The following is a 72,089-nucleotide window of genomic DNA, read 5'->3' as shown; positions in this document are numbered from 1 at the left end:
TACAGTGAATGCTGGGCCAGTCCCACCCAATACCTACTTACAGGGAAGCAGCTGCTGCAGTTACAGGGATCTGTTCCCGTTCCATTCATTCAACAGCTCACTGACATTCCCACTCATTCCTGTCAGCAATCCCTATTATGACATTCAGAAGCAGGGTCCCTCTCACAATTTCCTCTCACACCAGACGTTGCTCATGTGGGGGATGTCAGTCAACTGCTTTCTGATCAACAGGGGAACAGACCTCTGTCACTCACAGAGACTACTGCCTGGTAAGTGGGGACTGGGGGACTTTCACAGTCCCTACATATCCCTTAAACTAGTGAATACATTGGGATCATGAACGCCAAACAGTTATGATGTGTAACTCTGGGTTATGCATTCATAACTTCTCAACATCAGATTCTGGTCCATGTATTTTACAGTTAGTCAGAGTTAACATTGGCATCTGCTATCACAGGCCAACTACTAATGCACTACTGGAAATAAACTTTCTGATGGTGCCTATAAGCTATCCTTTGAAATGTCCCACAGTACTCCATTGGTCATGACAAATGTTACTCCCTGGCATTGTGGGAAATTAAAAATTGTAACTGCTAGACACTGATCAGAGGAATATTACTACCATTACTCATTGGAGGAATACTACCACCAGCACCCCCTCAGCCAATTTGTAAATAAGAAGGGAAGGGCAAAATCCTCCACTCTTTCTTCTGAAAATGCCAATCAAATAAATGTCTAACTATTGTCAGATGTGTGGAGAAGGAATTGTGGGCAGAGTTGGTGAAGAAGAAGCTGTCTGAGTGGCAATGTGACAGGAGCTAAGCTGTAGTATCACTAGGGTTGGTGTCACCTGGTGCAGTAACTGATGGTGTCACCCCTCCCATTGGCCTCCTCTCAGACCACACCACACAGAATCCTTAGTAATATTTTTTGTACTAATGTTAAACATAAATCATAATTCCCATATAGCACCGAGTGTAATGGTAATAGTTGTGACATAAACAATGAGTAAAATCAAAATGATGCCTTTACATTACAGTATCATATGCACAGTATAAATGTATTTATATATACATAGTTTTGTGTGGTTAAAGTGGAAATTTGATAAAATGTTTTTAAAGCAAATATTTTAAAAATATTTTTGTAATTTTTGTAAAAAAAATAAGAATTTTGAAATGTGAAATTTAAATTTTTAAAGAGGGTCCCTCTCCTTTCTCCTCTCATTGATTTTCACTCCACTCACAACATTTTTCAGCACTTTTCAAGAGACATAGTCTGTTTCTGCCAAAATGCAGATGTTTGAGGAGTAGTGGTGTCACCCCCTTTTAGGGTGTCACCTGGTATGTTTCGCACCCCCTGCATCACCTGAGCCAAGGTAAAGGCTTGCTGGCTGGGTATAATGATTGGTATAGTTGTTAATGGTTCAGTGTCGGGTATTGTTGTTTAAATCTTGAGTTAAGTCTTTGTGTGGTGGGGTGTGTGTGGAATCCAGGGCAACAAAATACAGTATATTTAAAGGGAGTCCCTGATAAACAATTGTTATGAACCACTGCGCCACTCTGTGTGAAACAGCCCATAACAGTGGCCAGCAGGTAACATCACAAGGGCATGGTCCATTACTCTGCCACCCCTTTGCATCAGCCAGGGGCGAGGGATTCACTGTGATGAGCTGGCCCTGCTATGAAATAGTTACAAAATACAGAAATGCTTTACATTTCCTGTTTCCTTATTAACTCCAGATGATCTTTTTTTTAAAGGAAGAATTTAATGCTTACAGGAACTAGAAACTTCCTGCCTCAGAAAAGATGCAAGTATGCTGTGAATCCACCAAAGGCTTGTCAAAGTGTTTCAGATGTTGAAAGGGATAGCATGACATTCAGGAATTTAAATTTTTCCTTTGAATCCACAGGAATCCCCCCCCCCCTTTCTGTTTAGACACATCAATTGGCTCTGTAGTTATTTGTGTCTACTCACAAATTAGTCAGACTTGCCATGGAGTCCAGGGGATGAGGTAAGAAATAGTGTGTGCGGGGGGGGGGGGGGAGATATGTATCAGCACTGATAGTTGAGATTTAGCCCAAATCCCTATCTGTTGTTGCAACTAGAGTGGACCCATTGAATCAATTGTTGAATGGTTAGTCAACATATAGGTAAATTACATTGATTTGGTTAATTTTTTATTAATTTTTCGAATAATGAGATTCAGAGTTTAGACTGCAGAACTATTGAATAATGAGTAAATAAAGAGTACATGTGAGGTTGTGGTGGAGTTGCTTTGTTTAATATACTGGCAGTACAATGCTAGTTATGCCTGCTAAAAAGTAAGTCCCATTGAGTTCAACAGGGCTTGCAAGAAGCTGCATGCAATTGGCCCTTTGTATCCATGGATTCAACCACACATGGCTTGAAAATCTTTTTAAAAATTCAAAAAGCAAACCTTGATTTTGTCATTTTTTTAAAACAAGGGACACAATTTTACTACTCTGTTATATATAATGGGACTTGAGCATTTGTGGATTTTGGTATCCACAGAGGGTTCTGCAATGTTGATATAACAAAATGGACAACAATGGTCCCAAACAGACAAACCAAAATAGTGCAAGTCTTCTTTCCAGTTCATTCCAGTTCTATAAAAAAATTCACGTTGGACACTTCAGGTATATTCACAGAAGCAATTCTAGCCCATTGGAATGGACTGTTCCAAAATTTCATCTGCTGAGATTGGGGACAGTTTGGAGATGATGTATACATATTAAAAAGCTATCAGACATCTTCAAATTTGTCTCCTTCATTTTCTCTCTTACAGGCTATTGCAATGGACCATACCTTATTTAGCCGAGATCTTAAAGACATTAGTATAGTACATTTCAATTACTTTGCAATTTCCATTCTTGCTGCCATAAGCAGGATGTCAACCAAGTCTTTATAGTGAAGGTGTTGATGCACAAACAAAAGTAGCTGTGCTTCTCAGCAGTACGTCTTTTGATATGATGGGTTCAATAAGAAACTTAATGCATCTGGCTAAAAGGTTTAACTCTTTCACAATGCAAGCACATGTGGAATGCAGTCTCCCTTTTGGTTACAACTAGTCCAACATGAGGGGAAATTGTACCTGTAATTCTGGACAGCTTAAAAAATGTCAACTATATTTTGTGCAGTATCTCAGATAATGGCTGCGGATCTTGGTCTAAATGTGGATGAGAGCCATATTTTCTTCCACTGGGTAACTTAAATTTCCAGTCCCAAATTGCTTTCTCCCACTACTTCAAATTCATTAGAAGAATCAAATATATGCTTTGAAACTCCTCCATAAATTTTGGAAACCAAGTCTCTGGACTACAGAAGGTCATCCTGGAGACACAGCTCCTCAAAATGAAAAGTGGATTGTCTTCTTTAAAGACAAACTTCAAAAACCAGATATAGCTGTAGCCAACAGTATGGCCCACCTTGAAAGACCTGAATGAAATAAAGCTCTTACTGTATATAACTGTAAATTCTCCAGATGATGAACTGATTTTTCTTATTAATAAATTGGCAAATCAGGGTTATCAACTGAAGTATGAACTGGAGAAGATTCTGGGGCCAAAATCTTCCTCCATTCCTGCCATGTTCTAAAGGTATATTTTAGAAAGGGATTTTGAATGTTGCACAATTTATTTTTTATTTGTGTAATAAAGGCATTACATTATTTTTCATTTTTCTATTTCCATTTTACCTCCTGAAATCATATTGTCATTTTTTAAATTGTATGTATTAATTGTCTCATCTTGAAAGGCTAAGAAATATAGTTTGAGATTAGGAAGCACTAACCCACCAAAATCCTATGCAGGAAACCTTTGTATATCTGGAAATAAGGAGAGGGTATTGGAAAAAGAAAACGGATTTTGGTAGAATCTTAATTTTAAATATTACTATTTTCTCCAGTTAAGACAGCTTTAACACTTAATTTTTTTTAATCTCTTTCATTATAGTTGCAGGTTGTAGAAGCTATTGCCAGTTACAGGTTGAGATAATGCCCAGATATTTAAAACACGAAAATCTAATGTTTGTTTCAGTTTGTGCCTTCGGTGCTTGCTTACTGCAAATGAAGAGGCTAATACACAATACTTTGGAGCCTTTAAGATTATGTTGGACTGTAGCTCCCACCATTCCTCATCCTTGGCTCTCACAACTAGGGTTGCTGGAACTTGTAAACTAGCAAGATCTGGAGAGTTGCGTGATTGCCAAACTGCTCCAAAGTAGACATAGCAATGTACATGTTAATGCCACATCTGCTTTGCATACATATTGTTTACAGGGTCATACTTGCTTAGTCTAGTAATGCTGTCATGTTCTTTTAGACCATTTTCTGGGTCAGATGACTTGAAGGGCTTAGAGTGAAGGCAAGTTGAAGCTTGGTAGTGCCAGTGGATTTATGCAGAGGTCCAGACAGGGAGAAGGAAGGCAGCCAGTCTGGTGGTTGCATGAGGAAGCTTTCCTAGTGTGCCCCTGCAGTGAAGGCTGAGACATTCAGTTGTGCCTGAGTGACATTCAATAGCAGTTGTTCTGCTAAGCAAAACTATTACAGTGCACCCTTGTTTTATGCGGTGGATCCGTTCTGGACCCCCCTGTGTAAAACAAAAACCGTGTATGCTTGAGCCCCATTGCAAGTAATGGGGTTGTGCTCGCGGCGGTGCATGGCGCTGGTGGTGTCCATGCACCATAGGTGGCTGTGTCATTGTTTTTTCTGGTGCAGGGCACCGGAGGAAGCAGCGTATAATGTGCCCATGTATAACCCGGGCACACTGTACATAAAGAAGTGCTGTACTAGCAGTTGGTAATTTTAGTATCAAAGGTACATTGAATTTGTTCTAGGTTTTATTTCAGACACTAAAGGATCAATCATATGTTGAACTTATTTCAGGAACATGATGCAGCACCTTGGACAGCTTCTTTAAAACAAAATCCATTATCACAGAATTATAGATACAACTCTCTATGTGGTTGTAAAATACTTACACTTTACTGCTATCAGTACTTTCCAACTCTAGGATTCTATTTATTCCTGCATGGCAGAAGGGCGTTGGACTGGATGATCTTTCAGGGTACCTTCCAGCTCGGAGATTCTATGATCCTATGACATTAAAGCAATACTATGGGAACAAAGCTCAATAATGTCACATAGAAGGCATATTGATTGAAAGCTTGAGAGGGAACAGAAGTAATCACCATCATGGAAATGTCATGCTTAGAGTTTTTGTACAAAATGTAAAAAATAAATAAAAATAAATTGCCAACCCAGTTGATCCCCCAAATTTTCACAGGGACTGGTAGCATAAATGGTTTTGAAGTTCCTGAGGTGCTTTGGATTCAAGATGCTTTCAGAGCACACAATGGGCGTAAAAATTGTGAGTTAGTTTTCTTTTCCTGGGCTGGATATTGTTGTTAATTAACATCCCATTATGTGAATTTTGCACTACCTTCCTTTTCCCAAAAGGCCAGCCCCAGTGACTTTAGACCACCGAGCATAAAAAAAGGCAGCAAGTTCAGTAGCAGCAGAGAGATGGATTAAACCAGTACTGAATTAGTAGTAGGGAGTTAGTAGTGGAGGAATTGCAATAATGGAGATATTTGTAAATGCCCATGCCTGTTACTGTCACCCTACACTATAAATTTACTACCAATTTACTACCAGCTCACTATCAACTTACTAACAGTCTACTATTGGTTTACTAGCAGTTTACTACAGGTTTACTAACAGTTTACTACATTAAACCAATACTATGGGAGCAAAGCCTAATATTGTCATATAAAAGGCATATTGATTGAAAGTTTGAGAGAGAACAGAAGTAATCACTGTCATGGAAATTTGATGCTTAGAGATTTTGTACAAAATTTAAAAAATAAAAATAAATTGCCATCCCAGTTGATCCCCAAGATTTTCACAGGGACTAGTAGCTTGAATGGGTTTGAAGTTCCTGGGGTGCTTTGGATTCAAGATGCTTTCAGGCACAAATCCCTGGTTATGCTAGCAAAAGGCCCCAGTGAGATGCTGGGCTAAAAGTACAATACATCCTCAGAGAAGCTTGCTTAAGAAGGAAGAGGATAGAAAAAGATACATAACTGGCAAGCCAAGCTGAAGAAAATTCAAAGGCAAGAGTATTTGAAGCAAACAAATTAATGCACAAAACTGTAGACTAATGTAGTAGGATTGGGAGCAAGAAAAAGTGTTTTAATATTCCAAGGATTTTCACACATACTGTGTGTGGTTGTAGCAAAGAGGTTTATTGAAATGTTATCATCTAAGAGGAAATATGCAGCAGAGGGAGCTATTAGACTAGCACAGTCTCCATAGACTTTATTGCACATTTATCTCTATTAATTTCTAAGTTATTGATCTTCCTAATCAAAAGTTATGGTTAATGTCAGAAATGTGGTGAGCATTGGGATATACTGGTTCATCTCAGCAAGTGTAGCTGGCTGATGGCCAAATTTTTATCCTCGTGATCATCTTTTGCTGTTCAGTCTTGCTATATTTCCCAAGCCAGTCTAAGATATTTAGAGTTATGAAGAAGTTTTCTAATTAGACTTCTAATCTGGTGCATCAGGAAACCAAATGCAGGCTGGAAAACATAATTGCAATTATAAATGCATAACCTAGAGTTATGTATTCATTTCTGATTTGTATTTATGAAGCCTATGTATTCATTAGTGTAGGAAATATGTAGGGATTGTAACAGTCGCCCAACCCAAATTTACCAGGCATCAGCTACTGTAAGAGATGGGGGTTTGTACTTTTGTCAGTCAGGACACAATATTTCCACATCCTCCCATGAGTGATATCTGGTGCAAGATGGAATTGCTAAAGGGATTCTGCTTCTGAATTTCACACAGGAGTTTGCTTGTGACAAGGGTGGAATCATCAGTCTGCTGCATCTGGATCAACAGGCAAACAGACCCCTCCATCGCTTGCAGAGTCTCCTGCTCAGTAAGGCAAGCTGGGCAGAAGGGGGTTTGAGCCAGAAGATACTGTGACTCCTGGAACACTTGGGACCCTTGATCTGTATGTGTTTGCTTATCAAACATTTGGATATTGCTGTGGATCCCTGAGGAAAAGAAAAGGAAAACAGAGTGTCTTCTGCAAAAGCTGTGCTTTACAGTACATGTGCTTATCTTTAAAGTTGTCCAGGAGGCGCCTATACTGTCATGAGCCAGGGCAAAGTAGCCAGCCACAGGAAGAAGATTTTGACATTCCATCAAAAGACAACAAATTGTGAGTTACTAAATTCATGGTTTCAAGCTGTGTAGATGATGTAACTAGTACTCTAAACTGCAGGATTAATCATATCTCTCCCATAAATTCAAACTGAGGTCTGATGGCCCCAGGTATTGAAAGAGCTTTCACATAATGGCTCTTCTCTGTGTTTGTTGTCATGTTTAGTAGGAATGGACTGAAGGTAGATGGGGAATATTTCTGATGGCCCCAGGTATTGAAAGAGCTTTCACATGATGGCTGTCCCTGTGTTTGTTGTCATGTTTAGTAGGAGTGGACTGAAGGTAGACGGGGAATATTTCTGGATGTTTGCAAATAGGTGTGAAGACCTCCTAACTGTTTAATGATGGCAACAGAACACCTCCCACCTGAAAAAACTAGAAAGCTTAGAAAGCCTGATTTGTAGTAACAGAAATGTAAATGTGTACAAGTGTGTGTGTGTGTGTGTGTGTGTGTGTGTATACACATACATACACATACAGTGTGTGTATATATATATATATATATATATATGTATGTATGTATATAATCCCAGTGACACATAGATTGCAATGGGTAATTGGTTGTGAGCCTCTAGCCCAAGGCACCAATGTTTACCTAATGCCATCCCCTCAACCATCGTTTTGTATCTGGCCTTGCTTGCTGACTCACCATTGCTTACCTGGCTCCAGACAGGACCACCATTTCTCTTCTAGTTTTCTCTACTGGGCTGCTGTTTTGCATCTAATTTTGGTGCCCTGAACGCACCAGCTAGGTAAATACCACAATCTTGAAGTCTTCCATGCTATCCGTATAGCAGTACATCAATGAATGAGTCATTTCCTGACTGTACTGTAGGCTTCTTTGGACACAAGATAGATACTGCTTAATAGGATATTTTGAAAATGGCAGTGTGAACTACACATAATTGTATTCTAGTGGAATCTTCTGAGAATGGCTTGAAAACAGCAATATTTCTTACATTAACAGATCTTCTGGGATTTCCTATCTAATCCCAGAAACACACACACAACCACACACACAGTGATCAGTTTGCCTATATATTTTGGTGGTAGAACCTTAAACTTGCCACATCTAAAAAGCATAATTCCAAACTATCTAGGTTACTCTAAATGTCGACGCGTAACTACAAAGTACCATAGACTCTGTGTCTCTTGTGGAAACTGCAGCTAACTCTGCTTGCCAAAGCTTTAGCTTTGAACATTGCCTTTAAAACATTGTCACCCTGTAGACTCCAAAATGATGGCTGTTTATGTATTAATTTTCCCTCTCATTTGAACATTTTTGGTTACTAGGCAATACTTACATTCCGTGCTTCAGACAGAGTGTACAGACTAGCTAACAGACTGAGATTCCTGTTATTTAAAGAAAGAAGGGAAAGCCCACATATTTTTAAAGCTATCTTGCAGATCGTCACTCACTTTGAATAAAGGGACATTTGTGTGCACAGTGGCTGCTTTCCACTGGCTGGTAGAGCTTTGAAAATTTCTTTTAAGAAGAAAGAATGTAATGACATGCTGGAGCCATCTATAACAGAGCAGTGGCAAGATGATGCACAGTTTGGAACCCACATAGCTCTTTCTTGAAAGAGGAGCCATATATTATCTGTCAGATGTGGAAACCACAAAATATATGCCCAAAAGCAGGACAGTATTTTGTAGTAATCACTATGTTGCAGTCGCACACACTGTTATATAGGACTAAGCTTATTGGGCATCTGCATAGATGTGTACAAGATTGCATCACACATATCCACTGTGTTTAAACTTCAGGCGCATATACTTGTAAACACAATATATTTTCTTTATTTGATAATCAAACTGTCCCCTGAGTTGAAGACCATCCTGTTCAGAGAAGCGTTCCTAGGCACTGCGTGACTATTATTTGCTATTTGTCGTTTTTAATTTGTTGCCTGTTTTATTGAACCATTTCCTGAATTGTTATGTATTATTTATATGTATTATGCTATTATTTCTTATATTGTACACCATGGGCAGGTTTACTCTTATCTATTTTATTGTTTGTATGTACAGCGCTGTGCAAATCTACAGCGCTATATAAATAAAGCATAATAATAATAATAATAAATCTTTCAAACTTGATGTAAACTCTCAGCTTCTGCTCAGAAGCTGCCTCTGCTAATATTTGATAATTATTTATTATTTAAAATACTTATTATTTCTTCCTTCTGACTGACAGCAACCCTTCATGGTGGCTTACAATGAAAGAAAATAAATAAATAAATAAATATCAATGTAATATTTTAAAAATAAAATGAGAAGACAAGTGTGATGGAAGAATACAAGTTTCCTGTCAGTGCTCAATGAAGATTTGAGTGCTCTATACTACTAACTAACTAGTTTGTGATTTATATATATGTATAGTTAATAGGGGCTCCATTAAAGAAAGCCAGAAGCAGTCTTCAAGAGGGGAAAATATGTTAGAAGAAGGACTATCTCATTGGCAGATGTGAATTTTGCGAAATACTGGGAAGTCCACATTTTTGGACTTAAGAAATCCTTCCCAGGGAACAGCATGCTTCCTATGACATACAGGTGCATTCAAGTGAACAGGTCAGCATAATCACAGGTGGGCAAATCTTTGGCAGTGCAACTTGATGGCCATAGCCATGTTAATAGCAAGTCTTGCTCTTCTACTACATCCATGCATACTTCAGCTTCCATACCATGACTTTGTGCATTATAGATCCCTACATGTTAAAGACAGATGCTGGAATTTTATAAAGCTAATGTCATGCTCCAGCTGGTAGCAGGAGACCACGGGGCATAACAGGGGTTATCAGGGTAGTAAGGTAGGCTAGATGAAGTGGCCCCTGGAAGAACTCCACATGAGCATCTTGCACTAACAAGGTCTGAAGTTCAACCGATACCAAGATTATCCCTCCCCCAAAGCTTCCCAAAATGGGAAGACTTAAAAGGATTGGAATTGGAGTTGAAACCTAAAATTTCTTATAACTTTCTAGTGCTTATGCTGGACACATGGTTGATGCTGGTGTACTGCTTCAGAGATCTGGAACTCTTGGAAGAGGGTGTGCTAGTCATAAGCTCAAAGACCATCATGGTGTGGGCTTATAGGTTTTGGTTGTAACATCTGAGGCTTCTATGCCAATGAAACAGTGAATCCACTGTGTGTTTTAGTCTAATCTTAAAAGTAAGTTTTATTTCTAAAATAGCTTTTTCATATTCAGTAGGTCCTTTAAAGTCTGGACTAAAACAAAGTGCATTCACCAGCCCTCTGATAAGGAAGCCACCAGCTGCTACTGGGTTTTTCTCATGGTACTTTCAAACACAAGGATTCAATGCTCTGAGGTCCCCAATATCTCAGCTATATGTTTGTGGGTTTTGTGAGGCTATTGCCCAAAAAGTAACTATCCCACGCTCTGTACTTGGGCCTAGTGTCTTTTCCACAGGTATCACTGATCCCCCAGACTTGAATCCATGTTCAAGAGCTGGACTATCTTGGCTCACTACAACCACATTTCTCTGAAGTGTCCATTAGGTTCCTTGGCCATCGCAAAAAGCAGTTGTGATTGTACTCGTGTTTCTGTCTTTGTTCTTCCTATTGAACTCTAAAAGTTGTGCCTGGCTTCCAATATACACTTGTTGACATTTGTTGCACTGTGTTATGTGTATGAGGGAACATGATTATGGGCACTCTTTTCTGCTTCAAAATTCCAGATGGAAGCCTTTTAATTCTGAGGGCTTGGCTAAACCGGAACCTCCAAGTGCCAGATGCAGTCTTGCAACCAGAAAAACTGAAGGCAAAGAGAAAGAGAACTGGGAGAACACAAATGTATCCAGATCTACCTTAGAACATCAAAAGATCCTCTAAGACTAAACAGTGAGTAACTTCCTGAGCTAGATATTAATTTTTTTGGCAAGAAGGACCTGTCCTTTTCCTGGCAAAGGCAAGTGTGATGTCTAGAGGAATAAGTGTTCAGAAATCAAAGATATAGCCGTGTTAGCCTGTAGAATCAGTATGCAGAGAGAACTTGTAGCACATTTGAGACTAACTGAAAGAAAGAAGTTGGCAGCATGAACTTTTATAGACTTCAGTCTACTTCCTCAGATGCTTTTGTGTTCAGAAAGACATCTGGCTCACATTTGTGCATGTCTTAATTTAAGTGAAGGCCAGCTAGAGATACGGTCTGTGTTCCATAAAGAATCCAGCTGTACAATTATTTCATATGCTTCAGTTCATAGATTGTTCTTCAACAACTCTCTATTGAAGAGATGAGAAACTATTGGCCCTGCAGATGCTTTAGATTGTAAATTCCATAAGCCCTTTCCAGCATGGGTGATAGTATAGCAAGGGATTGTAGAGTTGTAGTAATATCTTAATTAAGTTAACAATAATGTATACTTTAACATCTGGCAGGTTAATGCAATTTCATCCCTGCTTTTTTCTTCTTCTGTGAGCCTTCTCAGATCTATATATCCTACCATCTCCTTCCTTCCAAGTTTCTTTTCAATGATATCTTAAACTAGCCCCTCATTTTAAAATTCATCCAACCACGCTTGAACTATCAGTCTTTATGCTTTATATTATTTTTTTTGTCTCTCTGTTGTTCTGGTAGATGGAATTCCATCAAGTTTCACTTTTGTCCTATTCATATTACATATCTCCATCCTAAAACATCTTTGTAACAACCATTGGACCACTGAACATGTGTAGAGTAGAGGTGAGCAATCTTGAATGGTCCAGGCGTTACTTTTTAACCTGCAGACCCATGTGGCTCAGAAATCAATTTTTGGGTTTAACCTCCCAGTGCCCCAAAACATGATATGTAGAGTGTGTGTGTTTAAATGTGAACTGTGCCTTTTGGAGTCAATTCTCCATATTTAACGCTGGTGTGCAGGGGTGGGCTCTGATGGCCAAAGCAATAGTTAGAGACTGCATGTGGCATGCATGCTACCCGCTCCAGATATAGATGTTGGCTAGTTCTAATTAGCTACTTATTTAAGTAGTGATCGTAAATACAGAACCATTATCTCAATTTTCTCATTGATAATTGTTCTGTTTTGTGAGAGCCAGTGTAATGTAGTGGTTTGAGCATTGGCCTATGACTTTGTGGAGACCAGGGTTTGAATCTGTGTACAGCCATGGAAACCCACACTCTCTCAGCCTCAGAAACAGGCACAGGCAAATTCCCTCTGAACAAATCTTGGCTAGAAAACCCTGGCCTAGGGTCACCTTAGCATTGCCATAGGTCAGAAATGACTTGAAGGCATACAACAACAACTGTCCTGCATGCATGATATCTACTTAGTCATGATTTTAACAGTATTGGCACCATTGTAACTGTCAGGCTGGGGGTGATTGGGCCAGGAAACATAATGCATTGGTGCATTGTTTACTTTATTATATTTTTATTATTAAGTGTATTTTTTTACCTTTAAAAATCAATCTGAAAACTCACTTCTCTGTATCTACATTTCTAAACATGCTCTTTCAAAACTGCACCTTTAAAAATGTTAGTAGTTGCCTGTATTTTACAACAGAATAAAGGGTTAAATAAAGGGAAGTTGTGTTAAGCAAGACAGGTGATGGCAGTCAAGTAACAAGAAATGCTGAATCACTTTGCAGCTGCTATAAAAAGAGTGTGCCCAAAACCAAACAGTTGTTATTGTTGAAGGTGAGAGGGCTATCAGGGGGCAGTGTGGAAGCTATGTTGCTGTGAAGACTGTAGAATTTATGCTGGAAAAAAATGCTGAATGTCTGTTTCTCCAGGGCTATGTTTCATTTGAACTGCAACTAAGAATCCATGGACTAAATACAAAGGACTAATATTCCCTTGGATTTACAAGTAAGAGACAAAGGATCTATGGATTTAATACATGTTGCTTATCATTGAAACCTGCTGAGTAAACTCTTTGTCAGATCTAGTTCAGGATTTTGTTTTCCACATACAGGTTTGAGAGTGAATCTGCTGACCAAACCTTAACAAAAACCAACTTGGTATGTTGTTCTTTTAAAACAGTCATTGAATGACTGGTTGCATTTATATGTTGCCTTTCTCCCAGTTTAGAACACCTCACTGTATAAGAACATCTGAAAATCTGGCAATTAAGTTCTAGTCTCAACATTAATCCAGATGATGATCAGGTCACTATGTATTAGATCTTGCAAATACTAATTTCCTTAAGCATCCCTAGATATCTGTACTAATCACAATTAGTAATGCAGTTGGCTCTCCATATCCATGGCTTCTTTATCCATGGATGCAACCATCCATGGCTTGAAAATATTAAAAGAAAAAAATATAAATTCCAAAAAGCAAACCTTGATTTTGCTATTTTATATAAGGAACACAATTTTCCTATGCTACTGTACATAAAAGGACTTGAGCATCTATGGATTTTGGTACCCACTGATGGTACTGGAACTAAAACCCAGGGGATACCAAGGGCCCATTGTAATAGATTTGCAATTACTGTACCTTGTTTGAGAAATGAATTTGTCCAGAGCAGAATACTCAATTGTATCATGTATATGTCCACCCAATGTTCTTCTCCATTCATATTGTAATGTCAGTGCCCAGCAGATCCAATACTCAAGAGTGGGATGTTTTGGAGATACATGTGCGAAAAGCCTTCAAACTGAACTCTTTGGTCTAATTCCAATTGCAGCCCCATTTAGAAAGGGATCTACTCTATTCAGGACTAGCAATTTGATTACTCTTATTCTTAACAAAACATAATACTGCTTTCTGGGAATTATGTGACTGCCGGAAGAAACAACTTGTTTGGTGAACAATTCCTCTGTATAGCTCAGTTCTTTAAATTGTGTCTTGCAAATACTGTTTTTTATCATTGCCCCTTCTAAAACCCTCTCTTGTTCCTGTGTGTGTTTGTTTTGGACAGAAACAGGTGGCAGCAGCTGAATTTTCTAGTGGCTCTGTCACGGCTGTGCTGGAAGCTTTAAGTCCCAAAGCACATGTACCCAAGACTATCAATAGATCTAGGCCAATGTTATGGGCTGGGAGGGAATTCTGGCAAAAGATTACATATCAAACACTGTGACAGAGAAACTTAGAGACAAATGCACTGCATCTGCAATATAACTTACATGTTTATTTTCAGAAGAATTATTTTCAGCACATAAGAACAAAATGTTACTTTTCAATCTTGAAGCCAGCAAGATTGATAAAACAAAATAACCCTTCACAACAAGCTATCAGAGAGCATCCTGCTGACAACGTTCGTGTTGAGAAGGCTCATTCTAGTTTCTTACTAAGCCTTTAGCAGCCGGATGTAGCCTAGCCTTTCCTTTGCACACTTCCTTGACAGCAAGCTTAACTGAATTTGAAGGGGCTTACTCCCCAAAAAGTATGATGTGCATCACAGCTTATAGGTACAGAAGTCTCTTCCTTAACAGAAACAGGTAACAGACCACCATAAGTGCAGATCATAGTTCGTTAAGTACAAGGCCAATCTGACAAATCAGTTTGAGGAAAGAACATCCTTTCTCAGATGCCAATTTTTAACCTACCTTGCAGGGATATGTTGGATATCTATGGCACTTTTATACCTATGTGTTTCTTCTACATTACGTACAGTAGTCATTCACTACCGTGGTAGGCCAGTCTGCAAAGCTTTCTGTTACATGGCTTCACAAGATGATGTGCAGCCCTTTCTTAACATGCGCCTGCAAACATGTCCTCCTCTCCTAAGAGAAGACTGAAAGTGATTTAAAAGCTTGCCTCTTGCTAAGTTTTGAGGAAATACATGGAAAGAGTTGCCACTCTATTTTATTTCAATTTCAGATAACTGGCCACTTGAAATGTGATTATTTTTATATAGGTTGACATATGTGCAAGTCAGCCAGATTTGTTCCTACACTTGGGCAGAGCTTGGCAAAATTACTTTTTTGGACTACAATTCCCAGCTGTGTTGGTTGGGAGATTCTGGGAGTTGTTATCTAAAAAGTAACCTTTTTGAGCTCTATTCCTGGAATATTTCACAACCTGGTAAACAACCTCCAATCAATTAATTACTTAACTAAACAAGGTTTATTCCTGGGATATTTCACAGCTTGTTAAGTAAACTCTAATTAACAAATAAATTAATTAAACAAGGCCTATTCCTGGGACATGTAATCATTACTTTAAACAAGCCCTTTCTGATTGTTTTAGGTCATAGCACCAGTTGACTTTAGGTATGGCTGCAAATATTTCATAGCATGTTTTCTGGAATTGAGAAAACACCAGTTTTTGCAGAGCCCCATACTAAGTGGGATCTAGTTTGTCACTGACTGAAGTTCTCTGGTTAGCAAACAACAAATGCATATCAAGCTTTTGAATGTGTCCTAACTGGATATAAGACAACTTTAAAGAAATGTAAGAGTACCTAGGGCTGCTGCGTAGATTCCTATGTTTTTATTTGGAAGAGAAGTCCCAATGAATTCAATAGGTCTTTTCCCCCTAGGAAGTGTGCTTAAGGTCACAGGCTTAGCTGTTTGGAAAGGGTAAAAGAGAACATTCTCAGGAAAAGTAGAAACTCAAAATAGAAAAGAAAAAAAGAAGAGCATGAGTTAATTGCTAAGCAGTACAAAATTAAAGCCAGAAGGACAAAGCAGAGTTTGCTCCAAACTCTGTACCTTGGTATGAGTCTATGTCCATTATGACTGCAAGCCTTTAGGAGCTGCAACAGTTCTGATTTATCCAGTGTCAATTTCATCCTAGTGTTACATATCAAAATAAATATCCTCTTGTTTATTTCTACACAGTTTCAGTAGTTACTAAATAGGCTATGTCAGCCAGCCATATCGCTGGATGATTCAATCTAAAAATCCTTAAAAAACCTCTCTACTATGAAATGATATCACCTGGGACTACTCAGTCTTCTAGAAGCAAATGCTATTATCAGTTTGTATAATCAATACATTTTTGTATAATCTACATTTTTCTTGGATAGTAACTTTACAGGCTATGGGTGACAGACCAAAGGTTTTAAAGCTGTCGTTTTTGCTGCTTGAGTCAGTTGATTATATACACTTGCTTTGATTGGAAGGAAACACTGGTTTAGTTCCCAATTGGCTAATCCATTCATATAAAAGGGCAGAGGGCAGTCAATTTCTGCAGCTCTCCCCTCCATCTGCTGGTCATACAGTCAGCCCCCCCCCCCTAAAATATCCATGTTGGTTAGGTTTATTTTTTTTTATCCATGGATTCAGCCATCCACAATTTGAAAATATTGAAAAAGATATATTCCAAAAAGCAAACCTTGATTTTGCCATTTTATATAAGGAATACCATTTACTATGCAACTGTATTTAATGGGACTGGAACATCCATGGACACTGCTAGCCACAGGGAGTTGGGGGGGGGGGGGCACATGGAACGAAACCCCAGTAGATACCAAGGACCCACTGTATCTCACACCTTTTCCAAAGGTCACCCAGAGATTCAGAAGCAATTTTGGAATGGGAAACAGCAGCAGGAAGAGGTGGGCAGAAGACATTCTATCATGGGTGCATCTGCACTACAGAAATAAAGCAGTTTGACACCACTTTAACTGTCATGACTCCATCATTTGCTGAGGTATCCCTCATCAAACTATAAATCCCAGGATTTTGTAGGACAGAGTTATGGCAGTTAAAGTAGTGCCAAACTGCCTTGTTTCTCCAGTATGAATACAATCTACATAAACTTGATCTCATTATGGATGGCAAGTTAGGGTTCAGTGTATTTTTAAAAAATCTGCTGCTTCCTTGTAATGTATATCATCTATATACATTATAGGTGGGTTTATGAGACATTGTATTTTAAAGTTGTTTAATATTGTTGTAAGCTGCCATGATCTCATTAGAGAGGTGGGGTATAAATAAAATAATAATAATAATAATAATAATAATAATAATAATAATAATTAATAATATCAATATTCATCCTATGTTCTCTTGTTTCTCTTGGGTAATATATAATCTGAGCAGAGCTGTGAAAGCTACTTTTTGGACTACGGATCCCAGAACCTCCCCAGACAACATAGCCATATAATTAATTGGCTGAGGGAGTTGTAGTCCAGAAAGAAATTCTACAGGATTTGCCTCTGAGCTGCTACAGCATTTTTTAGTGATTGCTCTGGCCATACACATTCAGAACATCTTCCAAGCCTAGGCCCTTCAAGAAAGGAACTCAGAGCCTACAACATACTTTTGTACTAATATATGCTCCAGAAAGTATAGCTATATGATGGTCATTACTAGTGCCAGGAATGCTTGTTTGGATTGCATTGATATGTTGCAGAATGAAGTCATGCTCAAGTGACAAGGGTTTGTTTTTTTTTTGGTCATTTCAGGAGAAGATGAAATGAATTATGTCATGAGAACTTTGCAACTATGGAATCTTTAAACCACACAACTGCAAAGCGACCATAATTCTGTAGCTCTTCTAACGATCAGATTGATCAATGAGGCTAACAGCTGTTTGTATGATAATACCAATTATGCAAAACCAGATCCCATTGAAGTCAGTGGCAAAATTCCATTCATTTTATGACAGTCTGACACTTAACAATATGCCACTCGCTTGGTGGCTATAGGCAACAAAGAAGTTTATGCAGGTGAGCGCATTACATTCTGCACAGGCAAAGCTGGTGTAAGAGAGAAAGGCTTCCCCATCTCTCCTGTGTCAGTTCACCTGATTTCCACATTGTCTGCAAAGCCATCTTCTCAATTTCTGTCACTCTGCTGCCAACTTGCTTGGTAGAAGGATTGAAAAAACAGTCTGATATCATGCTGGTTGTACAGAAAAGGACTTCTTCTTCTCAAGGGCCATGCTCTTCAAGGCCAGAATGGAAATAAAGTAGTCTCTTAGCAGTAATCTCTTAATTTTTTTTTAAAAAAAAAGTATAGGCTTATCCTTTTGCAGTGGTGGGGGTCATTTACAAGGCTAATTTAATGCCTTTGGATTGCAAGTCCAGTTGTCACTGCAGACCAGCTATAGAATTAGCTAGAAGCCAATTCATTTGTATCACATGTTAAATTTATGTAAAAATAACGATCTGGTTTGCATAAAATCTAAATTATTTTGAGACATTCACACAAAAGTAATGTTACCAAGATTCCATTTGAAAACATTTATTAGCATGCCTGAAATGCTATTTGACTAGGCAGTTGCTATCTGTTGCTTAGTTTTCAGGGAGAGTTGACTTCACTTAATCACTTCAGTTGCTTGTAAGTTGATTGATGTTTGGACTTTTCTATTCCTCTTGCAAAGAGTTTCATTAATTGACAGTGAACCCTGCAAGATAAATAAATCCCAGATGTTTTGAACAATACAGAACCACATGAATTGTGAACCACCTGTCACCAACAGGAGCAAGCCCTCTGATTTTCCCTAAACAGCAGTCACCCTGGGAAAGGCTGGTTAGGATTAGGACAGTGGTGTTTCTGTATGTGTGTTGTGCAGTGCTAGGGAATCCTGAGAATTGTAGTTTATTGTGGCACCAGAGCTCTCTGAGAAAGCTAAATGTCTCATGAAACTATAGTTTCCAGAATTCCTTAGCATTGAGCCAGGGTAGCTAAAACAGTTTCAAACTGGATTATTTTTGCAGTGTGTTTTGGACCTTAGTCACTGTACTACAACTCTGGAGATTAGGATTTGAATACCTATATGGCCATGGAAACCTGTTGGGTCACTCTGGGCAAGTCACACTCTCTCACCCTCAGAGGAAGGCAAAAAGAATCTCACTCTGAACAAATCTTGCCAAGAAAACCCTGTGGTAGATTTTCTTAGGGTTAATATAAATCAGCAATAACTTGAGGCACACAACAACAACAAAATAAAATATTGGCCACTGGTGAAGCTGGCAATGTTGAAATACATCTTTCTTTGCTTTATTGAATTTCTTTAGATCTGTGGTCATTGATCTTCTTTCAGTTAAAGATTCATGCCCAAGGTATCTTCACATCTATTGTGTCTTCAGTGCTATAAAATTATATGGATTATGTATTTATTGTACATGGATTATTGTTTGGTAGAGCAATTGGAAATTGCTTTTCAAAATTTATTCATTACATGTATGTGTCTATACAGTGTCAGGTTTATATCTGCTGTAGATGTCTTCACAATTTTAGAACCCTTGCCTATCAATCAGGGTCATGCTCAAATATATTTGCATACCTAACGTTCATCTCTGGAAGCAGAAATACTCACTCGACTTCAATTGTTGAGCTATCTAGAGTTTCTCCATCACAGTTCCAAGTGCTGTTGGGAAGGATGCAGCAGCAAGCAGGATGGTCTCTGCAGAACTGTCCAAAGTGTTTTTTCTGCAAATCATTGGCATCATTGTCCCCATCTTCAAAATGCTTTGATGTGAACTGAAACTTCTTAATCCGATAAACTTCCACAAATGCAAAGTCAAACTGTAGCGGAATGACAGAAGGACATTTTCTCATATATATTTTCCTTTATATATTTTCTTCCCTGAAAAATCAACCAAGACATGCCATTCCTTCTGCTAGTTCTTGTTATGTAGACACTTCACACTGCAAATTACTGTGAAAGGGATCTAGGACTTCAAGTAGACCATAAGTTGAGCATGAGTCAACAGTGCAATGTGGCAGCTAACAAGGCCAATGTGATTTTAGGCTGCATCAATAGAAGTACAGTGTCTAGATCAAGAAAAGTAATCGTGCCACTCTATTCTGCTTTGGTCAGGCCCCACCTGGAATACTGTGTCCAGTTCTGGGCACCACAATTCAAAAAGGACATTGAGAAACTGGAGCGTATCCAAAGGAGAGCGACTAAACTGGTGAAGGGTCTGGAAACCATGCCCTATGAGGTATGACTTAGGGAGCTGGGGATGTTTAGCCTGGAGAAGAGAAGGTTAAGAGGTGCTATGATAGCCCTGTTTAAATATTTGAAGGGATGTTATGTTGAGGAGGGAGCTAGCTTGTTTTCTGCTGTTCCAGAGACTAGAACGTGGAACAATGGATGCAAAATGCAGGAGAAGAGATTCCACCTTAACATTAGGAGGAACTTCCTGACAGTAAGGGCTGTTCGACAGTGGAACAAACTCTCTCGGAGTGTAGTGGAGTCTCCTTCCTTGGAGGTCTTCAAACAGAGGCTGGATGACCATCTGTCGGGGATGCTTTGATTGTGATTTCCTGCATGGCAGGGGGTTGGACTGGATGGCCCTTGTGTCTCTTCCAACTCTGATTCTATGGCGCGTTACATACTGCCATTTAGTACGCGCTCTGCGCATACTAGGGTTAGGAAGGGGCATGCTAGGGTTAGGAAGGGTCTCACCTTCCTAACTGGCCCCGTTCCTAGGACGCGGAGTGCATAGTAAATGGCGGCGCCCGTCCACACGGGCGCCGCCATATTTACGTCTTGGACGCACAGCGTCCAGACGTGGCACGGTGGAAGTGACGCTGCAAGTGCGCGCCTCGTGGTGCCACTTCCGGGGGCCAAAAAGGAGCCCCCTTTCGGTGCCCCTTTTTAGCTGCGCCGGGAAGCCTTGCGGTCTGGCCGCTGGGGCTTCTCTGCGTAGCTAATCACGGCGGCGGCAGACTGCTCGCTTTAGGGTGGTCTGTAACGCGCCTATGACTATCCTACACAAAATGAGGCGTGCTTACGCCACTGACCTCAAAGCCCAAATCTGCACTGGATTTTGACAATTACCTTTAAAGCAGAAATGGCTTCACAAGAAAGAATCCAGGAATGAAAGCCTTGCTACAGTGGCTGGATGCCATTAGATGTAACGTATATACTTGGATCTGGGCCTTCTTCAAAGATTCACAAAACAGGTCAATATTATTCCCATTTTACAGAGTATTTTTCCATCTGTAAAGCTACTCAACACTACCCAATGAAATTCATGGGGGCTGGGAACAACTCTCTACCAGGATAAGTCAGCTAGTAGGTCAAGTCATTATAATACTTGCTTTTGTTTCTTGGGGCTTTTTAGAATGTTTCACAAACATTCATTTCCTTCTGAAGCTTTTACGATGCATTGTAATCATTAACCAGTTTCTTACTATTAAACTTAAATTTCCTAGTTTGTGCCTCATCTGCAGCCTAAATATTCTCAAACCACCATTTGATCTTGGAACTTAAGCAGAGTTAGGCCTTGGATCAGGGAATGCCAAGGAATACCCACAGCAGCAGGAAAAAGCCCATCAACTTAGATGGATAATGAAATATTTATCAGTATAATTACTGATTAACAAAATTCAACAGACAATTACATTAAAATACAAAGTAAATCTACTGTACAAAACAAAGATCTCACAAAGTTAAGGATTAAAATCAGCAAATGCTTGGTGAAACAGTTTTTAGACAGTGCTGAAACACTAATAAGGTTAATGTCCACAGTACTGCAATGAAGAGGGAATTCCAGAAATCAGGGTGCCAGTTGAGAAAGTCCTCCCTGTTTGCTGACACGTGTATTTGTGCAGGTAATGGGAAAGCCAGGAAACAGAGGAGGGGGATAGAGAGGCAACTGCCTTGCTAATCCAATGGTTATTGGATTTCTGTTGGATTTAATGTTAGAAAAGTGGAATGGAAGGTGTCCTTGAGGGTTGTTAGCCCCTGTCCTGTGTGCTTCAGAATTGTTTGACAGGGAAAGGACTGGAAAGTGCAGCTACCTTCCCCTGCAATGCAGCGGAGTGAGAAGAGAACTGTTAGGACTAGTAGTCTGAGACATATGTATGTGTGTATGTATGTATAGTGGCCAGGTAGGGAGAGCAGTAAAAAACAGAGATAGGTAGGCAGATGGGCAGTAAAGCTGGTCAGCAAGGACAGGTGTTCAGTAATCAGAGCTGACAAAAGTTACCTTTTTGGAGTGCAGGTCCCAGAATGTACTAGCATGCATGGCCAGTGGCCATGTTGGCAGGGTCTAGGAGATGCAATCCAAAAATACAACTTTTCCAAGCTCTGGTTATACATGTGCCATGAACTGCGCAAACTGAGGAGCCAAGTCAAAGTCAGAAGCTTTAACTGGCCAGATGGAACTCTAGCATCCCCTTCAGTTATAGGATTCCTGCTAGCTAATTGTGGCTTCTCAATAGTCTGAGCAGTGATACTGATGTTGTACACAAGCCACCTGCTTCTTCTGGCAAGTTACTGGAAGGAAGACCAGTAAAGCTTTACCACACTGAACCCACTTATTAACACATCCACAGTATAGTCATCATCTTGAGAACCAGATCTGGAAAGATGTTTTAAGGGTAAAAGGAAAAGGTGAGTGATAGAAGCCCCAAAGGCTGGAATTACAGAGTCAACTTAGGTAGGCATTTTGTCACACTGGTACCGTCAGAGAAGCTTCTGATCAAAATGCAAATTTTGATGTTCCAGAAAGCTAGGCTGTTATCAGAACTACTTGTCCATTTCACAAAAATATTAATCTGTACTAGGTTTTGCCATCCTGCCCACCCTTGAAATATCATAGTTCTATAGAGACAATACACACCTGGTCATCCTGGTTAGTATGCCTTACGAGGTACCTTAGAAAATTTAATCGGGAGCATTTGCGAACTAGAATGAGGTCTGCAGAGCCATCTGCCAAGTGAGCAGCTGGTGAAAGGCCTTTCGGACTCCGTGGACAAGCACAACTGATATTTGCTGCATTGATGGCTAGAAACTTTCCTCTAATAACCTTCCATTCTCCTTCCCCTTAAAACATAAAAAGATAAATTTATGAAGGTGTAGAGGACAAAAAGATACTTCCTACAGCTTGGAATTTTTCAGCAAATGTTAAGGCACTGATGATGTGTGCTATCAGTAACCATGTACAGTTGTCCTGATTTGTGGTCTTGCCATTCGCCACAGATCGGATCCCCTGTGAATGGGAAGAGATTACTGTATTTAACATTTAGCCATTACCAGGATACTAAAGTTGAAAGTATTTCACATTTGCAAACATTGGCTCTTTCCAGTGTTGCTGTATGACTTCAATTTTCTTGCTGCTGAAAGTAAAACATTGATAAAAGGGAGCTGGATCTGTTACTTTAGTACACAGGGAACTGGGTTTCTCTTTGGATTGGATAGAGAAACTATTTAAATTAGGGGTAGTCATAGTGCAGCATGCAGCCCCTCAACCATGCCTTTGTGGCCTGTGAACCCCTTCGCTAGTCCTGCCAACCCCCACAATTTTGGGGCAATTTTTGACCCTAGACAATACAGAAAGCTGTCCAAACACACGAAAACCACAAAATACCCCTACTGCACCACCACAAGCACTGGGGTATACCTCTCTTACTAAAGAGTAAATTAAGTTCTTGTTTGCTCTGGATCTTCCTGGAAGATCTAGAGTCTTCCATTTGGTTCCGTTTAAAACATGCCCTTTCTGTTGCCTGGCATGTCTGCCACTGCCACATGTTGTTCACTCTGAGGTCAGCATGAGGCATCCAGACATGTCACCAATGCTGAGTGCCTCATTTTGACCAAAGTGAGTGACACATGGCAATGGCAGATAAGCTGGGTGGCAGAAAAGAGCCATCCGGCGTTGGGACAATAATGGGGAAGTCAGGGCAGCTCTGGGGCCAGGACAATCCAGGCTGCCCACAGAGTATTCTGGCCAGTGAAGACAGGACCTATATCCTTATCCTGTATCTAACCCATTTTAAGCTGAATCCACTGAAATTTTCTGTAGATTTGCAAAGCACGGCAAAGAAAAGTGCTGACAAATGAAAACCAGATGTCTTTTACATGTCCTGTAGCTTCTGATATAGATCATTGTCCTTTGCATTGTATAATCATTAAGCATTTCAAAGATAAAAGTATAATTTTGAAGGAGGTCTGTTTGGCCAGAAGCCCAGTGGAGACTCGTCTCAACATCTACTTTATGTCACTCTCTCTATCCTTATTAACATTTGGACTTTGTCTCTGTCATTCACACTCTCAGGTCAAGAAACATAAAGTGAGCAAATCTTACTACCTAGGACTGGTCTTGCAAAAACTTTAAATCTACCTTTAATCTCCTTTCCATACTTTCGCTGCTCCTTCTCCAGCTGTTGTTTACTTTGCTTGCAAATGCGGCACCTGAAGGACAAGAATTAACATGAATTTTCCTCACTAGTCAGAATGGAATGCTGAATGTAGAATGGAGCTACTTGAATAGTATGCAGCATTAACATTTAATGCTCTGGCTGCGCCTGTCTGCAGTATTTCAGACTGTTGCAAACAACATTTTAAATTGAATGTAAATGAATAGGAAGCCTCATGTCTAATTGAATTCTAGTCTAGCATCAATTCAGTTGGAGGGGCAACATTTTTTGAATACTTCAGACTTTCTGTTTCCAGACTAACTTGCAAATTTATGATCTCTTTCTTTGCACTAGTTGCAACTTGATTTAAGAATTCCAAGTGTGGGCTGTGCTTAATGCTCCCAGTGCTATAAGGGGAGTGCACCCTTATTTACACAGGGCTTTGCAGATTTTGATGAGTTAAATTAAGCTTCTGACTCACAAGATTGACACTCTAGGCAAAATGAGAGTAGAACTGTGGGAGAGGTGAGCAGAGAAAGCCATCAGTGGGCAGACCCATAGAAAAAGTGGGTGGAGTCACTCTTTGTCTCTCTGTTTTTGTAACCTCATTTATTTTCTCTTTTTTCTTGCCCAGCCAGCCCTAAACATCATCAGTCTGCAACAGCTCCTAAAGACTGTACCCTATTTGTACTCTTAGGCCCCTGGCTAGGACCAATTTCATGCAAACCATGTGGTCTACCACTGAATTACAACCCTTCCTGAGAAGGAGGCAAGAAGAGATGGCAGTTTTCTTCTTCATTTCTCTGGCAAAAGCATCCATTTCAGCATTAGTGTTTCTTACAGATAACAAATGAGAACCCTTGTTACACTTAAGGAGGCATGTATTTTGTTTAAGAGATATTCCATAGTGCAGTTAACTAAAAAACCAAGTTTGCTGGGGGGAAAAAAAGATTATTCTAGGTGTTGTTTAGCTTACTCAGTTCTGCAGTGTTTATTATCTCTTGGAGATCCCACAGTGTGTGTTGCTGGTAGAAGGGACACTGTTCCTTCATAGTAATGATGAGACAGAAAGGTCTTGAAACCTTTGAGAGGGAGAAAATTATTTGAAAAATCAATTAGGTATTGCACACCAATACAGAATCTGTCTTCTGGAGGTCTCCTCCCCCCCTTCCCAAATTAACTAGCAGAACTATAGGAATACACTTGTTTTCTATATTTTCTTCATGTGATTGTTATCCCAAGTTCTTGTTTTCCTTCTCCCACCCCAAGAATAGACTGTTTCATATGTGTAGCTTCTTATCGCCATCTTGATGGAATTTTAACACTATGATGACCCCTTGCTTGTGATGACTTTCCACTTCTGAATTCAGTGAAGCTCACAGGACCTGTTCACAGGACTTCTCCTTTTGGTGGGGTTTCCTTGCTATCTTCCCCCAGCTTTCTTTCCTCCCCCACACTTTTGAGGGCCTTTGTCTTCTAATATAAACGGAACAGGCAAAACAGTTCCTGACACAGACATAATGACGTAATCAGGAAAGCTTCAGGAAAGTCTTGCTGTGCAGCTGTTACATGCACTGAAATTAGGCCAGGAAGGAATGTCATGTTGAATAGAATTAAAGGCTACAGTGATGAGGTGGGAACTCATTATCAGAAAGCAGAAGCATGGCTAGAGGCATGTGTATTACTATAGTTGTCAACCTGGAGCTCTCCAGATGTTGCTGGGCTGCTATCCCCATCAGTTGTTCCCACAGTTGTAACTATAGTTTAATGAAGCCAATTTGCTTTATTGAATACAAAATTAGCTCCCATATATGGGAGACATTACATCCCTTTAGTTGCTTATTTACAAAACCATACAAGCAGTTGTTCTTGTTCAGCCTGTCTACTATTGGTAACACCCTTGAACTTAGACTATATTCAGGATGTCTGAAAGATTTTCAAAGACAAATCCTGATTGTAATTATACTATTGAATTTTTATACTACAATAAAAGAAAAATGGTTTTAGCAAGTACTGTTTTCAATAGCTTTACATAGCCTTTCCAAAGAAGCTGCCTTGTGTACATCGCATCTTGATGGTACCAGGTTAGGAAAGATGATTTATGCAATAGGATAGATGCAATAGATCTACAAAATGTTACCTGAGTAGTCATATCTGACAGGACCCATCCAGCGCTTTGCTTCGCTGTCTTTTAAAACATCTCCATAAAAACCATAACCCAATAGAGATACACAGTATTTCAGAAATGTATTATTGCGATGTACTGAAGAGACATCCAAAGGTTGTGTGTCTCCTGTTGAAAAGAGACATTTAAGATTATAGGAACACTTCAACATTTGAACATGCTGTGAAATAAAACACTGTATAGCAAGCATTCTATTTGTAAAAATACCAGAAAAGTTTCTATGCTGACTGATATTAAGGTAGCACTTGTCCCAATGCAGATGGATACTGAACATTAGGAGATGCTTTTCAGTATTGTGCCTGTAAATGTCCATGAGGAGTCCTACGCTTTGGTTATGCTTGGAGTGAAGATATGTCACAATTAAGCAGACCTGACAAGAGTGGTATCCTATATGGGCCTGGTACAAGAGGGAAAGTGGAAAATACACTGAGAAAATGCAAAAAATGATATCCCAAGAAACACTGCCAGTGTCCAGTAGTCATGGATGCTGGGTACCCCACATGTAAGCAACCAATGCATTTACAACTGGTTTGTCAGGCTGAGGTTCCTGTTGGATTCATTGTTAACAGATCATGGATTGGGAAGAGGTAATGTTAGGTGGAATTACAGCATGCCTCCTCGTCCATCCCCTAACCTTCTTTTAGCTACTGCAATACCCCCACCCCCCAATATGGCCATTTAATAATGTCTGGTGGAGCTTACAGGTAAGGAGAGGCAACTGAGAGAAGCATCTAAATCTGCTCCTGTAGGACCCATAGCAGTAACATCACCTTCAGATGACTTACCAATGATGATATGTAATGCTGATGTTACTGGATCATTGATGCCAACTGTTGCATAGCATATGCAGTCTGTTGAACCTGGAAAAATGAGTTACATTTTTAACTTCGCCATCTTGACAACATTGTGAAGATATATAAGTAGATATAAAGCCCAATTTGGAGAGCTCCAGTACTCTTCCTAAGCTACAACATTTTGCAGAAATTCTAAGTATGTGACCAAATTATAGTTCCAGGATTCCATAGGAAGAACCTATGGCAGTCAAAAGAATTATGAAATTGCTATAGCTGTATAGTATGGACACACCCTTAGAATCATTTTAGGTGATCAGACAAACAACAATTACAACAACATTTTTCTTTTCAGACACAAATGAGCATCGCAGGCAAAAAACCAACTGTTTTTGTAGTCTAATTGTCTGGGCTTATCTGTAAAGCTGGTACACTTCATTTCACTCTAGTGATTCCAACTCCTACTGGTAAATTATAAGATGACCCTACATTTTGTATAACTTGAAGAACACCAAATTTAGCTGTTCAGTAATGGAATCTGACATTGGAAGATGAATTTACAGTCTGCCCTTCATTTACGCAGGGATCCGTTCTGGACCTCCCCCCCATAAAAGGAATTCCGCCTATGCTCAAGCCCCATTTAAATGAATGGGGCTTGTGCACGTGGTGGCGTGGCAGCGTGTGCCCAGCACGAGCGCACACCCCATTATTCCTTATGGGATGCGCCGCTCCTTCTCCCAGCGTGGCTTTTAGCGTATGCTGAAAGCTGCGTAAGGCACGTCAGCGTATGACGCAGGTTCACTGTATACCATCTTAAAGTAGGACTTTATTTTCTGAGTGATGATTCCTGCCAAAGGTAAAACTATCCAGGTTGGTTTCTACTGCCATGGTTTGCCTGTTCCAGAGCCTAAATTCATCTCCAGCCGTCACTATATAGAGACCACTACTACAGGAACTCACCACCTGTGAGCAATATACTAGACAGAGACAGGTTTTAGCATTTGGGGTGTGTGTGTGTGTGTGTGTGTGTGTGTGTGTGTGTGTGTATTATTCTCAAATGGATAACCAAAGTTTATTGTTTTTCTTTTACTACCTTTGTTTTTTTCTCAGCATGCTCTGGCTCTTAGGGTACTGACTGATAATTCTACTTTGATAGTCTACAGATCCTTCTTTACACAGCATTTCAGGCCAACATCTGGGCTACACAACTATCCAAACTGGATAGTTTTGCCTTTGGCAGGGTAAAGGGATGTGATGGCTCAGCGGTTAAGGCATTGACTCCGACTACTGCAAGATCAGCAGGTTGAGGTCCAAGCATCACATGACGGATTGTGCTCCCATCACTTGTTCCAGCTTCTGCCAACCTAGCAGTTTGAAAGCATGTAAAAGGGCAAGTAGATAAATAGGTACCACTTCAGTGGGGAGGTAACAGTGTTTTATGCAGTCATACTGGCCACATGACCATGGAGTCGCCTTTGACAACACTGGCTGTTCGACTTAGTACTGGAGGTGAGCACAGCCCCAAACTGTTGGACGTGACTAGACAATTTTGCCAAATGGGAAACCTTTACCTTTATTATTCAGCAGCTGAGTCTATGGATTTACTCTAGTTAAGACTAGCGATTGTAGGACCGATACAGACGGGCAGAAAGGAACGCCGAGACACTGCCCCTTTCTGCCCCACACGGAGGCTGCAGCAACCAAATGCCGCAGTCTCTGGGAGCCCTAAAAAGAACCCGGTTTTTCTTAGGGGAAGCCCTGAGTCTGACTCCCAGCAGATAATGATCACCAATTAGCAAACATTAATCCTCTTTTACATTAGCCTCCCAGCCTGAGGCCGGCCATCAGCACAGGACACAGGACAATACACATGCAAATCACTCCTGCATTTCCAGGCTCACACAGTATATATACACCCAACTTTTTCCAGGCAAAGCATTCTCTGAAGATGTCAGCCACAGATGCTGGCGAAACGTCAGGAAGAAAATTCTCTAGAACATGGCCACATAGCCCGAAAAACCCATAAAAAAACATGGATGCAGGCCATGAAAGCCTTCAACTTCACATCTGATGGGGCCCCTTCCAACTCTACGTTCTCCCTGGCAAAGTTCAGTTCAGTTCATTTTTATTACTCTCTGGCAGTGAAATGTTCTTTGGTTCTACACAGACCCCATCGGACCAGGCTGGGCCATCCTGATAAGAATAGGTTTTAATTTAAAAAATAATCTTATTTTGGGGCTGGAACCTTGCCTGTACAACACAGCCTTCCTTACTTTCTGTCTGTCTTTTTGTCCTAAATCCCAGTTAACAGCCTCAAAGTTACTTTGGAGGCTGCTAAGACTCAAGTCACAATTGCCATCAGAGCATCAGCAAGACTAGAAATAGTAGAAATAGAACTAAGCATGCAGACTAAGAAAGAGGGACAAATATTCGAAACACTGAATTAGAAATGTTCTCAAAGATGAAAAAATTCAATAGAGAAAAAAGACACTAATTTCTGTAGTATAAATGGCAAGGATATATGTATGTTAGTGTGAACATCTAAATAATAATAATAAATTGTATTTATAGCCTGCCTCTCCTCAAAGGATCAAGGTTGGTTACAACAATAAAATACATCAACAACATACACAATACATACATAAATAAAAATGCATAATCCCCTTACCCCCTATTATAAAACTAAACAACAGTATAAAATACAGATTAAAATGAATTAAAATAGGCATAATTAAAATGAGGCATCTTGGGGCTGACAAGGGCAAACCATATCAATATAATGGGACGGTCAGTCAGGGAAGGCTTGCTGGAAGAGATCCGTCTTGACAGCCTTCTTAAAGGTGCCAAGAGTAGTGATAAGATGGATCTCTTCTGGCAGGTCATTCCATAGTTTAGGAGCGGCAGATGAGAAGATCCTCTGGGTAACCGCAGCCAGCCTGGTCTTCCTTGGCTGCAGCAGGTTTTTCCCAGAGGACCCGAGTGTGCGGGGTGGGTTATATGGAGGAAGGTGCTCCCGCAAATAAGCTAAACCTAAGCCATGAAGGGCTTTAAAGATTATTACCAACACCTTGTACTGTGCCTGGAAACTAATTAGCAGCCAATGAAGAGATTTTAAGATTGGTGTTAAGTGGTTGCCTCTAGATTTTCCAGTGACCAGTCTGGCTGCCATATTTTGAACCAATTAAAGTTTCCGGACTAGGCACAAGGGTAGCCCCATGTAGAGTGCATTACAGAAGTTGATTTGAGAGGTTACCAGCATGTGTACTACTGTTTCTAGGTTTCCCGGCTTCAGGAAGGGTCGCAGCTGGCATATCAACCGAAGCTCCCAAGCTGCAAACACAGTCCTTTAGGGGAAGTATGACCCCACCCAGGACCAGTTGATATATCTCTATACCCAGATTAGGGATCCCTAACAGTGAGTACCTCCATCTTATCTGGATTTAGTTTTAGTCTGTTTTACCTCATCCAATCCAGTACCACTTTAAGACATTAATTCAGAGGAGAGATGCCATCCTTAGTCATTGTTGCAGACCGAGACATGGAGAAACATATCTGGGTGTCATCAGTATGCTGACCCTGCCCCTTGTCTCTGAATGATCTCCCCCAGAAGCTTCATGTAAATATTAAATAACACTGGAGACAGAATGGCGCCCTGGGGGGCACCAGATTTAAGCTCCCTCTTAGAGGAATGATCTAATAAATGTTGACATTCTCAGGAAAGAGTCTACCACCCCAATCAGTGTCCTCCCCACGTTTTAGACATAAATTAGAGAAGAGTGATTATTATATATATATAGTTTTGGACATTCAAAAGCAACAAGGAGTCTCGTGGCACTTTATAGATTGACAGATCTAGACATTAAGCTTTCTTTGAATGAGTTCCCCTTTCCTTTCCCCAAGTCATCCAAAGTTGCTACCTCCTCAGATACATGGTGCATTATCTTTTAGTGGCAGAAATACATAGACTTGGTTAATGTGGGGTGGTGGTAGTGATGAAACAATTGTGAACCATAATGTCACACGCAACTGAAATGCAGCAGGGGCAAACAGCAACAATTACTTTATCAGCATCCATGTACAAAACTAAGTTGGATGATAATACAGACATCCTTTCCTTAATGGCTTTGTAGCTGATGTTGTGGACTCCATCTAAGAAAGGTTATGCCACAAATTATATATTTTTAGTCTATAAATTGTTACAAGACTATTGTCTTTTCAGCAGCAGACCAACCTACTGTAGTTTTCTCTCAGGGAAATCAATTCAATAAAATAAAATTGCTCGTGGCATGATAATGGGCTTGACAGAGCCAAACATAGATCCCTCTTTTCAATCCAGTAAGCAGGATACACATTTTTTTCTCTCTTTCTCTAACCATTTTATGCAGCATGACAGGCAGGAGTAGTAGTGTTTGCTTTCCTTTAGTCCATTTGATAACAAAGGCAGAAGGGTCAATGCAATGTTTCTAGAGAGGTGTAGAGGGAGATTGATCCATTGTTACAGTGACTGCAGTGAAAATCCTTTTGTCAAGCTGGTGCTATTTGCCAAGAGTGGAACAAAAGAATTAGGCTTAGTGTGTGGTTAAGCAAAATTCTGATTTGCTTGGCAGACAGGAGGAATGAATGCAGTTAAATGAAGAGTGCAGATTGAACCATTTGGGTTACTCTTTACACAGCATACTAGTGAATCCTCTGCAAGTTAATTAACATCAAAGTAGAGTCAAGTGGCTGCTTTGGGCCCTGATGGGACATGTCAATGGTACAGCCTTATAGCCCACAAAAAAGACCAGATTTAATTGGGCTGACTGCTAGTTTCAACATTTATCTCTATCTAATAAAGGCAATAATACAGAGTGGAGAACTGAGCAACAGAAGGGTGTTTTCAGCAATTTGGGCAAGTTGCTTTTTGGATTACACAGTATATTCTGCTCCATGTATATATTTGACAGTCTGCAGCTTCCCAGCATGTTTTATGCAGAAAATGACACACCAGTCTAATTGTGATCATATGCTTTGAGTAATGGTGGCTTGAGGCACCCATGCTAGTAGGGCAGGGAATTTATTCTGGACTTTGGAGAGCTTTAAAAGAACTCTCCGAGGGGCTGAAGCTATTTTGAATATAGAGTTCAGCAACTTGGAGACCTCCTGCAAAGCTTGGATTCAAACTTGGAGTTGATTCACTGCCTTACTTACATGGGAACTGTCAGGCACTGCTCCTCTGCAGAACACATGCATCACTCCCCAGATGGCATTTATATATTGAATCCCTCTCATCCCATAGCATTGCTTCTTTACTGCAGGACGAGAAAACAGAAACTCCTTTGTGAAGAAATCAGCTCCTGGTTCTCTCTTAACCAGAGCCCGAAAGTACTTTTCTAGTAGTATAACTCCCAGAGCCCCTTTATTCAGCAAGTAAGAAAAGTATTATTTTGTTAGTGCTCCCTGGAAGGTATATGGTCACACGTTTCTGACTTCCATACAATTTAGCCTAAGAGAGAGGGAGATCTAAGCAGGATGTCTGCTGGGGAGAAAGCTAACAGTCCCTTAAGTTTTGCAGCCTGTAATGAGAGGATTTAATCTTTTGTAAATTACTGTCTTGTGTTTGTTTTTCTTTCTCCTGACTGCTTTTAGATTGTTCTTTTACACTATGGTATGTTTTAATGTGTTTGCTTTTGACTGTTATATCATAATGTAAATTGGTTTAGTAAGCTATGTGGGGAACCTGTTGAAATCCTATCCAGATTTAAGTAACAGTGGAATCCAAAATATGTCTATTAATTTCCAGGTAAGCAGGTACAGGATTGCAGCCTTAATAAATAAAATTTAGGCTGGCCCTATAGAAGGATTATTTTAAGTTAAATGGCATAAGTAATAAATGAGTCAGTGGTTTGTATTAGAGGAGGGATGAACTAGCAAAAAAAAGGAAAACAAATAGCAGCAACATCCACCAACATGTGAATTCTGTCCTTTGGAGAAATTTGAACTAGGCTTTGGCTCTCAAAACTGCATTTACCGTCTGCACAAATTAGTATTCCCTAACTAGAATCCAGCCATGGTTTTACATATCAGTGAGAGGGAACAGGGCTTGTTGTTGGCATGGATAGTCCTTGAAAATATATACCATGAATGCTAACAAAGCAAGAAAATATGATAAAGTGAAGTTTTCACAAAAGGACAAAATAGAGAACTTTAAAGCTAAAACAACTCCAGTCCTATGAATCTACAAAAACAATACATGACAGATGAAGGTCAGCATTCCTGTTCTGCCCTATTAGCCATAACTCCAGGGGAAAGGTGATAGAAGACTCTTCTTTCCATACTGAAGAAACCCTAATAGACTCTCCAAGAGGAGGAAAGTGATTTTGACAGGCTTTTAGAAAATATATGGAAGTTCAGTTATGTAAAGTGCCTTGCAGAATATCCACCATCACCCTTTGATTTGGCCACATCCTGCGCTACAACCTGAATTGAGATGGATTTCACTGGGATTGTTACCACTTGATGGACACAAGATACTCAACACTGTGAAATGTGCAAAGTGTGTGTGTATGTATATATAATTGTGTGTGTGTATTTGTACAGTTGCGCCTCCCAATGCATGGATCTGGAATCCACACCCTTGAATATATGCGGAGGGGCGACCTTTGCTGTTTCCAACAGCGCATGCGCCCTTGCTGCACACATGGGTGTGTGCTCCATTCAAGCCAATGGGGCTTGAATAAGCGCGAGACTCTGTTTTCATGGGGGGGGGGGGAACAGATTCCCTGCAAAAACAAAGGGCCAACTGTATACTTACTCTGGCACAAAAGTTAAATAAACAAAACAGACTTTTACTTATTTGCAAAAGTATTCACTTCCCTGGGTCAAAGCTTGTTAGAAGCAGCTTTGGCAGCTGTGAATTTTCTAGGGTAAGTCAGTATCTGCTTTGCACATTTGGATCATGTAATATTTGTGCAATTTTTGTGTGTGGCAAAAATGCTGCTCTAAGCCTTTCACGTTTTTGTTCTTAAATAATTCCAATGTTTCAACTGTGTGTTTGGGGTCACTGTCCTGTTGGGAGGGTGAAACTCCATCCCAGTTCCAAATCTGATTGCAGACTGAAACAGGTTTTATTCTTGTATTGCCCCTATAATTGCCCTGTATTTGGCTCCTTCCATCTTTTTCTCAATTCTAACCAGTTTCCCTGTTCCTTCTAAGGAAAAGCATCCCCACAGCATGAAGCTGTCAGTACCATGCTTCACTATGGAGATGGTGTTCTCAGGGAAATGAGCACTGTTGGCGTTATACCACATATACTGTTTCAGGGAAAGGCCAAAACAGTCAATTTGGGGCCCAACAAACTAGAGAACCTTTGTCCAGATATTTGCTGTGTCTCCCACATGACCTTTTGCAGACTTGCAACATGTTTCAACTGTAGAACATCCTGGTGATAGCTGTTCCAAGGATGGTTTCTCCTATTTCAGCTGCAGATCTCTCCTTCAGTTACCATTGACCTTTTGATTGCTTCTCTGATCAATGCTCTCCTTACTTAGGCACCAAGTTTGGATAGATGGTTTTCATTGAGCAATTGCAATTGAACCACATTTTTTTCCATTTTGTAGCAATGGATTTCATAGTGATTTGGAGAATATTCATACTTTTGTCATCTCCCCCCTCCCCTGCCCCAAATAACACTACTCTGGAGTTTTGTATAACTTTATTCCAAACTTATTTGTATAGCTCCTTGGATTTCACAATGCTACCTGATTAGAAGTGCTCTTCAACAAACTCAGAAGCATTCCAGAAATGTGCATTTATACTATGAGATCATGTAGCACTGGAATGGCATAAAGATGGACTTTATTCCACCGTTTGTGTGACTTCTAGAGGCAGAGGATTGCATCGCTGCTTATTTAGATCAGTTACAGAAAAAAAGTTAAATACTTAATCAACCAACAAGTGCCAGTATGTTTTTGTTTGCTTCACTTTTGTGCCATAGTAAAATAGTTCTGGGTGTCATGTGAACATCCATGTGGTAACAATGTTAATGAAATTCATTTCAATTCTAAGCTGTCAACCAATATGTGAAAAGGTCAAGGGTTTCTGTGAATACTTCTGCAAATTACTGGGCTTACTTCAGGAAAAAGAAGTTTTGACTTTCTACATCAGTGCTACTCAAGAGAGCTAGTTCATGGTCTGCTGCTGATCAGTGAGCCATCAGTTACCAGCCCACAGTGAGCTTCCAGGGAACTATGTGAATATGAAAATAATATGGCATAAATATGGCATCAGTCCCTGCCAGGCTGGAAAGAAAACTTCTGGTCTTTCACAACAGATAGCTTGAGCAGTGCTCTACATGTTGAGTTACCACTTCTCCCTTTCTTTACCAATAGCTAGACTGCCTAGGGGGAATGGGAATTCAACAGTATCTAGAGGGCTACCCATGGCCCGGTATAGACGGGCCCTGAAGGACACCCTCGTCACGTGCGAGGGGCGCCCTGCCCACACTCCCCTCGCCCATGATGTGGGCATCCCCGCTGTGCAGTGCTGAATAGATGGCACGCGTAGTGATGACGTCACTGCTGCACGGCCTCCAAATGGAGTCGCGCAGCAGCAACGTGCTTGCACCTCTACCAGCTGTTTGCGGCGGCGCAAACAGGAGCTGCTTTTTACCAGTCCTTTTTTTGTGTAGCCGCGCCGCACAATTTGGTTGCTGTGGCATGGCTCCACAGCAAAGAGAGGCGGCTCCTGGCCGCCTCTTCCTGGCGCTCTGTACCGTGCCCCTGATTTATTTGACGACCTTGAATTTATATGTGCTAAGTAGTTCACAGATTCATCCATGTAGAATGAACATGTAGAAGAGGCGAAAGTGAGATACTCTCCTTTCGCTTGACTTCTTTAATACCCTCTTGACCTCCATGAATTCATGTGAATCCTGTGAACAGAGCCACCCAAAACTTTGGCTGAATGCATGGGGCTGGAACCTTGCAGTGTGGGAGGTATGGCTAGTGGATTTAAGACGTGTTTCTCCTCTTTTCTTTACACCAGGCTGAGCAGATGCAGCCTTCCAGATATCACTGGACAAAGGCTTCCATCAGCCCTACCCAGGAGAGCTAATTGGAGTATAGGAAATGTAGTCCTAAATTGTCTGGAAAACCACAGGTTTCACACATTCATCTCTAATGATATCAGTATTGCGGTTCTGTGCAAGTTGCTTTAGTATCTGTTGTAGTTCTTGCATATATATGGTCTCATAAATAAAACTTTTGCTTTTTCAAATGGTTCATTTTGGCTCAAGGTTGATTAAAAAGTAACAACAACAACAACAACAATGGACAGAGGACGTTAATTGTAGAGCAATTCTTACCAGCAGGGATTATGCCAATCCTGATATTGCATTGGACTAAGGATGCTTTGGGATTATTTTGATCTATGCCATAATCCTTCTGTGTTCTTCCAATCAGACCATGCATCACTTCACTGAACATTCCGTCCCCACCAACACAAACAACACTGCCGGAAAATACATAAATTAAAACTCACACTGACAGTAAATAAATGAATGTGTCAAAGGCTCCAATGTGTAAAAGACATTATTAATTTGATTAAGTCTTTGCTTTGCACTGCTCTATCAACTTCCTCAGATTGGTTTAATGCAGATAATGTATCTTGAAAATATAGTTCAAAATATAATTCCAGAAGATTAAATGGTGGGGAACTGTGGTTGTTGTTGCAATTTTAAAATCATTACGCCTACCTTCAGTGGTTCTTATGTGAGGAGAATCACAAATATCAGGTAAAACTAGGGAGTTTATCAAACAGGAGGAATTTCTCTTAAATTTGAATGAAACGAAAGTGGGGCCAAAGTGCATTCACTTAAAGTTGCTAGTTTTGCGCAATTACATGAATACGCATTGCATTCGAACTGGCTCCCCACTGCCCGAAAATAGCATGCCATTGCCCGAATTTGCGTGTGGCTGTTTATCACGCAATAACGTGAAAATCTGGCTGCATATTTTGGTACCTGCTTTACTCTGCACAACTTTCAGCTAAATCAGTGTCATGACTGGGAACAGAACAGATGCAGATAATGAGGAGAAAGAACAAAATTTCAATATCTCTAAATGCACTGTTTGGGTTCTGCAGTGTTTGTCTACTAGGGGACAAGCACAAGCAACTCCTGCTGGGGATTGGTGCTGAATTCAGTGTGGATCCTGAAACCAATCACTGAAAGCAAAAACTGTGAGAAATATCTTTCACAGGATAAAATGCTTTTGGGGCTGATGCTGTTTTTATTAGAGATATCTCTTTCATTAAAGAGATGCTTGGGGATAACTGGGAAGGAGAGATAATTTTTCATCAGTTGAAAAAAAAATCCCTTTACAATGGAAAAAATATAATTTCTGAATGTTTTAAAGAAATGCTGAACTGACAGGTTCAGCTTGATCCATTTGAGAGCTTATGCACACTTGCTGTTCTTCAAACAAACTGGCTTGCTTTCATTTTAGAGATTTCTGAATTGGACTTCAGGGATTCATTAACTGGCCAGATATGTTGCCCTGAGAAGCACTGAGAGTTTGGAAAAATTCCTGTTTGGAACAACAACTACCAGACTCTCCCAGAATAGCTATTGACCATGCTGCCTGGGGAAATCTCAGAATTGTATCACAAAAAACATTACTTTTGGTAGCTCTGTCGACAGGCCACATTTGGCTGGGGAAAGCCCTCAGCTCTGCATTCACAGCCTTATAACCTAATCTGAGATGGTGAGACTGCCTGAAAAGCCTTCAAATGCTGATGTGGTAGATGCTCGCAAGAAGAGAGGGGCATGTTTGCTTGATTCCTATTTCCAAAATATACTAGGCAGATTAACATCTCCACAAGTGTCTATCCAGTGTTCATACTGGCATTAATTAGACCAAAAAGACAAAGATGGCAACTAGAAATGATGCTGCATTGGTACAGAGTGATGGTAATTTGTCTGCTTGAAACCACCTGTCAATCTGTCTATAACAGTTATAATATCCATATATTCTGAGCTTCCCGAATGATACAAGAAGCCTGTCCCTTCCTGAAACCATCTCCATACCCAGGGTAATTGGAATCTTAATATTATTTGACTCAGTGTTATAGTAATTAGGAAAGGATTAACGTCCAAAGAACTGTGACTTTGTCAGAACCTCTTACATTACCAGAGTAGCTGGCAGTTTAATTAATTTCTGTATGAACAGGGACTGCAGAAGTGAATGAAGCTCCAGTTCAGAATGTGGAATAAGATCTTTAGGCAGTGGGAGATTCCTTGTTACTTAAGCAACATATGGGCTTGGCTATATGCAAGGATCAGTTCTGCTGGTTTACATATAGTTTTGGCAGTTTGGAAAAGTTAATGTTTAGATTACAACTCTCAGAACTGGGGATGGTGATTAGGGATTCTCAAAGCTGTGACAGGTTATAAATAGTATCTACAGACACAGCGTCAAAATGGAAATTAGTCTAAGTGACTGTTTGTGCAAGGCATATATCTTTTCCTTTCCAAAGAATGCTTACAAATTGCTACATTTACTAAGGGGTATACTAGTGAGGAATATAGACATGCAAATGTTTCCTTACACAGTTGACAGGCATTGTACAATTTTACTTCATATTTTATTGGCTGGGAGGGGCTTTTAATTCATTAAGCAATAATCAAGCCATCACTGTTCCTCACAAACCTACCAAAACAATCTGAAAGCAATGGCAGCACACATTCAAATAGCTCACTATGCAATCCAGCTGAAATAAATACTTATTTGATCCAGTTGTGTTCACTTTTGGTAAGTGTGTCAAAAATTAAGTCCCATCTTTACTCTAATGCTCAAATCATAATCTTGTTTCTGCTTGGTTGGTTTTGTTTCTATTTTCTTTGCTTGCCCATTCATTACATTTCTAGCCCACCCGTCTTCCAAAGAGTTCAAGGTGAGGAAATATATGGATCACCTTCTCATCTCCTTGCAATCATCCTGTGAAGTAGGTGTGGGCAGGAAATTGTGGCTGTTCATTTTTTTATTTTTTATTTATTTAGGTATTTATATCCCGCCCTTCAGCCCTAATGGCTCTCAGGGCGGCTTACAATTATTATTTTTAATCAGACAGTTCCCTGCCCTCAGGCTTACAATCTAAAAGTAGTCACACATGGGCTGCTCTTATGGGAATGAACACCCTCTTTTATATACAGTGCGCCCATGCTAACTGCAGACTTGCCATCTGTGGATCTGAGCTTCTATGGATGGCAAGCCCCAGCTTTTTAAATGGGTGTGCATGTGTACCATTGGGGGAAAATGGATTTGATTTAATACCTTTTAATAATCAAAACTAAAAAAAAAAATTGGATTTGAGCATCCGTGTTTTTTGCTATTCACGGGGGGGGGGGGTCCAGATAGCAAGGGACTACTGTAATAAAAATAGAGCACTTGTGGTCTATGTGTTCTCTCTGAAAGAAATTAATTCAAGAAAGAGAGAAAAACTTACCCATCATATTTATCTAGATTGACTTCTAATAAATTATCCTTAGCATGATTGGCATGTTCAGTAACTATAAGAAGGTAAGAAAATGAAGACAGAATTTAGTTAAGACACTAAAATAAATACCAGAGAAATAGAATTATTTTTTCTTGTTCATGATTATTTTGATTCTTGTTGCTTTTCTTCACAAGTTGAATACCGCGCAAGTACCCAAGGCCCAGAAGGCGTCACAAGAAACCAGCAATAAATGTCAGGTGGTAGCAGACTGAAAAATCAATAGCTCAAGTTGAATTGTGTCAGATCACACTGCAGTTCTGCATTCTTGTGTAAGATGTTCAATACAGATATGCTTCATAGACTCACAAAGTTGGAAGAGACCACAAGGGCCACCCCCCCAGTGACATGGTCTTAATCTACTGTTTATAAGTTTGTATTCATGTACAGTGTTACCCCGGGATACGAATGCGCCGCCTTACGAAATTTCCGGGTTACGAAAAAATCCAATTGAAAAAAACTGTTCTGGGTTACGAAGGTTATTTCGGGTTACGAAAGAAATTTTGGTGCTTTTCGGCGCTTTTTCGCACCAAATCGCGGCTTTTCCCCATTAGCGCCTATGGGTTTTCGGCTTGCGAAAGCCTTTCGGGTTACGAAAGCGGCGGCGGAACGAATTATTTTTGTAACCCGGGGTAACACTGTATTTAGTATAAAGTGTGTGTGTGTGTGTGTGTGTGTGTGTGTGTGTGTGTGTGTGTGAAGAATATACATTAACTGACTACTTGAAAGGTCCGAGGAGCTACTTCAAAATATAGGTGTCCACGGAAAGGGGGAAGCTAGATTTCAAGCAGCGCTGCTTAATCTTCCAGTCTTCCAGGCAGACTGAATGGGAAATCTAAGTGAAAGGCCATGTCTGTATTATAGAGATGGAAAATGTGTGGCCCTTCAGGTGTTACTGAACTACAACTCTCTGAAATCTTCTTGACCTTCACACTGCTAATTATGGCTAGTAGGAATGGCATGAGGCCAGAATGTTCCCCATCCTTGCTCTGTTATGGTTTCTGAGCAGCACTGTAGATGGAAGCATGTCCCTTCCAGAAAACTGACAGCATCAGGTTGGCCACAAGTAACTGGCCCTCAGGAGATATCTGCCTCTTTTTTCTTTACAACAGACAATAACAGAGTTTTAAACAATCCAATAAGCACTCTTTAAATTTAAGGGCCACCATGTAGTACATTTAGACACTCTTAAGAGTACTGTAACCAATAGGCTCCAATATGCCCAAGCTCACGCCAGACTGGCCATCATGCCTATGAGAGACAAGCCAAAATATTTCTCCATGAGAAGGAACACACTAGGTTTACTTATATTTACAGTAGACCCAGTGAAGTGAAATGGGATTTAGATGGCTTGGGTCCAGCTTACTTGCAGGATCACCTTCTCCCATATAATCTTCCTTGCACACTTAGGTCCTCTAGCAAAAACTTACTGCAGCCAGCGAGAACTAGGTTGCCTGTGGTTATTCAGAGTACTTTCTTTTCTGCTGCCCCCAAATTATGGAACAGCCTGCCGGAGGAGATCCAACATATGACCAGTCTTGAATGCTTTAAAAAGGCAATCAAGATGTATCTCTTCTGGCAGGCCTTCCCAGATTAACATCCTAGTAATTTTTTAATTATTTCCATCAAGCATCCACTACTGTCTAGAGCTGCCTCTGCCTTGTTTTAACAAATGTTTAATATTTAATTATATTTTATTGTGGATGGGTAGGTATGGGAGGATTGGGATATAATGATGATAACTGTTTTATTGTGTTTTAAAGGTGTTTTCTTATTGTTGGCTGCCTGATCTGCTTGGAGAGGTGGGATACTATTATTATTATTATTATTATTATTATTATTATTATTATTATATTACCATGGGTCTTTTTTGATTTCAAATATCTTACTCTCCATCTTTATACAGTGTTTCCACATTTCACAGAAACAAAACATCTGGTCATCACTAACCACCAACATTTTGATAGAGCAAAATAATAAAGCTGAGTTCAAAGCAATTCTTTCTAAAGCACACACAGTATAAAGGTTACTTTAAATACACTGTCTGCCATACAAAATTTTAAAAGTGAATCATTCCACACAACTCACCTATGACATCAGTGGTGATGGAAGCCAGACTAAAGAGGGGAGCTACTTTTTGTTCGTATATCTTTTCTCCTTGTTTCTTTCCACCATAGGGATTAATATATACAAGCAAGTGCTTTGGTCTAGAGGCTGCCAAAGTGAAAAAGGGTACAAAGTTAGCTAAAAGTTTATAACATTTATTTACTTCCTATACATATAAATATTAACATGATCAGAATAATAACATGGCCATTACAAATGATGCCAGTGAGCCGAAACTATTTTTAAACAACTACTTTAATGGATTAAAAACTGCTATTATGAGTACCAAATATTTCCCACAAACTGGGGTTAAATCCTCTTGTTTTTCAGTTTAGGGCCAATTCCAACTTTATGGCTTGTGTTTCTTACCAATACCTTTTGAAATGAATTTCCTTCTTTATTTCAACTAACTCTTTCCAAAAAACCCTTAGTTTCTAATCTAGTCCAGCCCAACTCTAAAACCCATTTTCTCTCCTAAGATTCAGACTCTGGTGTATTCTTGCTGCTTTTTTGGGGTCATTGTCTTCAGTTTAGTATTCATGGCCTATTTTGATCTCAGTTCATTGTTCCCTGTTCTGATCTTTGTGTCTCTGTAGTTACTGACTACTCTGGTAACTTTATTTTTCCTCTAACTTAGCGTATATCCCAGGGTACTGAACTTTACAGAAAGGGTCAAATGTCCTACTTAGTAAAAGGATCAGCTGAAGCAGACAGCATGTACTAACATTTCCCCAGAATCCTGTTGCAGAGCAGAGTGAGGAAAAAAATAATAAAATATTTGAATGATCCTCTGAAATGTACCTTTGTTCCTTTTAAAAAGTACTTATCAGATCCATTAATTGCAGTCATAGAAACCATAAGCACTCATAGGTTCTGTCTTTTAAACCAGATAACTGAAATTGTATGATAAAACTCTGCAAAATTAAAAATTAACTTCTTTAAAAGCAGTTTAGCTTTCACTGTTTTAGTGAATGCTTCCTGCATTCCTGGTGGAAGGGGAGATGTGAGCAGTACCATATGATAGCAAAAGGCTTCCATATAAGTACAAAAATACATATAGGTAATATCCAAAATATCATTGTACACAAATGGGATTAATTCCACCACCCTCAGATAGAGTGTCTCATCTAATGTGATAACCTATGGATCTTTGGCCTAAGAGACTTGGTAGATAGTATTCATCTAAATGAACTTTTGAATAAATTTTGATGTGACCTGTTGGCTTTAAATAACCTAAAGATGCCCCTACACCTTCTTAGGGTTCCTGTACTAATTCCTGGATTCTCTGATTTAAATAGTATTTTCTTGTATTAAAACAGTATAGGAGGTGTGTGCATGTGTGTTGAACACAGCAAACGCACACTCTTCACATCTCTTGGTGGGAGCTTTTGGGTGCCTCAAAAACAGACTTGGGAGCACACAGAGGCTACTTTTTGACCACCCCTTATTTAATCACACTCAGTACTCAGTTCAATAAAGCGAGAGCTAGGGTATCCTGAATAGCTGAGGAGTAAATGAAAAGAGCAGATAGGAAAACTGTGGCTTCTGTATTGTTAATTGAAAGCAAGGCAAGGCCTGACAGATGATGAAATTTTGCATAGAAGCCTTTCCCTCTGTTTTCTTCAACTTACATAAAAATAAAAATGGAATTTAGCCTTAGTGTTACTTTTAGTGCATTACAAATGGTCTTGTAGCAATTGTTTCTGCTTATGCCTTCTCTATTATCAAAAATGTTTTGAGAACATGTTCCAGAGATTCTGACATGTAGTTTGGTTTTCCTAGCCTAGAGTTTGAAGAAAAACCTATGTAAAGTATGCTGTTTGTAAAAGATGTGTTTTCCTTTTTACTGGAACTATTATACTGTACAGACTTGTGGAGGAAAAAAATGGAATGCATTTCTAAAATAAACAAGTTCTCTTTCTGGAAAGGAATTTCCTATTCAGGAGCTGCTTCTTGTACCAAAGGGAAGCCCATCACCCTTTTATTAAACCTCTTCATTGTTAACCTTTTCCTGCTATCAAGACAAATCCTTATGTTACTTCATTAATGCAGATGACTCTTAAGAATTGTATTTGCCACAGTGGGAAGACTGGAGACAGAAAATATTCTCTCACACTTTCTAGTAAAGTGCATGCCAGTCAGTGTAGAAGTGACTGAGTATGCTTACTTTAGAGAAATGCTACCAGGACTGAGCCATGCAGTTCCCTCTATCTTGCAATTTATACACTCTACTACATATAGGCAGAAGCAGTGTAAGAGCCTTGCTGCTCTTGGCTGGTAAGCCACATGGCGTTTGAGTTCACCTGCCTGCTCCCCATTGCTTTTCTGCCCAAGAAAAGTAAGCAGAGAGACCAGTTTCTTCTTCTAGATCTTACTCTGTAAATCAAGTAATTCCTTTAGTGCAAGTATCCACCGATTACAAAGATGTTCGTCAATGCACCAGAATGTTACATCGTTGCACTGCCAGCAGTGATTTTGTGCCCTCTTCACATGGTACACTATATTAAAACAAAAAGAATACACATGAGAGAGTCAGAGTTTGCTTAACAAAAATTTTTCAGACATACTGTGAAATTAACTCTCAATGGTACTTTACATTTACATAAAGTTTGGCACTGTTTGAAGAACTCCTCATACATTAACTCAATAACATGTCCTCTCAGAAAAAATCACATTGAATTCATAGAGGCTTTCTCCCATGTCAGTGGATATAGATTGCAGACTAAACCTTCTATCACTCCTAGAGAGCAGATCAGCATTGCTGTCTCCATAGAGCAGATGGAGGCCTGAAGCAATGACAAATAAGATGATGATTGCCTAGTGCTGCAGTTCACAGCAAGATTTGACATCCTAGTTAGTAGGCTCCCAGCTGCTACAGTGTTTCTGGGAGGTTTGGGGACCAAGTTAAGAATGGGGTTTCCAAATTAAAATTTGATATTATTAAGCTGACTCAGGTTTTATGAGTGTTAGATTTTCCATAACTGGAAAAACTTTCAAAATGTACACTGGTGACTTCAACTACAATGGTCAATTATCATTAAAAAGCATGCAATCCACATAAAATCATACCTGCATGTTACAATGTATATGAAGCCCCTACAATGTTCATTTGATACATCACTGTTGTAAAGGGTAAAACTATACTTATTCACAATTAATTTTAAAAAGAAAAAGATTAAAATGTTTTCTTTTTGCCTCAGACAGACATTGCTTACCAAATTGAAAATGTTATATTCTTAAATCAAATCTTTCTTTCTATTTCTCTGGATAAGAGGGATAATTTGTTGTTAGGAAAGCCATTTATAGAAAATATACATACATATATTTTAAAGTGCAGATAAAACAAAGAAGGCAGTCTGAACAATTTAATGGGTCAAATATGTTAGCGATTTACTCATCCTCTTAGTTTTCAAAAAGCCATTCCAGCATTTAAGCCATCAGTAAACCCAGCAAAGCATATAACTATGCCCTCAATTTATATTATTATTATTATTATTATTGTTGTTGTTGTTGTTGTTGTTGTTGATATTTTTTTAAAAAATACTTAAGTATGAAACAAACACGTTGTGTCTCTCTGTTTCTTTAGGATGACTATTATGTTCAATGAAAATGCAGTGCTTAAACATTTGACACTGGGAGTCAAAAGGTAAGATATAAAATATTAAAAACAATAAATTTCCCTTAAAGTACTATGTGAAAGTCTATTTTGCAAAAAGAGGGGCAGAAGGGGATGTTCTGGCAGCAGTGAGTCTATGATGCCATGCCTTCTGCAGTGGAAATAGTCTTTTAGGTGGAAGGTGAAGGGATGCTGTGGAAGGAAGGACAAAGGAACCTCTGGTCCCCAAAGCCTAACAGATGGAGATAACCATTTATCAAGTAGGCATTAACTCCAGTGGCCATATAATCTCTGCATGTGGGTCATCTGCATGGTCTTTACCATATATTGTACTTTATCAGAAATCCAGGAAAAAGGAAAAGTGATAAGATTCTCCTCGTCCCTTGTAATGTTAATATTAAAGCACATATATAGTATGTATAGCAATTACTTACTGTTTTCACCCACTCTATAGAAAGAAGCACCCTGATTTCATAACTAGACAATTTTCTTTTTATTCCATCTCACACATATTCCAATGAAAAATGTGACAGAAACAACAAAATGAAGTAAAAGAGAAATTTCAAATCTATGTTTTCACTTGCTGCATTCAAATATAGTGATAAGCTACGGCTTATTATTGCAGGGGGAAAATATGTGAACGTTTTGTTTGCACACACACCCTTCCTCTTTCAGTGTGACCACAAGGAATAGACTTGAAGTGTCTGCTTCCATTTTTAACTACTGTAACTACAGTTTAGCATGAAAAGTAACTGTACTGTTTGTCTGGGTTCAAATGTAATGTCAAGCCACGGTGGGTCAGAAACTACCCTCTTACTCAAGGTAACACTAAAGAAGGAGAGGGAGTGTGATGATTGTGTAAGCTGTGGCTTCTTCTTATAACATTAAACCATAGCTTAGTATTACATTCAAACATGGCCACATGCCCTGCATTGTACACATGAAAGGATCACCACATCTTTATAAGTAATTGAAATAGTTTGTAAAAATGATGGTGGTATAGTATTACCTGTGAATGCATGTGGTTTTGACATTTTTTGCCATTTCGCTGTTTTAGATTGTTTCTTATCAATTTCTGTTTCCTCGACAGCAATGATTTCAGATGTGGGCACAGCACAACTTTCTGCAAAAACACATCACCATTGTGAAAAAGAGACATATATAGTATAACAGTTCTTTTGCTTCTAACTTTGGGATGGCCAGCTTCTAAGAGTCCAGTCATCATTCTTCCCCTTTCCTGGACCTTGGTTAACTTCCCTGACAAAAAAATTATGCCCAAAGTACATCATATTCCTATACTGTGGGGTAGAATTTGCCATTTAAATGTTGCCTTCCTACATTTTAAGTCAGTAGAAGCCTTTTCTTAGAAGATGAACAGGATGAATTTTGTTGGAAAATGAGTTGGTCAGGGATCCTGGGGCCAAATGTGGTCTACAGGCCACTCTCTGTCCATCCCTGCTTTAATATAAAAGAAAATGTGAATAAGAAGGTAGTTTATTTTAAGAAGCAAATTTTAGGAAACTTTATCAAAACACATTAATATTTTAAAGTAGGTTGTCTCCTGTATCTTGTACATTCGGAATAATATTTCCAGAGGGCTCTGAAAAGATACATTTTAAAAAGCTGCTTAGCATCATCATAATAAAGACAACCATAAATGAAAATATGATGCTAACTCCTTCTCCCTTTCCCCATAAAGGATTTACCATCAATGCCAGATGAAGAAGTCAGCGATCTTCAAAAGTTAATGTGATGCATTTTGTCCTTTTTGTTGGCTCTATAAAGGTATCATCATGATGCATATTTTGGATTTTGTTGTATTTTGCTCTGTGGCCAATGTTTTCCCATATTTAAAACTTTTTATTTATTTATTTAGGATTCTGTATATAGCCACAGACAGTGGTGCCATTCAAAGTAATTAATAACTGGTTCCTGTCCCCAGCTCTCACTTGTGGCTCTGAGGGAATTAGTTTTTCCCTCCCTGTGACTCTCATCTCTCTGTCCTCCCCGTCTGCACTTGTTTCTTCCTCCCACTTCTTTTCACGACTCCTGGCTCCCCTTTTAACCTCTCCATGCCTTTTAACAATTTTAACAACCACTGGCTGAATGATACCACTGGCTGCTAGAAAAGGAGACTCATAACCTAAAGGGAGCTAACTGACTGGGACTAACTTTGAAGTTTTTATTTTCAGAATCAAGTAAAGTAATCTGAAACTGACTTTAATTGGCAGATTACGAATCTGAATTACCGTAATCTCCACTACTGATGTGGAGGAAGTCTACCAAGGTTCACTGTACGCTGTCTTCAAAGTGGTTTTGGCCTCAAAAGGACACAGATAAACTCAGATCTCAAAGATCTGCTAAAGGAGAAGGAAATTTTATTGCATTTAGTTTATTGCTTTTGTTTCAACACCTTTTAAAGCCAATAAGGGTTATGGCCTCTATTTGCAGTGACCTTCCCTCAAGACCATCTTAAACATCTTAAGCAAAAACTAAGTTCCCGCTAAATGATTTTTACTATCTGTGCCTGATGAAGAAACCATTGAAAGCTAACCAGTGAAAGCTAACATGATGGTTATTTTAGGAATTTTTGCTGTAGATGCTTTGTCACAATGAGAGTCAATTGAAGTTTAGGGATGAGTGGTCAAACAGCAGTATAATAGCAAATGATTTATGATTTATGGACAGCAAATGATTTATGAGGGGATTCACAACTGATTTATGGCTCTTACAACTGATTTATGGCCCTGTCATGAATGACTTATGACCAATGTTATGGCTAATTTATGACCGTCATTATGATTGATTTATGGCCAGATTATGATTGATTTATGATCAGTTTAGTTTGATTGCTGTATAACTGTTAGGCTAATTGATGTAATGCCCCTTTCATAAGGATAAGCGTAGAATGTATGTTATTTTATGTTAATGGTTCTGACCTTGTAAGTATCACCCCCATAAAAGCATATACATATTGGCAAATTTTAACTTATGAAACAATGTACAGCTCCCTCAGTAATATACAATATAGCTACCCTTACCCTGTCCTATGTGAGACTATTAGCTTTTCCATCTCAGTATCCTCTAATCCAGTGGTTCCCAACCTTCCTAATGCCGCGACCCTTTAATACAGTTCCTCATGTTGTGGTGACCCAAAACCATGAAATTATTTTCGTTGCTATTTCATAACTGTAATTAAATAGGTGTTTTCCAATGGTCTTAGGCGACCCCCATGAAAGGGTCATTTGACCCCCAAAGGGGTCCCGACCCACAGGTTGGGAACCACTGCTCTAATCTAACTATGTGATGGCCTTTCAAAACAAGAAGATCTAGCTTTAAGTCCTTCATTGAAGCAAGTACTCCTCCTTCTCTTCCTTCTCCTCAAGGACAATGACAATAAAGGAGATTTTTGTAGAAGCAGCTGAGAATTGTAGTCTGTAGCATGCATGTTTGAAGGATCTAGAGATATTTGTGGTTTTTGAACTTTCATAGGGGTCCTGTGCCCCTAACCCTCACGAATGTAGACAGCTCACTATACTAATGTGTATGTGTGCATGTACATATGATAAAAGATCATCAAATAACGCTGATCAAAGAAAGCCAAACAGCAGTCATAAGTAAGAATTTGTCACATTTGATAATGATCCATTAAAAATAACTTCCAGTGCAAGCCTATACACAGCTATGCAGAAATTATTCACTTGTGTGTAATAGATTTTAGTAAAAAGTATGTGGGTGTGAAAGGGAAGTCTTATCAATGTGGTAAACTTCCACTGATTGGAGAAGTTCTTTTGTAGGACTACAACTCCAGGATGCTCCAACCAGGCAAGGCTGTTGTGAGTTATGATCCAAAAGAACCATTTTTCCATGCTCTGTTCCCATGTATCACACTAAGAGCTTGGGGAGTGCATAGAAAAAAAAGAGACGAAAGGTAGCAAGTTATTCAGTACTGTTTATACCCCCTGACTAAAGCTAGCCTTAGGTTTTTAGTACTACTGGCAAAGAGAAAAAACATGCACAAATATCTGTAAAAACATTCACATAATATAATCTTTATATGATCAAGGGTGGAAACATTTTGTTTATCCACTGCAGAGGGAAAGTTTATTACTACTAAATTAATAATTATGCCAAGATTAAAATTATGCTGTGGCAAAAATGAAAATCGGCAAGAATACGATTGTTGTATTTTAAGAACTCATTTGGACATGGGTTTCATCAAAGAAATGGGGAAGATGTAAACAGCGGATATCTATTGAATAAGAACAACTCTTTCTGCTTCGGCAAATAAATCTTGGAATATGAATTTGCTTTTTATTATCAGCAGAATATAGTACAAAACAAGTAGCATGGCAATCAAAGGCAGAAGTTTTCAAGGAGAAAAAAATGCATTTAGCTACACTCCATTTATTTATTTCGAAACTGACAATGAAGTACAGACACACAGAGAAGTTCTATTCCACAAAGCTCAGATCTCATTAGCATGGAGAACAACCAGTATATTACGCCTGAGAAAAAGCTCTGTTTGATCCATGAATGATTAATTTAAAGACTCTACGGTGCATTACTTTCCAAGAAAGAAAGAAAAAACCCTTTGTTCCCACACAGCCTATGTTAACATACTTTTCCATTACAGAAAATAATAGTGCTGGGTAAAGTGAGTGACAGTCCAGAAGCCTAATCTGTAGGTGGCAATCAGGAACTCTTCTCTTCTTCCCTCACTGAGAGCTTTGAAAAGTTATCTTTTGGGCAATGAATCCCAGAATCTTCAAACCAATATGGTTACAGCCAATGCTGGAGGGGATTCTGGGAGTTATAGTCTAAAAAGTAATTCCTCTCCCAAGTTCTGCCTAAATCTTGCTCTCCACCAATCAGCAGTATTAGTCACAACACATATTACAGCAGCTGTAGAGTTTTCAAATTGCTCCATGTGGTGCATATCACATGAAACAACTTGTTGCATCACCACAAAACCATTTGAAGCAGCTTCTGCAAGGGGAACCTCTATTCTGAAAAAGCAAAGACAGCCCCCGCTGACCTCTCTTCCTCTTATACAATGCAACTTTCTTTCCAGCTGCTTGCTATGAGAACAGCAACTTCTGATTGTATTACTGCTGCTCATTATAATATTTGTCTAATATTAAATTGGTTGTCTGAGTAATCTTGCTTTTCATTGTCTCATCATTGGGATTTCAAGGTAAAAGACATTTGAGAATAGTTTATCATCCCCTTCTTTAAGCAGTATTCCTTCAGAATTAGCTAAGGTGCCACTGCTGTTCTCTGAGAAATCATCTGTCAGTGCTGGATCTAGATAAGATCCTCAAGTGTAAAGATATATCAATAGATAAGTCAGACTCTTCCTTTCCATAGTATGTATGATTTCTATATATGGGTGTGAAATCTATACACTGAAGAAAGATGACAGGAAGAAAATTGATGCATTTGAAATGTTGTGCTAGAGGAACACCACGGACTGCCAAAAATGACAAAATGAACTATGGTGGAGGCTAGGCCTGAATTCTTCCTAGAAGCCATGATGACTAAGCTGAAACTGTTGTATTTTGGACAGATGAGATTATGTGACTTACTGGAAAAGACAATAATCTTGGGAAAGAGGAGGACAGTAAGAAAAGAGGAAGACTGCATTACAAGTCAATGGATTCAGTCAAGAAGCATGCTCTGAGTTCGCAGGGCAGTTAATATGATCCAGTTCTTCTGGTGGTTGTAAATATCATGAGTAAACCATTACTTCTGGCGACCCTTTAGCTGAGACTCCAAAAAAAAAAAACCTGCCTCAACCATCTGCTCAGGTCCAGCAACCCAGCCTTGTGGCTCGTTGAGGAGTCCAACCTTCTAGATGGCCTGTTCCTCCTCTTTCCCCACCCTCCAAGTGTCCTCAAAAATGGCTTGGCATGCCATCTCTGGGATGTGTGGCATAGGTTCGACACCATGGATCTAGCTTGTGGTCTTCCTCTACCTTTCCTACCATTATTGTCTTTTCAAGTGATACATGCTTTCTCATGATGTAGTCAAAGTATTACAGTCTCGCTTTAGTCATCCTGGCTTCTAGGTTCAGGCTTGATCTGTTCTAGAACCCATTGGTTTGTCTTCTTGGCCATCCACAGCATCTTTAGTCTACTTTTCTACCACCGCATCTCAAAGTGTTTATTTTCTTTCTATTGGCTTTCTTCACTGTCCAGCTCTCACATCTGTATATGGTGATGGGGAATACAATGGTTTGAACTCTTCAAACTTTAGTGCTCAGTTATATATCTTTACACTTTAGGATCTTGTCTACTTCTTTCATAGCTGCCCTTCCCATTCCTAGTCTTCATCTGACTTGTTGACTGCAGTCTCCATTCTAATCAATATTTGATCCAAGGTATGGGAACTCTTTGACTATTAGAAGTCTGTTATTCATAAGGTTGCTGTAAGTCATACTTAACTTCACAACAAATAACAACACAATCTTCTTTTTCCTTTTGTGTTGTATCTTTTTATAGTGAGAGCATTAAGCTTAATGATTAAGATATATGATGTGTATGGCAGTATCCCAAAGTTGCGACTGCATTGGTTTTTAGTACAAGAGTTATAGCTAATTGTGAGAGGTCTGGTTCCTTCATATTATCTTCTTAGCTCGTGTGTGTGTGTGTGTGTGTGTGTGTGTGTACAGGACATCGCCATTTTGAGGCCCTCGTCACATGCTAGGGGTGAGGCACGTATGGGCGGTGCGCCCTTGGCCAACCCCTAGTACATGGCGAGGATGCCGCAAAGGCCAGTCTGCAATGGGCCATAGAAGTCTGAATTGGGGAGGAAATGCTAAATTGGGGAGGAAATGTTATTATAGGGCAACACATGAAAACAAAGAGAGGAAATGATTCAGCACAACTGAAAAGAGTGAGTCTAGAAAAATAACTCAGGGAACTATGTTTTCCAACAACAGCAAACTGTTTTCCAGCCCCTCTGTCTGTGAGATCAGAGAAAAGGGATGGGGATACCTGTGGCCTTCCAGATACAACTCCTCTCATCCCTGATCACTGGTCACTGGGAAAGCAGGCAATTGGAGTTCAAAAATATTGAGAGGACCAAATTTTCTTCACTTCTGCTGCAGAACAAACTGAATTCAAAATATATGAATTCACAATCGACAAATTAGTTCCAGCCATTTTTCTGCACCAAGGGGCTCCTATACCATGGAGACAAGAGTGAACCTGTGAAGCTGCGCACTGAGCAGAAAGGTAACAAAGGCATCCAAACTGCTTTAACTTTGGTGTGGATTCCTAATGAGCACAAACCATGATTTCACATCTAGTCCTTTAGGAATGAGCTGATCAAGTTACTACATTTCTCTTCCTTCTCCTGGCAAGGCTGCAAAGAAAGGATTCAATATCTCTGCCCAGTTCATAAAATGCTGAATTTAGCACTTAGCCAATATCTCACAATGTCACAGTCTAACTTGGATAGGTTTCCCTATCTAGGAACACTTAAACCCCTAGTAGTGCCACACAGGTTAATAGCAGCCATTGTCTCTACTCACCAACAAATCAACCAACTCATATCCAAGGGCAATGGCTTGCTTGCCCGGAAGATGCACTGAAGTATCACTGTGGCTTCATCCACACTGCTGAAATAAGCCAGTTTGACACCATTTTAACTGCCATGGCTCAGAACTAAGGAATTCTGAGAGCTGTTGTTTTGTGAAACATTTAGCCACAACAAACTACATATCCCAGAATTCCATAGCACTGAGGCATGGCAATTAAATTGGTGTCAACCTGGATTATTTCTGCAGTGTGGATGCAGCCCTAAAGCCATTTCCCTAACTTTATTTATAGAAACTTTTATCTAAGGAAGGACTTTGCTTTTCTAGGCGATTACATTATCATCATGTTTCAAAATACCTCAGTAACACACCATTTAAAATCCCATGGCCTAAAAATATGAAGAGGAATATGTTCTAAGTACCCACTGGACTTTACTGTGACCCCACCCAAGTACATCAACTACATCCACATTTCTGAAAATAGTATCAATCAAAAAATTAAAAGATGTACATATTTCACAGACTAGTAGTTTTGTATCAAGCATGGACCTGAGCAACAAGAAGCAAAACTACAGCATCTTTTCTTAGGACTAAATCATAGAATTGTAGCATTGGAAGAGACCCCAAGGGCCATCCAGTCCAACAACCTGCCATGCAAGAATACACAAAGTATTCCCAACAGATGGCCATCCAGACTGTATTTAAAAACCTCAAAAGAAGGAGACACCAGCATTTTCCGAGGGCGCGTGTTCCACTGTCGGATAGCTCTTGCTGTTGGGAAGTTCTACCTAATGTTGAGGTGGATTCTTTTTTCTTGTAGTTTAAATATATTGCTCCGGGCCTTATTCCCTGGAGCAGCAGTAAACAAGCTTGTTCCACCTTGAATATGACACCCTTTCAAATATTTAAACACGGCTATCATGTCATCTCTTAACTTTCCTTTCCCCAGGCTAAATATACCTAGCTCCCTAGTCTGCTGTGGCTCAGTTTATTGTGGGGCTAATTACGATTCTCCAAGATGGACAGATAATACACTGGAGAACATTTGAAGTGAATCTGACATGCAGAAAACCAAGCAACCAGCCAAAAAGGAAAACAAAATCCCTTAAATACAGGCCAGAATGTTGGCACTCTATACTAGCATAATGGCCCATTTTGTTTGCATATGCATTTTTATCCAGGCTGTGAACCAAGCAAGGCAGATTTATCACTGGCATCAGGAGAAGGCGCATGTATCCTCTGAGCAGCCTGTGTCTCCAATCCCTGGTGACTGAGCACATCCTCAAAACTAAAAGTTATCCGGAAAGAGGGTCACTTTTTCTAGGATATGTCCTACATTTCAGCCTTCTGTCCGGGAGGATTTCCAAAATGTCCTCCATTTTGAGCATGGCAAAGACACATGAATTTATATTTCTGAGTACTTTTAGTTGTAATTTTGCAATGTCCTACATTTTGCGGTGCCTTGTCCTCCTCTGCGGTTAAGACATCACCCTGTCTGGAAAGGCTGGTTTGGAAAATCCCTTTTTCTGTGGATTCTGGCCTGTATTTGAAGGAGGGGATTTTATTTTAATGTTAGCTTTTTGTCAGAAGAACATCATTTTCACCTCAAATATGGACATGCTTGCTGGCAGAAGGGGTCTGGGAGTTGTAATTCAAGAAAGTAACTTTTCTAACTACTGGGTAGAATTGTGCCACTAACACCTCTATGGCTGACATGACTATAAGAAGTATCTTTTCTTATTTAGTAGGTGATTAGCATGTGATCTATCTGTTTAGCGTACTAGGGCTGCTGCCACACTGCAGAAATAAAGCAGTTTGGCACTACTTTAACTGCTCTGACTGAATGACTGTAGAATTCTAGGATTTGTAGTTTTGTGAGATATTTAGCCTTCTCTATCAGAGTGCTTTGGTGCCCCTTCAACCTACAAATCCCAGGATTCTGTAGTGTGGAGCCATGCCAGTTGAAGTGGTTTCAAACAGCATTATTTCTACAGTGTAGATGTACTTTGCGCCTTATCAGAAATGCTTGCGAACAAAAGTGTTTGGGATTTTTTTTTAATTTTTGCATATACATAATGAGGTATCTTGGAGATGGGACCCAAGTCTAAACATGAAATCTATTTATGTTTTATATACTCCTAATATTCATAGCCAGAAGGTCATTTTATATACAGTACAATATTTTAAATAACTTTGTGCCTGAAACAAAGTTTTTGTACGTTGAACCATAAGAAAGTAAAGTTATAACTACATCAGCCACCCATGTGGACAGTTTTGGATTTTGGAGTATTTTGGATTTCTGGATAAGAGATACCCAACCTGTACAGAAAGCGGTTGAGAGCAGAAGAGAAAGGAAAAATAACACAGAATAACCTAGTGTCCTTCTTAAAGACATTATGATTCAAAGAGCTATCAAGTCTTTCAAGAGATGTCACATAGTTTTAATATCTCTGTTCTGACAGTTGTTATTTTAAGTATGCTAACATTTAAACTTCAGCACCCCATACAAATTAAAACATCTCCTCCTCCCCAGTGAAGGGTTTGTGGGCGTTAATCCAAATGAGAGCCAGTTTTAAAAATACCATACTTTTATGGCGATGAGTCAGACTATAAAAACATAATTATGAAGGTTCAATCTTCAGCTGCTTTTTAAAGGTATGAAGACTCTGGGGAATCCTCAACCTCAACTGAGTTTATACATGGTCCTAGACTGGTTTGACCAGAAACTAGCTCACTGATTTCAATGGGGCTTAGATAAAGGTAAATATGTTTAGATTTGGAGCTCTAAGGTTGAAAAGCTGCTGGCTAACCAGTTCTGCACCTTAATTCAATGTACTAAATTATGGAAACAGTGGACTACAGAGCATTTTCATATACAAGGTGCTTTCATTTGGAAAAACTGCCTGAAATTCTAGTAGCTTTAATGGGATGGACATAACCACCTATAAAGAAGCTAATTTATTCTGCACATTTCTGTCATCAACATCAACAGTGCTACCAGAAATAAGAAGAAACCTCAGAATTGAAGAGATGAGTGTAGTAGAAGGAACCCGTGACTTGTTACAGCCCTCTGAATCTCCATCTCCATCAGGTGGAAGATGGATCAGAACTGATCATTCTTTAAAACCATTCAGTGACTCGCTATAGTAGTTTATAATAACTAAAATAATAAAATGACAGTAAAACATTAGAATTATTTGATTAGTTACAATGATTGATTGATTGATTGATTGTCTTTTCTTCAATGAACCTAAGGTGGTATACTTGGTTCTTTTCCTGTCAGCAACATCTTGTCTCTGGGGGAATATATGAACCTGGATTTCTCTAGAATTCAAAGATACAGTATAGGCGTGTTAGTCTGAAGAATCAGTATGTAGAGAAATCTTGTAGCAACTTTGAGACTAATTGAAAGAATCAAATTGGCAGCATGAGATTTCGTAGACTCCAGTCTACTTCGCAAAGCATCTGAGAAAGTAGACTGCAGTCTACAAAAGCTCATGCTGCCAATTTTTTTTCTGTCAGTTAGTCTCAAAGGTGCTACAAGATCTCTCTACATACTAGATTTCTCAAGTCCAACATTCTAAGCACACTACACTGTTTTTCACAAATGGAAAACAGTGCAGCGATATTACAATAAAATAGGAAAAGGATTTCTGAATTCCAAAGGCAAACTGAATAAAAATGATATTACTTGTCTGTGAAGAGTCAAGCAGAAGACGTTGGAAAGAAGCTTGCAAAGAAATGGAAAGCAGGAGTGGATACCTTATGTGAGTTAGGAGACCAGATTATCCACCTTGAACTTATAGGGCTACATCGGGCAAATTCATCGCCATGGTGGCAAAATCAATCAATCAATCAATCAACAACAAAACCTTAGGTTCTCTTCCTTTGCTTCAAAACAATATGTATCCAGTGCATGTTCCTCATTTCCCAGGAGTGCATCCAGAAGTGCTCTCAACCGTGAAAACAAAGTACATGAATCCCATGCAGCTTGTCTCCAATGAAAACAACATAAAGGTACTGTATTCCCCATTGACAAGGTTGTTAAGTCATATCCGATCACAGGGGGCAGTGCACATCTCAGTTTCTAAGCCGAAGAGCCAGCATTGTCAGAGACTACTCTGTGATCATGTGGCCAGCATGGTTGCACAGAAGGCTGTTTACCTTCCCACCGAAGTGGTATCTATTTATCTACTTGCATTTGCATGCTTTCGAACTGCTAGGTTGGCAGAAGCTGGGACTAGTGATGGGAGCTCACCCCCATCATGTGGCATCTGGGCCTTGAACTGCCAACCTGCTGATCTTGCATTCAACAGAGTCAGTGTCTTAACCATTTGAGCCACCGTATCCCTTAATTTTCTATTTTCATTCCAATGAAAATAGAATTCTAAGTGGGTTTCTAAGAGTGTTTTGGGCTTCTACTTCTTGTTAGAAAGAAATCAAGGAAAATAATTTTCCACCATGGCAAATTCAGCAGTATTTTATGTGTTTATGAGTATGCAAAGAAATGTACAAGTATACTTCAGTAAATGAAGTAGGTGTGTTCCTAGTCATTATTTCTTTACCAGAACACTTGGTACCAGACAGAAAAATAACATGGAACAAATAGGGATAGGTTCCTGTGCCACAAAAAAAGATGAGCTGTTTAATAGTTTTCAACATACACACACATTGCCTTCAACATTAACAATATGCACATGTGAAATGAAAGAACTGGTCAAAAGACTGCCTCAGGCCTCAGCTAATATTTTGTGCTAAGAAAGAAACTGAGAATACAGGTAACTGTAATACATGGAAGAAGTCCCCATCCCATAATTCCATGTCTGAAACATGACACCTGCACACTAAGTCTCTTCTGAAGCAGTCTAAGGCTGGGATCAGTTTTATATAATATAGGCTCCATACAGACAGGCCAAAAAAAAGCTGCTTTGGGTCACTGTGGAGGTATGCTGTTTCAATGATGTGTCCTAAGGACTGGAGCGCAGCTTTGGCACAGCTTCCAGACTCTCAGAACGCATGCATCATTTAAACAGCATACCTCCAAAGTGACCCAAAGCAGCTTTTTTTTGGTTTGTCTGTATGGGACCATAAATTTTCAGGGAAGACTATGAGTGAAGAGTATAGTAGAACTTGGTAAGGCCTCAAAAGTACATTTTAAATGACAATACAGTACTTAGTCCTATTTAGATTGAGGTGGCGAATGGTTGGCTCTCCAGATCACTTGCACTATAACTCTCTACCATGGCCAAAGGTAAAGGATTGAGGGGTTGTAATCCAAAATGCAGGGGTGAGGGGAAGCTTCTCTAGCGCTACGTTTGCTACTTTTCAAGTCAAGTCTTTAGTCCAGTGATGGTGAACCTTTTAGAGGCTGAGTGCCCAAATTGCAACCCAAAACCCACTTATTTATTGCAAAGTGCCATGTCCCTCTGGCTTTCTAGTAACAAACTCTGGCAAACTCTGTACTGGGCCGATGGCACATGTGCCCACAGCAAGTGCTCTGAGTGCCACCTCTGGCACGCGTGCCATAGGTTCGCCATCACTGCTTTAGTCAGTCATTGCTCTTGTGTGCCTTCCAAGTTGTTGGGGTTTTCTTGGCAAGATTTAATAATAATAATAATAATAATAATAATAATAATAATAAGTTTTATTTATAAACTGCTTTTCCACAGTGATCAAAGCGGTGTAGATAGAAATTGCAATAACAAAATACAACAAAAAAAGATTTGTTCAGAGGAGGCTTGCCTTCCTGAGGCTGAGAGCCTGTGACCTGTCCAAGGCCATCCAGGGGATTTCATAGCCAAGTGGGGAATTGAATCCTGGTCTCCAGAGTCATAGTCCAAAGTTCAAACCAGTACATTACATTGGCTATCTACTAACTACTACATAAAACATCTCAGAGGGCCTGAACAGACAGGCCAAAATAAAGCTGCTTTAAATCACTTTGGAGGTATGCTGCTTAAATGACATATACGTCTTAAGAAGCCAGAAGCTGCGTCAAAGCTACACTCCAGTCTTTAAGATGGAGCATGGCTTTGGCATGGCTTCCGGCCTCTTAGGATTCATGCATCATTTAAACAGTATACCTCCAAAGTAACCCAAAGCAGCATTATTTTGGCCTGTCTGTTCAAGCCCAGAGTCTACATAACAGCAGTCCTAATTGCTCAGAGCAGGAGTAATCAGCAGTTGTTGTTTTAGCTGGGGCTACATCATAGTCACAGATCAACAGATATAAAACACAAGTATCTGTGCTTATCAAATACTGTAGTTCTTGGTGGCGATACTTGGGAAAAACCTGATTCATAAACATATACTCCTATGCACTAGCAATTATAGATACACTACAATCACCAGGAAGCAATTACTGTAATGTTTTCCGGGAATCCCTGCTACTATAAGTACAACGTGGGGTTTAAACAGCTCATCCATATGAGTACATAGCAGGAAATATCAGTATATGTGTTGGAAGTACAGTCCCTCAAAAAAACCTCAGGCAGAAAGAGGCGCTTTTTTATTAATGAAGTGATAGTTAATAATAATAATAATAATAATAATAATAATTCTTTCTGAAACATCTGTTGAGCTTTTGTAAAACAAGAATGATGATTCACTGCTGAAGACTGGCATAATCATCATAAAACTTTTATTAGCCATTGTTCAAATACCTTACTAGTAGCTGCGATGAGAGAAACCTACACATATAAGTGGTAAACGTGTAGTTAACATGCTTCTTTTTATTTCTTCTAACACTATTCATGCTTTGCATTTTCTTTCTTTTAAAAAAAATACAAATATAAGTAACCCGAGGAGGGAGAAACTAAACACTGGCTGCATCCAGACTGGAGAAATAACTTGGTTTGGCAGCGCTTTCGGTCTTTCTGGTTCAAGGCTATGAAATGCTCCGCTCTGGGCCCCACAACAAACTCCAACTCCCAGAATTGCATAGCCTTGAACCAGAAAGACCGAAAGCGCTGCCAAACTGGCTTATCTCTCCAGTGTAGATGCAACCCCTATGGCTTTTCTAATAGGCTTTGGAGCTACTGTCAGGCTCATAAGCTTGTAAAGCAGCTTTCAGGACGATGGCAACCGATCTTATAGAAGTCTGGTCTCCCACACTGAGAACCAACGAAGAGTATTTCGCTGCATGCCAGACAAGCCAAGTTTAATAGACAGACCGCAATATTGACAAAACACCGCTGAGAAGGAAATGAAGGTGGTTTCCACTCCCGCAAGAGAAAGGCCCTGAGAAAGAAAGACTTGGGAGAAAACAAGATGATGTCCCAGCCGCTTCATAAAAATCACACAGATAGATAGAAAGATAGGCCACAGAAGAGTGGTGGGCATTGTGCACTTGTCCAGCAGACAAGAGGTCTTTGTGTTAGTGGAGAGTTTCAACAACTTCTCTCTCAGTCTCACACAGAGGAGGCATAATGACAACATTTCTCAGCCGGCTCTGTTAACAGCTGACAGGGAGTTACTCTGTAAGACGGGAAGGCCTTCATTTGTCTGTCCTCTTGGCTTCAAAACACACTGCAGAAACAATCCAGTTTGAGACCGCTTTAACTGCCCTGGCTCAGTGCTAGGGAATTCTGGGAACTGTAGTTTTGTGAGGCATTTAGCCTTTTCTGTCAGAGAGCTCTGGTGCCACAATAAACTACAATTACCAGGACTCATTAGCACTGAGCCAAGGCAATGAAAGCAGTCTCCAAACTGGATTATTTCTGCAGTGTGTTTTGGACCTCAGACTGTTTCGAAGCCCTTGGGAACAGGGTGACCAGACGTCCTCCTTTTCCAGGACATGTCCTACTACATTTCAACCTTCTGTCATTTCAAAATGCTCTCTATTTTGGACATGGCTGAGAAGCATGAATCTAGACTTCTGTGAGTGTTTTGAGGTTTTATTTGTTCACGTCCTCCTTTCCCCCCCTTCAGAGTCTTCCATTCTGCAGTGCCTTGTCCTCCTTTGTGTTGAGGACACCTGGGGCCAAAGCTGCTTTTTCTGAAGGCCACCATTCTGCTGCCAGAAGTCCTAACCTCAAAGGAGGACAAAGCACTGCAAAATGGAGGCCATTCAAGAACAAAGGAGGCCTTGGACAAACACAAGCTAAAGAGAGATCCCTGCTGCGTAGTGATGCTCCAAATGGAGGACATTTGGGCATTCCTCCTCGATGGGAAGGTTGAGATGTCATGGAAAAAGGAGGACACCTGGTCAGCCTGCCCTGGACAGAAATGGAGGACACTTGGGCATTCCTCCTGGACAGGAAAGATGTAATGGAAGGCGTGTCCTGGAAAAAAGGAGGATGTCTGGAGAGAAATGGAGGGCAACTGGGCCTTCCTCCCGGATGACAAGGTTGTAATGGAGGACGTGTCCTGGGAAAAGGAGGATGCCTGGTCAGTCTGCCCTGGACAGAAATGGAGGACATTCGGGCATTCTTCCTGGACAGGAAGGTTGAAATGTCCTGGATAAAGGAGGCCACCTGGAGAGAAATGGAGGACATTTGGGCAGGAAGGTGGCCCTGTTTTGAAGGAACTCACTCTGCTTCCAATAAAAGTCCTGCCTGAATTGAATAGAAATAGGCCTCCTCAAAACCAGGGGCGACCTTTTCCTTTGAAAGGGGAGAATGCACTCTGCCCATGCCCAGAGGCACTCTCTCCTCCCATCCCTTCCTCGCCGCTCACCTCTCCTTCCCCTCCGCGGCCGTGGCTCTGGGTCCCGCCAGGCCAAGACCCCCCGCTCTGGGTCGAGGGTGACCTCCCGGACGCGCTGCCCCAGCACCAGCGAGGAGGAGAGCCGGGTCCGCCGGCCAGCAGCAGGACCAAGAGGAGGAGAAGGGGACCGCTCGCCCATGGCCCCGGCGCTCACTGGGCCCTCCTCCTCCGCGTCCTCCGCGTCCTCTTCCCGGGAGACATGGCTGGCTGGCAGGAAGGAGGAGGAGGAGGAGGATGGCCCGATGCCTCTTTCTGCTGCTGCTGCTGCTGCGCTTTATTAGAGTCTGTTATCCTTCAGAATTTGCTGGGCGCCAGGGAGCATGCGCGAAAGAGAGGGATGCCCGCGCATGCGCAGTTGTCGCCTGTGAAGCCACCGCCGCCCACAACCAGGAGGCCTCCTTTGCCAGGACTTGGCTAGTTCACCTTGGAGCACCTTTGAGAGACTAAATTTGGCAGCATGAGCTTTCCTAGACTTCAGTCTACTTCCTTAGATGCATTTGGATATGATGATGATGATGATGATGATGATGTAGAGAGATCTTGTAGCACCTTTGACACTCTCTGAAAGAAAGGTGTTGGTACCATGAGCTTTCCTAGGCTACAGTCTACTTCCTCAGATGCATTTAGTGGAGTGGAAATCAGGGGCGGACATATTTATAGATATAGATACATATCCCATTTCTGTGTGTTACTTCATTTCTATACATAAAGGATTTTGAATTTGAAATGACGTCCTCAAATACCAATGGCATGTACGGTAAATGTTGGTCCCTGATTTCCACTCAGCCAAAACCATCTGAGGAAGTGGACTGAAGTCTAGGAAAGCTCATATTGCCAACTTCTTTCTTTCAGTGACTCTCAAAGGTGCTAGAAGAGCTCTCTACATACTAACTCTTCCTCCTTGTTAATTAATTGCTTTTGTTTATCATTAGTAACCTGGTAACTTTATGTGTATTATTAGTGTATCATTAGTAAACATAAATTACACATTAGGAATGGAAAGCATCTGAGGAAGCAGACTGAAGTCTACGAAAAGCTCATGCTGCCAATTTCTTTCTTTCCGTGAGTCTCAAAGGTGCTACATGCTGATTTCACAGACTAACATCTTTGAATTCTTTTCAGGCTTCTGTCCAGAGGAATCCCAAAATGCTCCTCCATCCTGAGCATGGATTTATGTTTCTGTAGGAGTGTTTTGGGCTTTCGTTTGGGCTGCAGCCGCACTGCAGAAATAATCCAGTTTGACACCACTTTAACCGCCATGACTCCATCCTATGGAACTGTAGTTTTGTTGTGGCACCACAGCTCTCTGACAGAGAATGTTTCACAGAACTACCAATCCCAAAATTCCGCAGCACTGAGCCATGGCAGTTAAAGTGGTGTCATACTGGATTATTCCTGCAGTGCGGATTGCACCCTATGACTCTGGAGACCAGGGTTCAATTTCCTGCTCAAGCATAAAAACCCACAGTGTGACCTTGGACGAGTCACACTCTCTCAGCCCAAGAAAACCCTATGATAAGTTTGCCTTGAGGTGGAAACGACTTGAAGGGACACACACAACAAAGGCTTTGCTTGCCCTCGCACTGCAGAATTAATCCACTTGGACACCACTTTAACTGCCAGATTTGTAGTTTTGTGAGACATTTAGCCTTCTTTGTCAGAGAGCTCTTTTGTCACAACGAACTATAAATCTCAGGGTTCCATAGCACTGAGTTATGGCAGTTGAAGTGGTGTCAAACTGGATTGTTTCTGCAGAGTGGATCCCGCCAAGTGAGGATGCTCAGGAGTCCTTTTTATTAATTTACATAACAAATGTGGTTAAACCTGTGACAGCTCTTCCACAGTACAGAAAAAATGGTGTTTGACACCCCTTTAACTGTCCTGGCTTCATCTGACAAAATCATGGAGTTCGTAGTTCGGTGAAGTATTCAGCCTGGTCTGTCAGGGAAGTCTAGTGCCTCACTAAACTACAAATCCCAGGATTCGTTCAGACAGAGTGTTGTATGCTGTATGCCTTCAAGTCATTTCTGACTTATGGCGCCCTAAGGCAAACCTATCATGGGTTTTCTTGACAGGCTGCATCCACACTGCAGAAATAAGTCACTTTGACACCACTTTAACTGCCATGGCTCAATGCTAGGGAATTCTGGGAACTGTAGTTTGTTGTGTGGCACCAGAGCTCTCTGACAGAGAAGGCTAATTAGCCCCCAAAACTACAAAACCCATGGCAGTTAGGCCCAAAACGCACTGCAGAAATAATCCAGTTTGAGGCCGCCGCTTTAACTCCATGTTTTTAACCTGAGAGGATGCCTCTCTAGGAATCTCTAGGTCCTCCAGGTCAAGACTCTGTGGTCAATGTCCAACAGACACTGACCATAGAGTTGCGACAGAGGAACTACAAATGCATAGTAGAAAGTATTCTCTCTAGGAATCTCTAGGTCTTTCAGTGCAACTTTTAGTCAAAGTTGACCATAGAGTTGCGCTGGAGGACCCATATATATTCCTAGAGAGTCTCACCTACGGGGAGGAGGGGCAAGTCCCATAGAAAGAGTGATCCTGATTGGGCGGTTCGGAACACACCCCCAGCAGTGTTCTCGCTCGTGATTGGCCGCCGTCGACAGCTGGTTTGTCCCAGCCAATGGCGAGAGGGGTTGTTGCGGAGGTCTCAAAATGGCGGCGCTCTCAGAGCAGGAAAAGGGAGCAGGGATGGAATAAAGGCCGCCAGGTTCGGCCTCGGAGGGAATAAAACGGCCGAGTCGTGGGTGGGATTGTCGGCTCGGGGGTCAGCGGTTCAGGCGTTGTCGGCGAGGAAAGGAAGGAGGGCTGGGAAGGGATGGGAAGATGGCGAGCGAGGCGGGGAGGAAGCAGTTCTGGAAGAGGAACGTCTCCAGGGTGCCAGGCAGGTGAGTGCGAGGAGAAGGGAAGCCTATATATCTGGGTCTGTGCCCTTCTTGTTGTGTGTCTTTAAGTCGCTTCTGACTTATATGGACCTATCCTGGGGTTTCCTTGGCAAGGTTTGTTCAGAGGAGGTTTGCCATTGCCTTCCCTTGAGGAGGCTGAGAGAGTGTGACTTCTTCCCCAAGGCCACCCAGTGTGTTTCATTTCATCATCAACCTGGGAATTGAACCCTGGTCTCCAGGGCCATCATAGCCCAACACTCAAACCCACTAAGACCAGACTGGCAGTGACCTTAGTCCTGGAGGGCTTTTTCTGCTACGACTCCTAAAGCTTGGAATGACCTGCCGGAAGAGATTCGCCCATTATCCTTATTGGAGGCTTTTAATAATATTTTATTATTATTATTATTACTATGCCGCTCAGGCTCATGTGTGTGATGCCACCTTTTCTTAAGGCTGGAGGCTTTCCTAATAGAGGTGTTTGCATCCCCCCCCACTTTTCTCTGGAGTCATGGCAGTTAAGGTTCGAAACTTGATTGTCTCTCTCTGTTAGGTCTGGGTTGGAGGAGGACATACACTCATCCCTCCATAATAGCAGCTTTGATATTTGCGGATTTGATTATTCACGGATTTGGTTAATATGTTCTCTCTAGGAATATCTAGGCGCTCCAGTGCAACTCTGTGGTCAACTTTAACTAGAGACTCCTAGAGAGGACATTCCACTTGGCATTTGTAGCTCCTCCAATGCAGTCCTGTGGTCAGTATCTGTTGGACGTAGACCACAGAGTTGCGCTGGAGGACCTAGAGATTCCTAGAGAATCTCTCATGTAAAAACATGATGTCTTTCTCTCATGTAAAAACATGATGTTTTTGTTATTTGTGGTTTTTCCATATTCATGGGGGTCTTGTGCCCCTAACCCTAGTGAATATGGAGGGACAAGTGTAATTTCCAGATCACGCAATATATATAGCCAAGTCCTTTCCAGGCAAGCATTCTCTGAAGATGCCAGCCACAGATGCTGGCGAAACGTCAGGAAGAAACTCTTCTAGAACATGGCCACATAGCCCCAAAAACCCACAAAAAACTGGATGCCAGCCATGAAAGCCTTCGACTTGACAAATGTAATTTCATTTTTATTTCCAAAATAGGTCATGTTTACTTCATGATGGGTTGCTCTTCTGCCACAATACATACATTTGGTGGTTCTAATAAGGTTCCACAGGATTCCTTGTTTTGGCTGTAGGTATCCAATGAAAATACTGCCATTGTGTGCTTTCACAAAACATTTAGCAGAGGGATGATAAAAATAGTTTTATTCAAATCCTTGCTAAATAAGAACACAGATCTGTTGTGTCCTCTCTGTGTTTGTGTGTACCTTCACAGCCTAATCTTACAAGGCTGTATTTTTCCAACCCATTTGTTTGTTCATTTTTCATTGTTAAACTTTTTGTGTGGCCATATGACTTTCATTTCAAAAATGCAATAGCTCCCATTAGTGACGTAACAAGGAATAGGTGTGTTATATGCATTATAAACACATAGCATATCTTTTTAGGACCCTGTCCTACAATGTCTTTTAAATCAGTGCTTCTCAGGGTTTTTCTTTTTCTTGTTGTCTCCCAATTTCAGCGTATTCTTGCTAGAGGTTTTGTATCAGTACTTCAGACATGGATGGGAAACCTGTGACCCTCCAGAATTGCTGAGACACGTTTACCTCTTTTGTGGTGTTTTTGTTTTGCTTTCTTTTGCTTGAGTCTCAGTAAAATAACAGTGAAATTAACACCAGACTGCACTGTAGTGAAACCATTCATTGGCAGTAATTTTCACATCATGGTCAAATAAAACCTTTTAACTTTATCTCAGAGGCCTTTTAAAATGTTAATTTTAGTATTATACTGTTTATTCTTGTTTTAAGGGGGGGTACTGTGTATATATGGATGTATTTTAGTCTGTTGTACGCCGCTTTGATTGCTTGGCAAAAAACGGGATAAAAATTAAAATTTTATTAATTTTTTAATTAGAGGCCAGTCCGCATTTCTTTTCTTCAACTTACTCTTCTTCCTGCAAAATTACCTTTATGCTCTGGATATTTTCTATTCAGCTCTGTGCATCTAGGTGTATCTGCTGTTTTGGTAGGATTATTTGTATGTAGAAGGTTCTGATACTGTGCTGATGAGATTGTTAAATTATTATTATTTCTTTGTTAAATCTGTATCTTGCTATTCTGTGGCTTTTATGGCTCTCCTCTTCCCCAGATTATCTTTAGACCAAGAACCCTGTGAGACAGAAAGAAAGTTTGACCCAACATCACTAAGGCAGTTTCACTGAGCAAGGAGGACTTGAACTAGAGTCTCCCAAACCCCGGTTCAGCACTCTAGCCATTAAGCCACAGTGCCTCTCCAGTGTTGAACTATTATTTTCCAACTATAATAGATATACACTTCTTGCCTCTTTAAAAGTTGTGTTAGCGGCCCTATTAGAGTTTCAGCAAAGTGATACCTGTCCCATGTAGCTGGGGGGTTCTTAGAGGTGTAGTCCAAAGCTAGTAACTTTCCCATTCTCTGCCCTTTTAGACATTTCCTGTTGGTATTCAGATGAGTGACTAGTAAGTGGGTCTTGGTGCAGATATTTAAGTTTCCAGTAAAGCCCAAGGGTAATGCTTCATCAGGAGGATTGTGAAAAGTGTTGTGATATGTCCCATGACCTCTGGGTCCCAGCTCCTGGCTCATCTCAGTCTGTCGTCAGTGACAAACTTGGATAATTACTTCCTGGACTAGCACATCTAGAATTCCCCACACAGTATGGCTAGAAACATTTTCAAACCCTGTACAATGGCCCTTCTCTGACAGCCAGACAGAAGACTTCTCATCTTTGGAGAGGCCCATCAGAAGATACTTGGGTGTGGCCTTTCACACCTGAAATTGGCCTTGATTCTTCCACCCCTGAGTTTCTACACATGCCACTTTGCCTCATGATTTGAGTGCAGGCAAGGCCAGAGAAGTGACTCATGGAGGGAGGTAACTGGTGACACCCTCAGATTGTTGTTAGTTGCCTTCAAGCTAACCTCAACTTATGGCAAACCTGTGCATGAGACATCTCCAAGTCCCTCTATCCTCCACTGCTCTGTTTAAGGCTTGTAGATTTGGGTCTGTGGCCTTCCTAATTGAGTCTAGCCATCTGCCATGCCGTCTTCATCTCTTTCTGCTACCCTCTACCTTTCCTAACATTATTGTCTTTTCTAATGAGTCATGTCTTCTTATTATGTGGCCAAAGTATGATGGTCTCAATTTAATCATCTTGGCTTACAGGGAGAGTTCAGGGAGAGTTCAGGCTTGTCTGATATGAGTAATATATTGCATTATCCAATTAAATCATTCTGGTGTTGGCAGGGCCAGCCCTACTGTTTGGCAGAGTGAGGCAATGGCCTCAGGCAGCATATGTGGAGAAGTCAGCTGTGGCAACTTATATACTAGCTATTCCATTTGAACTCTGCCATCTTTCCTTTATCTTAAAGGAGTCCTTTAAAAGGACAGAGTTGTTAGTGCCATACTATTTGTTCTTTACTTCAGCTGTGGTGAAGTGTGTTATCCCATTACCAATCTTTTAAAAAAAATTATTGTAAGTGAACAAATACGTACATAAATTAACAAAAGAATAAAACAAAGTAAAATAGTAAATCTGACAACTTTGGGTTACAGTTAAAAAATCAGGGTCTTCTTGAATTTTGTTTCGTTTGAAATAAGCAGTTATTCCAAAATCTAGTGTTGTCTATGTGTAGATCCCATTACCAGTCTTGAAGTGAAGTTCATTTGCAAGTCCAGTTGGCTTCTGTACATGGAATGGAATGGGACAGTTCATCATGACCTGCTTCAGTGTGGTCATTTCAGTGATGCTGCTTCAGCATGGCCAGTTTAATATGGCTAGTTGATTGCAGTTGTTTCAGCATGGCCAATACAACACTGCTTTTTCAGTGTGGTGACATTTTCAGTGTTGATTGGAGAGGACAATTCAATGCTGCTGTGTCAGCATAGCAGTTTAAATAAGCACGGCTCTGTTATCAACCACTATCAGAGCCGGCTATCACCAAGCCCATTTCAACACCAGCTTTCCCCGCTCTCACCCTTTCATGTGATTGCTTTCCCCACTCACCTCCTTTCATCTGACTGTCATCCTCACACACCCCTTCACATGATCACTTTCCCTACTCACCCTGTTTCAGCTGATTGTCTTTGGCCACTTTGTCGGGTGCCTATATGAAAATAGGATTGGTGATAGAGCAGTGCTGAAACAGCTGCTTGATTAAATTGCCGTGCTGAAAGAGCAGCGTTGAATTGTCTGCTCTGGCCCTGAAATCACTGTGCTCAATCGACTATACTGAAACTATTGCAATCAATTGGTCCTACTGAACTGGCTGTGCTGAAGCAGCCATGATGAACCAGCCGTGATGAATCATCCTAGACCTGAATAGAAGGAGGCACCATGTTGCCCATTGCTTCCAGTAGCAGAACATGTTCAGCCAACTCTGGGAGAGGTGCCGCACATTATACCCTAATGAATACTAATAGAGAGGAAGCAAGTCAAACCAGTGGATTGTACAAGGACACAATTGCCAAAATGGACTCTTCTGAGAATAGATATATTGTTCTCAATGGATCCTTGACTCTGGTGTAATGAATTCTTTAAATGTTTTAGTTTAGGGAATTGCTGGATTAGATTATTGGCAGGATTTTGCTAGCCTTTGAGCTATTGCTCTCTGTACATTAGTAAAACAAAAATGAAATGAAGAGATACTGCTGTTTCATAATAGTACCATAGGATGAGTGCAGAGACAAATTCACTTTGACTTCATGTACTGAAAAGCATTCTCAACTCCTTCTCACTGATCAACAGGCAGAAGATTTAAGTCCACGAGAAAAGTCCTTGGAGCAAGGAATGACATCACTCATTCCCAAAACTCTTGCTCTTCCAAACTATTTTCTAGCCTTCCTTTAAAGATAACATGATTATTGGAAATGATCTCATCTAGGGAGGTGAAAAGCCCCCAAACAAATTCTGATGCCTTGTCAAGAGGGATTCTTGGCTCTCAGTGTCTTATTTGTGCCATTCTCATTTTAAGTGAAAGGCAATTGAGGGAAAGTTATTGACATAGCAGAGGGTCTGGGAATGAATCCAGGAGATAATTTGCTTTCCTGTGGATGCAAATATCACACTCTGATATGATCCGCTGAGGTTTAAGCAACAGCCTTTTTCCTTTTCAACAAGCCTGCAAGTGCTCCAAAGAGGCAGAATATAAAAGGAATCAATACAGAAGTAACTGCTTATGGATTTAACAGGAACTTTAAAAAAAAATTAGAACCAGATACGTTTTTTGGCATCGTACTTGTAGGATACCATGGACATCCAGGTTAATGTAAGCACAGGACTAATTCAGACTTGCATTCATAAATATTTACTGGGCCATCTGTCTACCACATGGCTTTATTCAATCTACTACCTGTGTTGTTTATTGTGGATTTAAATAAAGAAGAGAGGAAACAACAAGCTAACGTTAAACTTGTTTGACTGGTAATCTGGAGATTATTCTTCCTTGACACAACGATCTGACAAGTTCCATTCTTACAAACTGAAACTAATAATAAAATGTATTGAATTGCTGCATCTATAGCTGCCACCTTCATATCCATACACGTAAAACCTAACCTTTCTGGGATACAGATTACATTGGAAGTTGCTTCCATTCTTTCTGGGGCATTTCTTTTTTGTAATTAACAGGTGGATGTTCCATGTAGCACTATAATATAGCATCTAGCAATACCCAGTCTACATGACCAAGAGTCTTCTGTATTGTATTTCCATACCCTCCAACTGTCCCATATGACAGAGACCATCCTGTTTAATCTAACCCTCTGTTATCCTACTTTGTCAGCTGCTTTGTAAATGCCCCAGTTTCTCTTTCTTCCCCATTTCCTCCTTGGTCTTCACTTGCTTCAGTTGCTGCATGCTGAATGCAAAGTGCAAAAGTAGTTTGCACTCAATTATCTCAGTCGGGGATAAAAAGGGGAATCTTGCTCTCCCCAGCAGACACAGACAAAAGTAAACTGCTGCAGCCTCTCATGGCTTGTCTGTTTTGCCATCTTGACCACATACTGAGGTTGTTTGGCTGGGCACGTCCCAGCTTTCATCTGTGAAATGTTGAAGGGTATATATTTGTCCAAGGAAAACTCATTCAGCAAACATCCAGTCTGAATTAAGAGATTCTGATCTGCAGGTCACACTTTTTAAAAAAAAAATCTTCCTTTTAATAAAAGCAGGGTGATTTGAGAGAAGTAGCCTTCAAATTGCCCTTTGGATAGTTTCTCCCTTATGGATTTTGATATGAGCCTTGGATAAGTCGAGGGTAAAACTTAGGGAAATGTAACAAAAGATCTAGAAGATGAAGCAAAGTGTCAAAGAACTTACAAAATTATGACAGGCATAACTGTTTTGGCTAAAGGCTGGATGGAAGAGAGATTAGAGGGACGTCAGTGCTTCCCAGAAAGATTGCTATCTTGCATTTCACCAGGGGATAGTTCCCTTTTTAGTAAAAGTTAAGGTAGAGTATTTACGTACATTAAAAAACAATAAAACAGAGTAAAATAACAAATTGACAACTTTGGGTTACAGTTAAAAGAGCAGGGTCTTCCTGAGTTTTGTTTCATTTGAAAGAAGCAGTTGTTCCAAAATCTTGTGTTGTCTATGCATAGATGAAGTAAAGGTCGATAAGTTGACCTAGGTTTTTGGGGTCAATTTTTTGACTAAAATTTCTAGACTTATACATGAGTATATACAGTAATTGGTTCAGTGTCGGTTTCTATTTGTGTGAAGGCCGGGAAGGCTTCAATTACTGACTTACTTTCCTCTCTCTTTTTTGTTGCACTATACTGTTATTATAAAATTAAAAAGTGGGGGAAGAAAGAGGGAATGAATAATTTTAAAGTCTCTTCCCTCTTACTCTTAGGACAGTGATGGTGAACCTTTTACAGACCGAGTGCCCAAATTGCAACCCAGACCCCACTTATTTATTGCAAAGTGCCACGTCCCTCTGGCTTTCTAGTAAGAAACTCTGGCAACCTCTGTGCTAGGGCGACAGCGTGTGTTCCCACAGAGAGCGCTCTGAGTGCCACCTCTGGCACACGTGCCATAGGTTCGCCATCACTGTCTTAGGACATTGAAGAAAAGCTGTTCAGAAGTCATGGAGAGGCTTTGAATTCTCTAGCCATTGTTGTGGTTAACTGCTCTCAAATTGCTTCGGCTCATGGTGATCCTGTGAATGAGAGTCCTCCAAGACTCCCTGTCCTCAACTGCTCTGCTCAGGTCTTGCAGGCTCAGGCTCAGGGCCTCCCTGACTGAGTCTAACCATCTGATGTGTGGTCTTTCTTTCTACTGTGTGCTACCTCTCCTGGCATTGTTGTCTTTTCTGGTGATTTATTTCTTCTCTTAAAGTGGCCAAAGTATGACAGCCTCAATTT

The 72,089-nt window shown here is 40.3% G+C and overlaps 2 protein-coding genes and 1 long non-coding RNA gene across 4 annotated transcripts in view; 2 read left to right on the top strand and 1 right to left on the bottom strand.

Moving 5' to 3' along the window:
* The first annotated feature begins 12,920 nt into the window (after positions 1 to 12,920).
* LOC121931290 lies at positions 12,921 to 47,299 on the top strand. The gene is made up of 3 exons (XR_006104109.1): positions 12,921 to 13,079; positions 45,405 to 45,464; positions 47,134 to 47,299. It is a non-coding gene; the product is annotated as an uncharacterized LOC121931290 (long non-coding RNA).
* Positions 18,337 to 61,984, bottom strand: CERK (ceramide kinase). Its single transcript, XM_042468870.1, has 13 exons — positions 61,654 to 61,984; positions 46,444 to 46,557; positions 44,194 to 44,316; positions 41,801 to 41,926; positions 39,665 to 39,728; positions 36,525 to 36,670; positions 27,176 to 27,250; positions 26,346 to 26,498; positions 25,182 to 25,287; positions 24,190 to 24,260; positions 22,690 to 22,892; positions 19,431 to 19,639; positions 18,337 to 18,515 (listed from the first exon to the last, which is right to left on the bottom strand). Exons 1-13 carry the CDS (start codon positions 61,820 to 61,822, stop codon positions 18,434 to 18,436), a joined length of 1,641 nt encoding a protein of 546 aa, XP_042324804.1. The 5' UTR covers positions 61,823 to 61,984; the 3' UTR covers positions 18,337 to 18,433.
* A 2,364-nt stretch (positions 61,985 to 64,348) lies between these two features.
* TBC1D22A (TBC1 domain family member 22A) overlaps positions 64,349 to 72,089 on the top strand; it is a 183,970-nt gene continuing 176,229 nt past the window's right edge. For both annotated transcript variants that reach the window (XM_042469051.1, XM_042469050.1), the window contains exon 1: positions 64,349 to 64,586. In XM_042469051.1, coding sequence (XP_042324985.1) covers positions 64,525 to 64,586 — 62 coding nt within the window. In that variant the 5' untranslated portion in view covers positions 64,349 to 64,524. The remainder of the gene's footprint in view (positions 64,587 to 72,089) is intronic.

The sequence above is a fragment of the Sceloporus undulatus genome, chromosome 5, assembly GCF_019175285.1.
Source record: "Sceloporus undulatus isolate JIND9_A2432 ecotype Alabama chromosome 5, SceUnd_v1.1, whole genome shotgun sequence".
NCBI lineage: Eukaryota > Metazoa > Chordata > Lepidosauria > Squamata > Phrynosomatidae > Sceloporus > Sceloporus undulatus.
This window is presented reverse-complemented; position numbering and strand designations above follow the sequence as displayed.

Coding starts and splice junctions, on each gene's coding strand:
- CERK (XM_042468870.1), bottom strand. CDS start 61,822: ATGGGCGAGCGGTCCCCTTCTCCTCCTCTTGGTCCTGCTGCTGGCCGG. Junction 46,558..61,653: donor GCCGCGGAGGGGAAGGAGAG/GTGAGCGGCGAG, acceptor GTGTTTTTGCAG/AAAGTTGTGCTGTGCCCACA. Junction 26,499..27,175: donor AGCATTACATATCATCATTG/GTAAGTCATCTG, acceptor TCTTTTCAACAG/GAGACACACAACCTTTGGAT.